The sequence below is a fragment of the Carassius carassius genome, chromosome 42 (genome assembly GCF_963082965.1).
Source record: "Carassius carassius chromosome 42, fCarCar2.1, whole genome shotgun sequence".
Classification (NCBI taxonomy): domain Eukaryota; kingdom Metazoa; phylum Chordata; class Actinopteri; order Cypriniformes; family Cyprinidae; genus Carassius; species Carassius carassius.
Genome location: NC_081796.1, coordinates 18,798,302 through 18,868,867, shown reverse-complemented (window position 1 = coordinate 18,868,867; position 70,566 = coordinate 18,798,302). Strand labels below are relative to the sequence as shown.

General features: G+C 36.9%; 6 protein-coding genes across 21 annotated transcripts in view; 5 read left to right on the top strand and 1 right to left on the bottom strand.

Annotated features, from left to right (window-relative positions):
* LOC132124043 (YTH domain-containing family protein 3-like) overlaps positions 1–1,905 on the bottom strand; it is an 8,701-nt gene extending 6,796 nt beyond the window's left edge. For 2 of the 5 annotated variants that reach the window (XM_059534795.1, XM_059534791.1), the window contains exons 1-3: positions 1,213–1,902; positions 815–839; positions 153–232 (exon numbers count right to left, since the gene is read on the bottom strand). In XM_059534795.1, the coding sequence (XP_059390778.1) occupies positions 153–232; positions 815–839; positions 1,213–1,236 (129 nt within the window). In that variant the 5' untranslated portion in view covers positions 1,237–1,902. Of the gene's footprint in view, positions 1–152; positions 233–814; positions 840–1,212 lie in introns of all 5 variants that reach the window. The other 3 variants (XM_059534793.1, XM_059534796.1, XM_059534794.1) reach the window with 3 other exon arrangements.
* Positions 1,906–11,275: 9,370 nt separating this feature from the next.
* pdha1b (pyruvate dehydrogenase E1 subunit alpha 1b) lies at positions 11,276–15,578 on the top strand. The gene is made up of 11 exons (XM_059535046.1): positions 11,276–11,407; positions 12,578–12,646; positions 12,718–12,891; positions 12,963–13,089; positions 13,303–13,394; positions 13,469–13,561; positions 13,648–13,803; positions 13,947–14,018; positions 14,834–14,901; positions 15,088–15,196; positions 15,293–15,578. The coding sequence occupies exons 1-11, from the start codon at positions 11,360–11,362 to the stop codon at positions 15,455–15,457; spliced, it is 1,173 nt and encodes a 390-aa protein (XP_059391029.1). The 5' UTR covers positions 11,276–11,359; the 3' UTR covers positions 15,458–15,578.
* A 1,156-nt stretch (positions 15,579–16,734) lies between these two features.
* LOC132124040 (ribosomal protein S6 kinase alpha-3-like) lies at positions 16,735–48,888 on the top strand. Of its 5 annotated transcripts, none has more exons than XM_059534785.1 (23): positions 16,735–17,096; positions 20,312–20,371; positions 36,145–36,277; positions 36,505–36,621; positions 37,921–38,002; positions 38,947–39,027; positions 39,140–39,219; positions 39,422–39,528; positions 40,457–40,494; positions 41,015–41,157; positions 41,569–41,639; positions 42,984–43,072; positions 43,268–43,332; positions 43,426–43,528; positions 43,723–43,847; positions 43,971–44,096; positions 44,871–44,960; positions 45,484–45,642; positions 46,663–46,824; positions 46,902–46,978; positions 47,053–47,170; positions 47,284–47,424; positions 47,560–48,888. In XM_059534785.1, exons 2-23 carry the CDS (start codon positions 20,325–20,327, stop codon positions 47,680–47,682), a joined length of 2,277 nt encoding a protein of 758 aa, XP_059390768.1. In that variant the 5' UTR covers positions 16,735–17,096; positions 20,312–20,324; the 3' UTR covers positions 47,683–48,888. The 5 variants fall into 5 exon arrangements, with proteins under 5 accessions (XP_059390768.1, XP_059390770.1, XP_059390771.1 ...); XM_059534788.1 differs by lacking the exon at positions 36,145–36,277 and having other exon boundaries at positions 16,786–16,857; positions 17,012–17,096; XM_059534787.1 differs by lacking the exon at positions 36,145–36,277 and having other exon boundaries at positions 16,736–17,096.
* A 2,401-nt stretch (positions 48,889–51,289) lies between these two features.
* LOC132124039 (eukaryotic translation initiation factor 1A, X-chromosomal-like) lies at positions 51,290–54,510 on the top strand. Its single transcript, XM_059534784.1, has 7 exons — positions 51,290–51,461; positions 51,951–52,034; positions 52,182–52,285; positions 52,598–52,648; positions 53,128–53,209; positions 53,346–53,437; positions 53,589–54,510. The coding sequence occupies exons 1-7, from the start codon at positions 51,446–51,448 to the stop codon at positions 53,592–53,594; spliced, it is 435 nt and encodes a 144-aa protein (XP_059390767.1). The 5' UTR covers positions 51,290–51,445; the 3' UTR covers positions 53,595–54,510.
* A 902-nt stretch (positions 54,511–55,412) lies between these two features.
* Positions 55,413–69,245, top strand: LOC132124038 (MAP7 domain-containing protein 2-like). Of its 6 annotated transcripts, none has more exons than XM_059534780.1 (17): positions 55,413–55,551; positions 56,734–56,802; positions 57,604–57,767; positions 60,379–60,481; positions 61,733–61,825; positions 63,667–63,762; positions 63,884–64,011; positions 64,695–64,816; positions 64,931–65,151; positions 65,447–65,579; positions 65,667–65,847; positions 66,367–66,471; positions 66,801–66,848; positions 66,941–67,016; positions 67,326–67,452; positions 67,575–67,828; positions 68,530–69,245. In XM_059534780.1, exons 1-16 carry the CDS (start codon positions 55,524–55,526, stop codon positions 67,819–67,821), a joined length of 1,941 nt encoding a protein of 646 aa, XP_059390763.1. In that variant the 5' UTR covers positions 55,413–55,523; the 3' UTR covers positions 67,822–67,828; positions 68,530–69,245. The 6 variants fall into 6 exon arrangements, with proteins under 6 accessions (XP_059390763.1, XP_059390760.1, XP_059390762.1 ...); XM_059534777.1 differs by having other exon boundaries at positions 67,323–67,452; XM_059534779.1 differs by having other exon boundaries at positions 67,323–67,452; positions 67,575–67,846.
* Positions 69,246–70,279: 1,034 nt separating this feature from the next.
* LOC132124037 (BCLAF1 and THRAP3 family member 3-like) overlaps positions 70,280–70,566 on the top strand; it is a 7,844-nt gene continuing 7,557 nt past the window's right edge. For all 3 annotated transcript variants that reach the window (XM_059534774.1, XM_059534776.1, XM_059534775.1), the window contains exon 1: positions 70,280–70,533. The gene's annotated coding sequence lies outside the window, so the exon portion shown is untranslated. The remainder of the gene's footprint in view (positions 70,534–70,566) is intronic.

The window sequence follows — 70,566 nt, the reverse complement described above, 5'->3', positions numbered from 1 at the left end:
TGTGAGATAAAAACATAATCGGTGAAAAACACTACAATTCCAAAACATTTATAATGTTGCAAAGGATTTCTATTTTCAAATAATGCTGTTCTTTAAAGCTTTCTATTGATCAAAGGATCATAAAATATACAAGTATAAGTATAAAAACTTACCTGATTTGTCTGACTGCTCAGGTAATTGTCAAAGTCATCATCATTTACAGCATCCTTCTGATGCATTGAACCGTTTTGCACTAAGCAAAATTATACCAAAAACAGACAGAGACAGTGTGTCAGTTATTTTTACTTGGTTCAATCAAAATGATGTTGATAAGAAATAATGAGACACAGCAAAAGTAAATTACACTTGGAAATGATTATTTCTTAGCAAGAACAACAGGTAAAATCTTTGCTACATATTAAGAATTTTTTTGGTCAATGTCAGGACTACGAAGTCACATAGAGAGCTAAATTAACATCAAGACCAGTCTACTACATAAAATATGATTCACAGAATGAGTGACTATTTATAAACGCACTTAAGGCAGTGAGAAACACATCAGTAAACTGAACCCCCTTAAAGAGACAGCACACAAACAAATTTAATTTCTCATCCATGTTGTCCATTTGATTTTCTTAGGCTAAATGACAACCTCAGTCACCATTTATTTCTATGGCATGGAAAAGATGTAATGAAAGTGAATGTTGACTGAAGGTGCAAGTCCCTAACATTTTATTCCACAGAAGAAAGAAATGTCAACGTGATGGTTAGCTTTCATTTTTGAGTTAACTGTACCTTTAAATGTGGACAGAAAATGAGTGTTTTCATAACATACCTTTGTTTCCTTGTCCTTTAGGTCTCTGGTTTTGGGTTCAAAGTGTGCAGTGACAAAAATACAAAAGACAAAAAATAAATTAAACAAAAAACACGATGAACGTCAGTTTATCATCAACAAAACATGGACACAATAATTCGGCCTAACAGTTACAGCTATCAAATAACCAGGACTCTCAGTTTGCGGGGAAGCACTTGAATATAATTGACGTTAGCTGTGTTTTACAACCCGATTAAGTGCCTTACTGTCCGTTAGTTCGTTTTAAAAACGTCTATTCCTTCCAAGCGCGCCAATAATGATGTCTAGGTAGGCAGCTCACTAGGTTTTAAAACACAACCTCTACATGCACCATCATGTTTCTATAGTTATAAAGATGGAAGCGCGTCCGTCTCGCGAACCTGATCGACAGTTGTCGCAGACATCCTCCGAGAGCCCGAGCTGATCGCTGTTTATGACTGTCCACGGTCTCTCCTGCCACCGCTGCGGGTTCACGTTATTTTTTCCTCTCTCCGGGTTGCCCTATAATCACAGCGTATTTCTCAGGCGTTGATCTCCTCGCCCAGTTTCAAACGGCCGGCAGCGGTCCTCTCGAGCGGTACTGACAGCGAGCGTCAAACGGCTGGGGGAGGCTGGCTGCTGTGTGATGTGTTCAAGGTAGTCCGAAACATAAACACGCTGTGTAAGGTCTGGAGAGAATATTACCCCTGCTTTGCTCCACAATGGCGGATGGGCTCTGACTCTCACTTCCGCTTGAGTTTGACCTTCCGCCGCTGACGTAAAAGAGGAGACATGCGCCTGCTTTTTCATACAGTTCAAAATAAATCTTGCGATTACTACCTTGTTCAACCGATTTAATCTTGATGTTGATCTATGCTGTACATTTTGTGGTTTACAAAGTGGTTTCTATCGGCTTGCTTGGTTAGATTTCTGTATATTAATTAAGGATCACATCGTACCCAGCTTTTAACCGTTTAATTCGGGTAACGTTAACGTTATTTCCCTTATGACATGTCTTATCATAAAGGAAAATATTTAAATCTGATACTTCTGTTAGCTAAATTGTAATTCTGATAGCATACATAGTATGTAAGCCTTTGTATTTTTTTTTTTTTTTGTTTAAAGGCAAAGTTCAACGATACCATAAAGCAGTATTAAGTTTGAAAAATTATGTAAGTTTTTTTACTTCCATCTTTCGGTTTTTGAATATTAAAATATACTGAGAAACAAAAATAAATAGATACATTTTATCATAAATAATAATAATAATAAATATTCATAAATATAAATCATATGCTAAATAAATAAATACATTTTAAAAATACATATTATTTAATTTAATGTGTTTGGAAGTGATATAATTGTATACATAAAAGGGATAGAAGATCGAAAAATCTAATATTTTCAAATATTAATATTATTTAGAAGTAGTAACTGTAGCTGTCGTCAAAGGCAACTCATATATTTTACTTAAATATGGTTCACAGTTAAAATATAAATATAAATATATAAGGTTAAAAATCATATGATTAAAGTAAATGATGTCTCATGGCCAATAAATAATAATTTCATGTTTATTTCTTTTTGTTTAAAAACTTTGTGTAAAAAGGAGGGAACTTATTTTTTGTTCCGTGTGGAAATATAGTTTGTTGCTATGGGGACGCTGCATGGGTGCACTCGCTAAGATCATAGAGAGAGAGATGTGCTGCGGCTTGCGAAGCCTGCTGTCTGAAGAAGATTTTAAAGTTATCCATAAGTTTTGTTGGTGAAGTGTGAAGATGAATACCCCCCTTAAGTTTACCCTCTCGGGTTCATGCGGCCAATGAGGTATATTTTCTGTCTTTGTCATTTATTTGTATTACACGACTGTGTTTGTAACAAGTCAATTAAGATATTATTTTACATGGCATAAATTTGTTTTATTTATTTGTTTTCTGTAATTTCGTTTATTGTCTGCAAGTATGTCACGAATTTAAGGTTAATTTATGCTTTCTGTGTTTTATTTATACCAGTTCTGACGGCAATATGGTAATATATGGCAATAAAGGAACATGTCAAGACATGTTTGAAGATTATGTCACCAAATAAATGCCCGTTAAAACCCAGGAACGACTTGAGCCTTTATTAAAACTCGAGGGGAGTAACAGTCAGAACTCATCCTGCTTCGTGCTGGAGGAGAAGAGAGCGGTGCCTGTTGCAACGGAGCCATTAACGAGCAGCTCGTTACATCGTTAACTACGATCACGAGCATCAAAGACAACACGAACTGCGTGCACGGAAAACCCGACAAGTGGCAACCGGAGTCCAGAAGTGTCGTGGGGTCAAGCTACAAAGAAGTAACACATTTAAACAAGTTAAATGTTAAGAAGTAGTTTAATCCTGCTAACTTTAAAGGGACTCTAAAATGCTAAAAGAGGTTGAAGTGTATGTTTCTGCAATTCAAGTTTAAGTTTAAGTGTATGTTTATTTCTTTGTAAGGTGATTATTACAAACTAATTGCAAATCTAATCACAAGTTATTTGCTAAGTTAAAGGTGCACTAAGGCATTTTAAAGGGCAAGTCATATTGGTTTTCTTTGACATTGAAGGCCATTTCTTTATTTCATACAAGGTGAAAACAGTTCATAATTTGCATTAAGGTGTTTACATATTTTAAGTTAATTCTAACAGAGTTAATATTTACAGTTAAAAGTATTATATCCCATAATTCATTACAATAATTTAGGTAACCTTACAAACACAAGTAATTTGACCTTAAGTCAATACACATCAGCTCAAGTAGTGAAATGTCTGAGCCTGAAGTCCAAGGAAGCGAAGCTGTGAAGTTGCAGGAGCAAGCAAGCCCCGATGAAGAAACTGTAGACTCAAGTCCACAGCAAGAGGCAAATACAAGTCAAGCAGCTGAAGAAGATGCTTTGAGAAAAAGCCAAAGAACCAGAAAGCTTACTGAAAAGGGCCAAGCTCTACATGAAGAAAGAATGAATAAGCTTCAGTGTCGCTTTAAGACCAATTATGACAAATGGAAAGTGGTTGCCAAACAAGCTAAGAGAGCACTTGATGCACCTAGCACTGCAAGCTTACAGGATCACATCGTAAGGGTTCAAAATGCTTCAGGAGAAGTAAAGCAAACCTATCACGAGTTGCGCAGTTACGACACTCCTGACAGTGATACCCGTCGCAGAGTAGACACATGTCATGCTGTTTCTGTAAGGATAATAGAACAAGCAACAGAGATCCTTAAAGAAGAGGAAAGTGGTAAATACCCAGCTAAAAGGTCAACTCACTGGAGTGAGGCTGGCTCAGTGTTCCAATCAGCAGCATCTCACAGGTCCAAACGTGCGGGTAGTGCAATCACACATTCAAGTCATTCGAGTAAGTCATCTGCGAAGAAACAAGAAGCAGCAGCAGAACTGGCTGCAATTGAAGCCACCTTGAAAGTGATGCAAGAAATGCAGCGTGAGCAAAGGGAACTTGAAAATCTTGAAGCTGAAAACAGAAAAAGACTTGCACAACAAGAAGCAGAAAATGCTGAAAAACAAAAGATATTAGAAGAAAAGCGAAGGCAGATAGAGCGCTTTGAAACTGTCAAGAAAATGGAAGCCGCCAAAGCACGTCTGAAAGTTTACGAACAAGAATCAACTTCAGATGAAGAAATATCAGACCTTCTACACAGTAAGTCTAAGCCTAAGAAAGCTGCATCTTACCTGGTTAGTTTGCCTGAATTTCACCTTGCACAACCCACTGCTAACCTGCAACAACGCACTGTGCCACAAGAGGCCACAAGCCGGCAACATGCAACCAATGCTACACAAGAAGATAGCACTACTGCATTAGCCAGAGCGTTAGCAGAGTCAATCAACATAAGCCGTTTACCAGTACCAGAACCTTCAGTCTTCATTGGAGACCCACTCAAATACAAAGATTGGAAAATGTCCTTTCAAACCCTGATAGACCGGAAGAACATCCCAGTAAATGAAAAGCTCTACTATCTCCGCAAATATATTGGTGGATCAGCAAGAAAAGCAATTGAGAGCTATTTTCTGTTGGGGACGGACACAGCGTATCTTGCAGCATGGGACATTCTGGAGGAAAGGTATGGAAGCTCATTTGTAATCGCCAAAGCCTTCAGGGATAAGCTCACATCGTGGCCAAGGATAGGACCAAAGGACTGTGCTGAACTACGAGAGTTCTCAGACTTTCTCAGAGGCTGTGAAGCAGCAATGTTCCAGATTAAAAATCTTGAAGTTCTCAACGACTGCAGCGAAAACCAGAAAATGCTCAGCAAGCTTCCTGATTGGTTGACAGCAAGATGGAATAGAAAAGTCATTGAGATTCAAGAGGAAAGCGGGTCATTTCCAACATTCAGCAACTTTGTCGACTTCGTCACAAGAGAGGCCAAGATAGCGTGCAATCCAGTAACGTCGCTTCATGCACTAAAGGCAAGTGACTCTGAAAAAACAAAGACCCCAAAGACCAGAAGTGTTGGTGCAAAGGTGCTAGCAAGCAGCTCAGAAGAGAAACCAGACATTAAGATGTGTATCTTCTGTGAAAGGCCAAACCATGGAATTCATGTTTGCAGAAAGTTCATGGACAAGTCAATTACTGAACGAGTCAAGTTTGTACAAACAAAGGGCTTGTGCTTTGGATGTCTCAGCCCTGGACACCATTCAAAGAAATGTGAAAGGAGAAGTATTTGTAACACATGCAAAGGAAAACATCCAACATGCTTACATCAGGAACGTGACAAGGAAGTCAAAAGGACAAAGGATTCTGACAAGGAACAAAAGGACATAAGGGAAACCAAACAACCAAGTACAGAAACACCAAACAAGGCTATATCCAACCGTGTTGTACAAAACACTAACAGTGATCTCACATCCACAATCATTCCAGTTTGGTTATCCACAACAAGCGATTCAGAACACGAGGTTCTTGTCTATGCCCTTCTGGACAGTCAGAGCGACACCACATTCGTTCTTCAAGAAAAAGCGGACGCTTTAGTCACAGAAAAGAAACAAGTGCAGTTGAAACTTTCTACCCTGTCATCCAGGGACACAGTCATTCCAAGTCAAAAGCTATTTGGGCTACAAGTCAGAGGCTTCTACACATCTAAGAGAATTCCTCTCCCAACGACATACACAAGAGACTTTATCCCTGCCAATTTAAGTCATATTCCCACACCTAAGATAGCAAGAGCATGGCCTCACCTAGAGCATCTTGCTGAAGAGATCGCTCCCATGATAGAGTGTGATGTCGGCCTGCTTATAGGGTACAACTGTTCGCAAGCTCTGATACCCAGAGAAGTGGTGTCGGGGAAGGACAATGAACCATTCGCTCAAAGAACAGACCTTGGTTGGACTATAGTCGGCGGTACTGATCCCTGTGTGGACTATGGTGACGCTATAGGAAGCAGCCACAGAGTTATAGTCAAAGAAGTGACACCTTCTGTTCAGTCACCAACCTCCTTACCAAATGAAGTCATGTACGTCTGTCGTACACAAGTCAAAGAGCTAGTCACACCACTAGATGTGATCAAAGTACTGGAGTCCGATTTCAATGAACGCCGCGTGGAGGACTCTCACTTCTCCCAAGAGGATCTACGTTTCATTTCCATAATGGAGGAAGGAGTGAAAATGAAAGCAAATGGTCACTGCGAATTGCCCTTGCCCTTTAAGAAGGACAGACCAAATCTACCAGACAATAAAATCTGTGCCGAACACAGACTCAAATGTCTAAAGAAAAGATTTGAGAAAGACACGCAATACCACAAAGACTACACAACATTCATGAATGAAACAATAACACGTGGAGATGCAGAAAAGGTTCCATTTGACGAACTGGACAAAAGCCCCTCCTGGTACATCCCTCACCATGGGGTCTACCACCCCCAGAAACCTGGAAAAATAAGAGTCGTGTTCGACTGCTCGGCAAAGTACGAAGGTGTGTCATTAAATGACTTTCTGCTTACTGGGCCAGAGTTGACCAACAGCTTGGTAGGTGTTCTGTGTCGGTTTCGTAAGGGTCAAGTAGCGGTGATGTGCGACATAGAACGCATGTTTCATCAATTCCATGTCAAGCCAGAAGATCAAGACTACTTCCGATTTCTGTGGTGGGATAAGGGAAGCTTCTACTCCAACCCCTCCGTCTACCGTATGCGTGTTCATTTGTTTGGAGCCGCTTCGTCACCCGGCTGCGCAAACTACGGCCTCAAGTACATTGCAGCTCAAGGGCAAGGTCATTTCAGTGATGCCACAATCCGTTTCATTGAGAGAAACTTCTATGTGGATGATGGCCTAATAAGTGTCCACTCAGAAGAAGAGGCTATCCAGTTGGTAAATGAAGTAAGACAACTCTGCAATACAGGCAAGTTGCGACTTCATAAGTTCATATCAAATAGCCAACAAGTATTGGCATCCCTCCCAAAGGAAGACTGTGCAGAGACAGTAATGAAACAAGACCTAGCTCTTGGCGAACAACAGATTGAGAGAGCTCTAGGCGTCAAATGGTGTGTCGCCTCAGACCATTTCCAGTTTCGAGTAGTCGTGAATGAGCGCCCTCTCTCCAGAAGAGGAGTTTTGTCCACAGTTGCCTCTATCTTCGATCCACTTGGCTTTGTGGCGCCTTTCGTCCTACTCGGGAAACAAATACTTCAACAAATGTGCCGTGAGAAGATTGACTGGGATGAGCCACTGTCAAGTGAACTAAGGCCACGGTGGGAGTCCTGGCTTTTGGATCTACAGAACTTAGCCAATGTCAAGATTGAGCGATGCTACCTACCAGTTGATTTCAAAACAGTTCACAAGTATGAAGTCCACCATTTTTCAGACGCAAGTGTCACGGGTTATGGAGTCTGTACTTATCTAAGAGCAACCAGCACAACAGGACAGATACACTGCGTCCTAGTCATGGCCAAGGCCAGAGTATCCCCCACAAAGGTAACCACTGTGCCAAGACTCGAGCTGTCCGCAGCAGTTGTAGCAGTACGCACAAGTGACATGCTCAGAGGAGAATTGGAGCTTGAAGACGCCCAAGAGTTCTTCTGGACAGATTCAAACGTCGTCTTAGGATACATCAACAATGACGCAAAACGGTTTCATATCTACGTAGCTAACCGCATACAGCGCATCAAGGAAAGTACAAACCCAACCCAGTGGAAATACGTGATGTCAGAAGACAATCCCGCTGACCATGCGTCACGAGGGCTTAAGGCAAAGGAGCTCATTGCTTCCAACTGGTTTAGTGGTCCAGATTTTCTCTGGCAGGAAGAGCTTCCAAGCGGTGAGGTTAAGGTGAGCGAACTTGATGCCAAAGATCCAGAAGTGCGCAAGGTCACTGTGCACCAGACCTCAACCACAACAGATTCTTTCACTAATCGCTTCCTTAAGTTTTCAAGCTGGACAAGACTAGTGAAAGCAATTGCCAGACTCCAAAGATTTCTCAAGGAGTTTAAGGGTACAATACAGAGAACCAATGAAGCCACAAGTCTCGAGGAAAGACAGGATGCAGAGCTTACCATCATGCTCATTATACAAAGGGAAGTCTTCTCCAAAGAGATCAATGTTCTTGAGTCACAAAGGGAGATGACCAAAGACAAAACCAGTAGGCTGTACCGACTCAATCCCTTCTTGGACCACAGGGGCATTCTTAGAGTGGGAGGTCGATTAGAGCATGCTGCCATGCATCCACACATCAAACATCCAGTCATTTTACCAAAAAACAGTCACATAACAAGGTTACTGATCGATCACTATCACAGACAAGTGCAACATCAGGGTCGTGGCATGACCATAAATGAGTTGAGATCAAATGGTATCTGGATCCTTGGATGTAGTCAAGCTGTGTCATCAGTCATCTACCACTGCGTCAAGTGCAGAAGGTTTAGACGTCACACAGAAGAGCAGAAAATGGCAGACCTGCCACGTGAGAGAATGGAGACAACTCCTCCCTTCACGTATTGTGGGATGGATTGTTTTGGTCCATTTTACATCAAAGAAGGTCGAAAAGAGCTGAAACGTTATGGACTATTGTTCACATGCTTGTGTTCTCGTGCAGTGCACATAGAGTTACTTGATGATCTATCAACCGATGCATTCATCAACTCACTTCGTGCCTTCATTGCCCTACGTGGAAACGTTCGTCAACTCCAATCAGATCAGGGCACCAATTTTGTTGGAGCAAGGTGTGAATTCCTGAAAGCAGTAAAGGAAATGGATCAAGAATGCCTTAAACAACTAGGCTGCGAGTTTGTCATGAACCCTCCCTCTGCTAGCCATATGGGCGGAGTTTGGGAAAGGCAAATCCGGACAATCAGAAGTGTGTTAACATCCATACTGGATCAGTCATCCCGAACACTCGACAGTTCATCCTTACGGACCTATCTTTATGAAGTGATGGCAATCATAAACAGCCGACCTATGACAGCACATTTACTCAGCGACCCAACTGGTCCCCAGCCTCTTACGCCCAACCTGCTTCTGACAATGAAGTCCTCAATCATCTTGCCTCCACCTGGAAACTTTGTAAAGGAAGACCTTTACCTCCGCAAGAGGTGGCGTAGAGTCCAATACCTTGCCAATGAATTTTGGCACAGATGGAAAAAGGAGTACCTACTGAGTTTACAACAAAGACAGAAATGGCACAAGACAAAGAGAAATGCGAAAGTCAATGATATAGTAATTGTACAAGACGATAACGCACCCAGAAATGAATGGAAGCTGGCTAAAGTCGCCACGGTGTATCCAGCTGAAGATGGATGTGTGCGGAAGGTCCAGTTGCTGATCAGCAACTCAGCATTAGATGACCAAGGAAAGAGACTCAGCAAACCAGTCTATCTGGAGAGACCTATCCACAAGACAGTCACATTACTTGAAGCTGACTAACATAACTTTAACTTACGGTAATCGCTCACACATAGTTAATTGGTTAAATCACAAGTGATTTGGTGGGAGTGTAGCTGTCGTCAAAGGCAACTCATATATTTTACTTAAATATGGTTCACAGTTAAAATATAAATATAAATATATAAGGTTAAAAATCATATGATTAAAGTAAATGATGTCTCATGGCCAATAAATAATAATTTCATGTTTATTTCTTTTTGTTTAAAAACTTTGTGTAAAAAGGAGGGAACTTATTTTTTGTTCCGTGTGGAAATATAGTTTGTTGCTATGGGGACGCTGCATGGGTGCACTCGCTAAGATCATAGAGAGAGAGATGTGCTGCGGCTTGCGAAGCCTGCTGTCTGAAGAAGATTTTAAAGTTATCCATAAGTTTTGTTGGTGAAGTGTGAAGATGAATACCCCCCTTAAGTTTACCCTCTCGGGTTCATGCGGCCAATGAGGTATATTTTCTGTCTTTGTCATTTATTTGTATTACACGACTGTGTTTGTAACAAGTCAATTAAGATATTATTTTACATGGCATAAATTTGTTTTATTTATTTGTTTTCTGTAATTTCGTTTATTGTCTGCAAGTATGTCACGAATTTAAGGTTAATTTATGCTTTCTGTGTTTTATTTATACCAGTTCTGACGGCAATATGGTAATATATGGCAATAAAGGAACATGTCAAGACATGTTTGAAGATTATGTCACCAAATAAATGCCCGTTAAAACCCAGGAACGACTTGAGCCTTTATTAAAACTCGAGGGGAGTAACAGTAACAAATACATAAAAAAATCTTAATTTCATATGTGACATTATATATTAACAAGTATATCACAATAGCATAATATAATATACAAGCCTATAGATTTGTAATTTAACGGTCATACTTTAGAAAAATATAAATATTTAGTTATTTCATAAATATTAATAATTAAATCATATGACAAACATTTTACAAAATAATAAAAAAATAATGTCTACATATTTGTATTACTGGGGGCATAACCAAACAGGTGGGTGAAAAATCATACAGTCTATGGTGAAAATGCGAAATAAAATATCCAAGAAAAGACAGCATTCTGCTATAACTGCTCTTTACCGCTTGGTGGCACTGTTATATATATATTTTTTTACGAAAATCAGATGCCCGTGAATAACGTTCTTTACAAGTCATCAAAATAAAAGTCCTGTTACTGCTTATAAGTCCTAGAACCATCGAAAATAATGTATATTGATTAGCAAACCTCAAGAAGATTGAGTTATAAATAATTTCCCATAAGGAATAAAAAATATAAAAATGTAAATGGGTCAGTCATTTTGTCAGACTGTTCCCTGAATTGCTTCTCTACTCATTCATTCATTCATTAATTCTTTTTTAATTAATTTATTTATTTTACAAAAATAATACAAATATTTACCTGTATCCGTCATATTATTACAAACGTGCATAATATAACTTAAAATTGTTATATTACTTTACCATTTATTATTTCAATATTAATTTGTAAACACAGTTAAACAGAACTTTAATTCTTGAAACAGAGTGTGGTTAAATCCTCAGCCATACTGAGCTAGTGTGAGTGTTTCTGGCTTCAGCTCACTGTGTGGGGTTGATCCTCCTGAAACACTTCTGCACATCCAGGCTGGGCTTTTCTTTGGAGCATGCTGAGAGTGATTGCAAACACACTTAAGGGTGGTGCCAAAATAAATGTAGGTATCATAATGTATATCTGTTTGCTGTTAATAAGACAGCATTGAAAGATTCAAGCTCTGTTTAGCTTAGAGGCATTAAAAGATTTGACGAGGCTAAACTAGATCTCTGTAGTATCATCGACCTTGTAGATGCAGAGTTATGTTTACTGTAAATTAAATAGCCCCTGAACTGACCAGATTTGATTAAATTGCAGTCTGCCCTGATTTGGTCAATCTATTATGTGTTAAATGATAATAACAGGTTGTTTTTAGCTTTCCCCGGTCTGTCGCACTTTCCAAGTGCAATTGAAATATGGCATAATAATAAGTTTGGTCTGACACAGATGTCATCATGGACCATATTGTGGTCTTTTTCTGATATGCAGTCTTTCTGCTATTTATATGTTTATCATTCTTTTTCATTTAAAATATGTATTTCAGTAAAATGCTAAGTTTTTAATATGGCGTTGTATAAAGTCTTTTTGCTTGTTTCATAGGGTGCCCAAACAGTGTCAGAAGTAAGATATTAGGGTTTAAGAATTAGTTAGTTAGCTAGTTAGTTAATAATATTTTTTATGTTTATTTATTTACTCTATTTATTTATTTATTTTTTGCAAAAATCACAATTACAAATTTGAAAGAATGTAACTGATCTATCTTAGTTATTGTAATTACAAACCAAACAAATGCACTACTGTTCAAACATTTTGGGTCTGTAAGATTAAAAAAAAATGTTTAAATGTCTCTGCTGCAAGGCTGCTTTTGTTTATTTATAAAAAAAAAAAGTAAAAAACATAATATTGAGAAATATTATTACAATTTAAAATAACTTTATCTCTATTTTAACATATTTATAATGTAATTAACTCCTCTGAAGGCAAAGCAGAATTTTCAGCAGCCATTACTCCAGTCTGAAGAGATTTTAATATGCTGAATCGCTGATTTGGTGTTTAAGAAACATTTCTTATTATCATATATATGTGCTTAGTATTTTATTATATATATATATATATATATATATAAAATTAACGGTAGTGTGTTTATTTTAGGTACATTAGTGTCATTATTCACTGTGGGTCGATATAATGGTCTTCAACATTTAGTCAATTCTTGTCAAGTTAAATGCATTTTATCTCTGTTTTAAAATGATTTTGCTCAGTTTTATTAATGCATTCCACTCCTCTCCAGGGCTCCAGAGTTGTGGTATCAGCACGTTCTTTTGCTGATTTGACATCTCAGGCCAGCTTTGACATCAAGGTAAAGTTGCCATATTAGCTTAAAAGCATGCACAAACAACTTAGTTCATTCAAGAACTTGTTCAATTTCAGAGATGTGACCTTCATCGCTTGGATGAAGGCCCTTCAGTGCAGACGGTGCTCACCAGAGAGGATGGACTCAGGTACTACCGCACTATGCAGACCTTGAGACGCATGGAGCTGAAGGCAGATCAGCTCTACAAGCAGAAGATCATACGAGGATTCTGTCATCTTTATGACGGGCAGGTAAGACTAAACTGAATGCCTTGTTTGCACACAGTCACTGTGATATGATTTAACTTCTCACCACCTCTCAGGAGGCCTGTGCTGTAGGCATCGAGGCTGGTATCAATCCCACGGATCACCTGATCACAGCATATAGGGCTCATGGTTACACCTACACCAGAGGTGTGTCTGTGAAAGAGATCATGGCAGAGCTCACAGGTGAGGACTTTCTTCATAAAGCTGCATTAAAATAGAAATCCTGCAGTTTATCAGAGCTGAGTAAAATCTTGATTTTCCAAAAGAATACGATGTAACTAAAAAATACCAAATGAATCTGAATCAAATCAAATCAAGAACTTGTTCTAGGAATCGGATAAAGAATTGTGTGTCAATACCCAGCCCTACTATGAACACGTGTACAATCGATTTCAGGTCGAAGAGGTGGTGTCGCCAAAGGCAAGGGCGGCTCTATGCACATGTATGCCAAGAATTTCTATGGCGGGAATGGTATTGTTGGTGCCCAGGTGAGATGCATGCATCATAGCTTACAAGAATACAACAACAGGCATTTATAAATCTAAATTTCACTGTTTTGAAGGTTCCTCTTGGGGCAGGTGTGGCCCTGGCATGCCAGTATCAGGGTAAGAATGAGGTTTGTGTCACTCTGTATGGGGATGGAGCTGCTAATCAGGTGACAGCACGTTTTCCTGTGTTCACAATTTTGCACACGATCTGCTTTTGCAAAATAATGTCTTATCTGATTAATCCCTTTATCAGGGCCAGATCTTTGAGTCGTTTAACATGGCAGCTTTGTGGAAACTCCCCTGTATTTTCATCTGTGAGAATAATAAATATGGCATGGGGACATCTGTGGAACGGGCCTCAGCAAGCACAGATTATTACAAGAGAGGAGACTACATTCCTGGTCTGAGGGTAACTGTTTTTTTAGTTTTTGTTTTAGTTTTTCTAGCTGCCTCATCCTCATTTTCTGTTCATATTTCAATTTGTAATTTGTACAGACACATACATAAAAGGCACATGTGGGCAAATAAGTCAAGCCTGTCTGTTTTCTCCAGGTGGATGGCATGGATGTTCTCAGCGTGAGAGAGGCCACCAGGTTTGCAGCAGATTATTGCAGATCTGGAAAGGTAAAAGAAAAGTGACATATTTTACTTGCTTAACAAGTCAAGGAGAGGTCAAAAATTTAAAGGAATAGTTCACCCAAAAATGAACATTTCCTGAAAATGTACTCACCCTCAGGATATCCAAGATGTAGATGAATTAATTTTTTAATTTTATTTTTTTCATTGGAACTGATTTGGAGAAATTTAGCATTACATCATTTGCTCACCAATGTATCATCTGACGTGAATGGGTGCCGTCAGAATGAGAATCCAAACAGCTGATAAAAACAAAAGAATAATCCACAAGTAATCACAACAAATGCATCAAAATGTGTTAACTTTAAACCCTTCCTCCAGTGGAAAAAGTCAAAATCCACCAACATGTTTATTTAAAAATGTTTTGGACTGTTTTTGCTTTGTGCTGGATCTGTGCATATTTCTGTCCTGATTCAGATGAGATGACTTTTTCCACTGGAGAAAGCAATATTACTGATAGAGGATTTGTATTTTAGCCAGAAGCAGTTTTTCGCTTCACAAGACGTTAACTGATGGACTGGGGTCGTGTCGATTACTTGTTGATTATTGCTATGCTTTTATCAGCTGACGGCACCCATTCATTGAAGAGGATCTATTAATGAGCAAGTAATGTAATGATGAATTTCTCCAAATATGTTTTGATGAAGAAACAAACTTATTTACATCTTGTAGGTTGAGTACATTTACAGCAAATTTACATTTTGGAAGAGTTTATCTTTTAATCATGGGCTAGTGTTGCAAACAAACATGATGGGAGATCCAGTCTGTGACTGGTGGGCAAATGTTTGGCCTGTGCTCTTCAGGGTCCCATACTAATGGAGCTCCAGACATATCGTTACCACGGCCACAGCATGAGCGATCCTGGGGTCAGGTGAGGTTGACTGTCAACCTTACCCCCTGTGGCAGGCGCTTATCCTTCCTTGGTTAATTTAAGACCCTATCCTCATCTGTAGCCTCCATAATCACAGTCTTTCCTCTTTAGTTTTAGGTAGTTTGTGCATCATTTCAGTGAGCACACAATTCGCTGTTCTCTCAATCAGTGCTTTTCTCTCCTTAGCTATCGCACACGTGAGGAGATTCAGGAAGTTCGCAGTAAGAATGACCCCATCACTATGCTGAAGGACTGTATGATTAGTAGTAACATGGCTAGCCTCGATGAGATCAAGGTAGCCTACTTTATGTATGCCATGTACTTGATGAATACCAGAGGGTTAACTTAACACCTACTATATCACCATGTTATATTGTTGGAACAATGACAGGACATTGATGCCAAGGTTCGTAAGGAGATAGAAGAAGCAGCACAGTTTGCTACCTCTGATCCAGAGCCCCCTCTGGAGGATTTGTGCAAACACATCTTCTACAATGATGCACCTTTAGAGGTCAGAGGTACCCACCCCTGGATGAGGCTGAAGTCCATCAGCTAAAGAACCTGCTGAAGATTCAGCACTTCATTCATCATAATACAGGAGCTCTGTTCCTTAACTTATACTTACAAAAAGATGGATGAAATTGTTTTATCCATAAAGTCATAATTACATTCCATAACTGCTGTTATTGTCTCTCTTATTAGCAATCAGTTTTGCTGACTATTAATAAATTAGGAAACACATAGCTAGCACAACATACAGCAATAAATATTTAGAGCAATACTAGAATAGATTAAATAAATGAATAATAAATTAATGTACATCACCTTTACTTGTAAATGTGTAGAAATATTTCTTTTAAATAAAAATATACAGGGTCTTCAAAACGAAATGTAGGCTTATTAAAAATTATTTGTAACGATGATATAATTTTCATGCCCTATAGTATTGCGATGCTGTAATTTCTTGAATTATGAGTTCATTTATCATTTTAATATAATATCCCAAAGACTTAATTGCTGTTAGTACCAATACTTTCACTAGAATCTAAGCTTATGAGAACATTAGTCAGCACATTTGCCCTAAGAAATTTTGGATTTCAAATAATGCTGAAATGTGTAATAACTAAGGATGGAATTAATAGGAATTAATAAATATGTAATAATTTGGCTTACATTTGTGTCAGTTGTTTTGAGTGCTCGCCCCTGAATAAATGCAAAATACTGATTCACGCAAGAGAAATTACCATAGAGTCACCAGCAGGTGTCGCCCTCTCCACGTGCGCTGACAAGGTACATTTTTACATACATTCCAATATCATTTGATGCCACCCCCCAAAAAAATATGATTATGAATCAGTCTACTTGACACGTACTACGCAGTATTGTTAAAATTAATGCGCATAGCAGATTTCATTTTAAGCAAAAGAGATGTAGCCTACTGTTCACTGAAATGGACTTTAGAAATACTATTATATATATTATATATATTAAATTGATCATAAACTGCTTTTCATTTATGGTTGCATTTAGAGAAGAAATTCAGCATTTTGTGTACATAAAGTCTGAATGAGTAAAGATAATTATGTGTACGCATCATACTGCTGACCGTACAGATTTGCTAGCTTCTATACAGTAAACTATGATATTAATGTATTTGTAATTATTATATAAAAACGTGTCAGCTCAGATCACAAGCTGTGCATCGTATAAACTGCGTGCTCACCTGTCCGTCCATCTCGAGCTCAGTAGCTTCAGTCCGCCCTCTTTGAATGATTGACAAGCATATCAGCCAATCCGACGCGTCATACTGAAAGAAGCGGAAGTGAATAGAGAGTGCGTGAACGTGTTTTTTTTCTGTCAAAAGGGGACGGTGGCGAAAGAGAGAGAGGGCGATTGGAGCGAGATCAGGGGCACTGTCCTATTATTTCTATGGAAACGCTACACTGACTGACAGAGGTGAGTGGAGGAAAAGGTGGCTGCGCTTTCGGATGCGTTACGCACGCAACGGATTCCCAGCTCTCTTCCCCTCAGTGTCAAGAGCGCGGAAACAAGCAGGCACAATCTCTTCAAAGTAGCTCAGAATTGTTCTTTTGAATCTGATTCATAAAAGAAGGAACCTCCAAAAAGTCAAGATGCCCCTGGCACAACTAGTTGACCCTTGGCGAAAGATGGCAATCGGGAGTGCGGCGAGCGAGGTGAGTCTCCACCGTAAATTAAGGTTTATATCACTGATATATTCATTACAACAGCATTACTTGTGTGTTTAGAGGCCACTTCTGTGTGTCGTTGTTGTACAACCTGTTCCAGATCTTTATCTGTAGACTATATCCGATGTTGGGGATTAACGGTTCTAGAGAATGACCCGTGTTATATCTATGCGTAAATACTTTTAAAACGACCCGATTGCCAAAGGGCTCTTACAAAAAAACTCGTAGTTAATTTACAAGTGGCATATGAGTTTCGCTTGATCACTATGATTTGTTAATGGAGGCTGAAGTTTTAATGAATGAGACTGATGTTCTGACTCATACCTGTGCTGTGTTGATGTACTGATGTAATGATGAATTGTAATGAATATGTGGGAATCTTTACGTTATCACAAGGAATTTATGTAAATAAGCTTATTTAACCTGTTTGATATATTAATAATTATAACAATAATAGTGTGTGTGTGTGTGTTTGTGTGTGTGTGTATAGCTTACAGCATATAGCTTATGAAATCGGGGTGATACAAAATATTTTTTTCTTTTTTTAAAAGATTAATTATACATGATTAAGATGTGAAAATTAATTTCTTTCATTTACTCACCCACAATTATTCCAAAAAGTTTATAGAGTACAAGGGGAAATTTTTATGCCTATGCCTTTTTTTTTTTCTTTTTCTTTTGGTAACTGTCCCTTTAAGGGGCAACATTTTCCCCCTGTAATTATTTTTATGGGTATTTAAGATTTTTAAGGCATTTTTCTGCCAATTCATGTAAAATGCTTCTATTGAATCAATTAATTGAAACAGTAACTTATGAATGTATGACCCACTAGATAATATTCTATTCAAATGTTTGATAACGTTTAAAATCTGAGGAATTTTAGGCTACATTTTTGTTCCTGTGGCTGAAAGTACATGTTTTCCCGGGAATTCTAAAGAGCAGTTCTATAATTCAAATGTGAAAATGGAAATGCTTTAATCATTTACTCACCCACAAATTATTCCAAACAACTTTTTTTCCTGTATGTGGAGCGCAAAAGGAGTCTTGCCTAATATCTGCTTTTCTTATTCCATAGAATTTTTATTTTAAGGGATCCGTCCTTTCAAGGGGCAACATTTTCCCACTACAGTTCATTTTTATGGACATAACATGTAAAATGCTTCTACTGAATCAGTTAATTGAGAAACAGACACCAGAGTGTGTAAACCCATTTCTAGCTATAACTTAGAATAGAATACAATTCAATATATCAAATGTTAGATAATAATGCATTTAAAAACTGAGGAATTTAGACAAATTTTTTTGTTTCTGTTGCTCAAAGTCGATTGGAATTATTTAACCACTAATTTATATAGTCATCACGAACCCACATCACTTTACCACAACTAAGTTTGCTCTGTAAGATTGGGTTTGATCAGTTTCATCACTAAAAATTTCCTGAAATTTGAATACCCCTTAATCTGTGACTTTCCCCACACTGATTCTCAAAGAATAACGATTCTGTGAATTCAACGACATACATGCAAATTACTGCAGGCGTATACAGTAGGCTATGTTAGAAAAACTCATATTCAGTCCAACCTGCTCTGTCATCTACTCTGGAATAGCACAATGTTCAGAAATGACTGCTACAACCCCATTGATCCACATGTAATAAAGCCATAAAGCTGTCAAGATGGTATTGTGAAAGAGACGGAGAGAAAAGAGAGGCAGGTAACACAGTGTTCCCTTCCAGGCAGCAGATGATCACGGGCCATCCATCAGTTTCACTCCCGCGCAGTGACAGATCGGCCCATCTGAGTCGCCACTCTGGCTAATTAACCCTAAACAGTCAATGACAGCATGTAGGCCCAGTCTAACGAGACGTTCCACCACTGTCATTTGGTGCAGAGGAGCAGACGTTCATACTGGCACGAGTGTGTGTCTGTTGTAGTAATCAAGGCTTTGTATCACACTTAGAAACTGATCCACACTGCGATTGTTCTGTTCAGTGTAGTCTCAGCTTCAGACGGACCGCCTACAGACCGCCCACAGTCAGTTGGATGACCGTCTGATGATTCATGTTTTATACAAAACTGAAAAGCACTTGTGAATTTCACAAGCTCCAATCAGATTGTCTGACAGCAACACAACATCGGGGTGTGTTGGGAAACTGGGTATTATGAATATTTGCTAAAGATTGTCAGGTTAGGGATGCATGATGTATCCGTACCATACTTGTTATCGACTGATTTTATAGATTTTTTTATTTATCGGCCACAGTTATTTTGAAAATTTATTATTTAAGTGTCATTTCCACCATTTTTACATATTGATCATCTTTACTGTGAAGCCTGTTTTCCACCATATCAAATATATATATATATATATATATAATCATGCTTTAGAATTCATAATTATGATTTACATTTTTTCTAATTATTATATATAAATGTTACAATTATGACATTGTAAAATGTGTCTTTTTAAGTCATAATTATGATTTATCAAAAGGTGACTTTTGATAAGGTGGTGGAAATGGGCTGCCATATTCATTACTCAAAGTTAATCTTTAAAAAAAACCTACTTTTATAACACTGTTATGTAATCTTTAGCAAATCTCAACATTAATATCTATTTTTTTAAACTGAACATTATAATGTTGTGATGCCTAAATTCACTTTTAATTCAGCATTTTAAACGATTGATTATAGTGTTTTGTGAGACATTTTTATTTTATTCAGACAAAATAATGTTCAGACAAAATTGGCTATTTATTGGGTATTGACTGTAACATAAAAATAAGGTCAAAAAAAAAAATCAATTAGAGACATTAAACCTTTGAAACACTTTTGTCTGAAGCAAGTTTTCTGATTTGTTTTAAGTTCTAAAATGAAGTAGCCAGTGCTTATTACTTTTGGACAAACAGAAATTCTGATTCCAAAGTTCTTAGAGATTGTTTACTCGTATATTGTCAAGCACATAATAAAAATACAGAATGAACTGTGGTTGTTCTGTGCTGGTCAGATGGTCTGTTCCTGTCAAAGTTGGCAGTTCTTGGCCAGAATAAGCCAAGCTGTGAACCAGGTGTTACGCAGTTAGTCAAAGGTCTGACTATGCGCTATACTGTGTTCAATGCCCCTTAACACATTATATTGTGTTTTCTATTCGCAATGGTTCATGAGACACTGATTTTCCATATTCACTTTTCTCTCACATGACAGACGGAGCCCCATCATGTCTTGGAGGACTCCACGGGAGAAGATGAAAATCTACCATGTCAAGTGAGTGTCATGCCTCCCTCCGCTCCTACACTCTCCTTACGTCTCTCTCTCTCTCTCTCTCTCTCTCTCTCTCTCTCTCTCTCTCGCTCTCTTGTCAAGCTCTTTCTATTTTTTTTTTATCCTTGTCCATCTCATTTTTTCTTGCCATGTCCCTTCATGGGCTCTGATCTCCTCTTCAGTGTTTTGTAACACTTGACATTTGTCAAGGAGCTTCTTTTCAAGGATGCAGCATAGAGAAGTGGCTCTTCTGAGACGGTGGTCTGAAATGCCCCTCCACGTGCATCTGTAAGGCAAGCTGGTGATAAAAGTTAGCTATTGATCATGTGTTCCACATAGACAGCAATTGAAACGATTGGTGCTCTGATTAGCGTGTGCATGGCGGAGAAGCTGGAAATCCGGCTTGTTACATGGGCACCCTTATAGTCACACTGAGCCACACTGTACCATACTCACTGTATGGGGGGCCAGCATTCTTATGCCCTTGCTAAAAGGATACCAGCCTAGACAACAAAATGCTCATTGTTTTTGTTTGTGGGAGCATTTCTGTTTGAGCCGTAATGGTTGCTCAGGAAGGATTCTTCCTACACTCAGATGCCATTAATGAGTTTTCGTAATGCGCATGTAACAAGTCCATTATGACATCATGCAGTCTGACCTCATATAGGAAACGGCAAAGACTTTTTAGGTCTCATCTAAAATACTAAAACACTCCCCCGTCTTCCTCCCTAGCTGGTGCTGAAAAGCATTGATTTTTTAAATGCAGGGCATATGGATCTATTGCTCTTGTTTACAAGGAAAGCTGGGCCATCAAAAACATTCTCTAGAATATATGTTGTTTTTCTCTTTAAATGTCCCCGCCAATAATGAACACACTCAATTGTATAAAGTGTCTGAAAGCTGCAAATGTTACACGATTGATGTGGGTTAGATGCGTACTGTTTCTTTCCTCGCTCCTTCTGTATCTACACTTGTGTTTGACCTTGTATTGGAGAATCTCATGAAAACACTTCAGTCATATTTTACATAAGAAAAATAAGTAAATGGGACACTTCAAAACAATCAAGCATATTTTTTTCTCTTAATTCACGTTGCCATAATTTGTCTAATAGAGTTTATATATATATATATATATATATATATATATATATATAATTTTTTTTTTTTTTTATTCTTGTCACTATCAATGGTACCTGTCATAAAAGTATCATTACTGTCATACTGTAATTGCACAAATTAAGGCCTTAAAAGGGTCTTAAATCAGAGCAGAAGTCATGGCATTAAATGTCACATGGACTGCACATTTTGTTCATATCTTTCACAATATTCTTGTCTTGTTTTCCAATACGAATAACTAAACAACCTTAAATCATAAATATAATCCTAAAATGCAAAATAAATAAATAACTTATTATTTGAGTTTTACGTGAGAACAAAAATTGCCAATGAAGTATGATAATGTTTTCTATATTTTATATATATATATATATATATATATTTTGCATTATATATCTTTCTATCCATTATAGTAATAAAAAAACAGATTTTTTTTATTATTATTATTATGTTAATGAGAATTTAGTGGGGGGAAATATTCCTAGTTGTCATATGATGAGTACATATGACATGTCCATCAATGGTTCAGCTTTATAAATGCATGTGGGTGTATCTAGGGGTTTTTTGTCTGTTTAGTAGACTGGTTGTTTTTATGTGCCTATGTGTGTTCACCTGGACTTGTTCCGATCCCTGTGTTTAATGGGGCGTATGAGGGTAAACAGTATTTCAGTAGCGTAATGAGAGTTAATGAGTAGGAGAGTGTGTGAATGCATTAGTCATGTGCTCAGTTAAATAGTCTTAAAGCAGCTCTCTTTCTCAGAATAGCTAATAAAACGGGAAGGAAGGAATTAAAGTGTGTGTTCATTACATTTAGTTTGCAATCAGCCACTTAACTTTACATGGAAGCCATTTGAGAGTTTATAAATGGGATTATATTTAAAATCATTCTCAAAACAGATACAAAACAGCGAATCACTACAGTTTAGCCGCTTGCTGGCTCCCTCTGGTGAAAATGTACAGCTTATATTAAGGTGATTTGTTTAAATTTAGATGAGAAGCATTTAGAAGACACACTAACAGAGTGGTTAACAAAAACAGTAAGACTTTTTGATCCAACACGTACAATCAACACAACTCAGAAGAGGAAGAGAAGACAACTCACACTAGTGAGATTTTTCCATAATTCAAAATAGAGCTGAAACGATTCCTCGAGTAACTCGATTACAAAAAATGATCGAGGCAAATTCCTCTGCCTCGAAGCCTCTTTTAATTTATTTTAAATCTCACGTCAGGTTCTTTCGCAATTTTTTTTTAATGTGACACAACGCGTTTACGTCACCCACAAAGTGGAAGGAGACACAAACGCTGCGTCTGAAGTGCATACTATAAGGAGTCGGCAGTGTTTTGATTTGAGGGCGCGGGCAAACGTAAAGAGAACGTCGTGGCTTGTGTCCATTGCAAGATAGAGCTGGCATACCACAACTAGGGCCCTATGATTTCCGCGATGTAGAAAAGGCGGAGGGAATCGCGGAATCCAGTCATAAAAACAGAATTTAAAGTTTAACGCGGAATGGCACGGAATTTGCCGAATTTTGAATGAATTAATTAAAATAGGTCATTGCATTTACATCAAATCACGATATTAATATCTTAAAATATTAAGCCGGAACAGTCTGTTTAAATATGAATCTTGCATGTTCTGCGTGTCTCTGTTAATGAATGGCGCAGAAGCGCTTCTTCATTCATAAACACGCGGAAACGCGCGTGACACTCGCGGTGATTTCACCGTCTTTCCTCTCACTAAATAAAGACGTGAACACATGAACAACATCTCCAGAACTGCTCTGACAGCCACTTCATGAGCATTTGACCGTTTGATTTGAGTAAAACTAGCGTCACATCACATACACAGAACTTTAAAGGTACGTCAACCCGTCAAAATAAAAGTCCGGTTAAAGACTATTGTTCAGCAGAATGTACATAGCCTGGGCTACTACTACTACTACTACAAAAAAACAAAAAAACATTTTTCTTTAAGGTTTAATCACACAATATTTCTTCCATGTTTTATTTTTAATAGTAAATCCCCTTCGTTTACCAAAAAGTTAGGTTTGCTTAATTTTCAATAATTAAAAGATAAATTAAATTAATGTTTTATGTGTTTAATGTTTATTGTGCATCTCAGAAAATGCTTTATTTAAAACCCCAACTGAATGACACTTAAATGCACTTAATTTATCTGTCAACTTTATTGTCATTGTTCACAGTACAAGTACAGACAGAGAAACAATGGGTAATAATTAAATGTGTATTTTGATGTATGCATTGCATTCTATGCAATAAATTAAATTAATGTTTTATGTGTTTAATGTTTATTGTGCATCTCAGAAAATGCTTTATTTAAAACCCCAACTGAATGACACTTAAATGCACTTAATTTATCTGTCAACTTTATTGTCATTGTTCACAGTACAAGTACAGACAGAGAAACAATGGGTAATAATTAAATGTGTATTTTGATGTATGCATTGCATTCTATGCATTTAAAAAATAAAAATAGATTTTTTCTTAAAAAGGAAACTTAGTTGTTCATTTTAAGAGACCCAGGAGTCTTATTTTCTCTTGCATAATTAATATTGCACTTTAATTTAGCAAAAACACATTTTATCCGATTAATCGATGGAATTTTTGGTAGAATACTCGATTACTAAAATATTCGATAGCTACAGCCCTAATTCAAAATGAGTTGAAGAGCCCCTTTCCTTTCCATCTATCCCCTCATCAGGTAGCTAGACTTTCTGTCATACTCCCAGGCACTGTGATCAGACTCTGACACTGATGTACTGTATGTGTCCAGCAACATCCATGTCTATGTGCGGGGTGTGTGTCGCTTGTTTGTGCTAATGTTTGGCTATGTCTCCAGATCTCTCTGGCAGATGGTATTTAATCTTCTCTGGCCATCTGGACTGACTTTCTCTCGCTTTCGGACACCCACTCTTGCTTCTTTTTACCTCTCTCTCTCCATCTCTTCGTCTTCTTCTGCAGTCATTCGTGTGAGAGAGTGCCGAGACATCATGCTGTCTTTTATCTACTCTGACTCACTCTTCCAGCATGGCCCTGCACACCTGATTCACAGAACTTGCCTGACTGTGATTAAGTAACAAACACAGCTTAAACATTACTCTGAGAGCATTTTAATTTGCTGTGGAATCAGTCAATAGCCAGCACCACTATTGCTCATAATCAAGGTTAGGGATTGGAATAATGTATTAAATTGAAATGAATGATATATTAGATCATACAGATTGTTCCTAAGACGTATGCTATTGTCAGCCCTATTCGAAATTCCAGTTAACATGGATTTCCATTTAAATGACTGGATTTTGTCAGCAAAATTTGACCATATTTTTAATTTTTAAAGTGATTTAACAAAATAAATTCCTTAACACCAGGATCAGGGGTTTATGATGGAACCACAGAGGGGTTTAAGAGTTGATGGAAAGCCAATAATTTATGAAATCCTTCAAATATGAAAAAATGTAAATAAAAACATTCAAAATAAAATGTTCACAAAAGACACTGTTTCACTGAAATATTCATTTGAAAATCTTAGAAGACACAGGTTTAGCTGACAAAAAGGTCTGGGAATCCCTGCCATAAAGTGCATTTGTGGGAACATTTGCGAAATTTTGTGGGCAATTGTCAGTAGTGTAGCAATGTATGACACAACTCTGCTTTTCTGACTATTGTTCTGACTTTCATGATAAATTAGGTCTCTTTAGGCAGTCTTTCGAGTCCAGTGCATATTCATGTTAATGTGAATGTGTTTACTGTGTTCGGTTTATGTAAACCTTTGGCTTTTTCAGGATTACATTTCTCTGCAGTGTTCCTTCCTGTTTCCCAACCGAGATCAGTCCATCTATTTTCAGTTACAGGCCATATGATCCTGCACCAATTGGTATAAAATACCCACAATACCCTCTTGATTGATTAAAACATGGGTCTGTTTACTGACAGATCTATTAAGACCTGTTTACACATGATGCTGATGGCGTGACCAGGCGGTGATTCAGTCACAGTCCCTCCCCACCCCATCCTCAGTCCCAGCGGCGTCGTGATGGGTCAGAGCTGGTCACGTACAGTCCTCTAGTGCTTGAGGATCAGTAGAGCTTGCTGAGAGTGATGGCCCTCTCTGCCTGTTTGCTGGGTCTTTGGATCCATGTGTCCATGATGTGTGTAACACACACACTCACAGAGGTTATACTGGGTAATGGCATTAATTCTTACTAAAGGCTTCCTGTGGATCTTTCATTGTGAAGCTCTTTCCTCTAACGTCCCACATAACCTGGACACAATAGTGGTGTGACGGCACTCTGTATGTATGAGAGAGCAAGAGTGGGTGTGTGTCAGAGACGTGGCGTGTGACTTTGGAGTGGTCCGAGACCCTCTGAATCTGTGTTGGTTAAACTCTGGTCTATGTTCCCAGCTGAATAAGTGTGGGAGAATTGATTCATCTTCATTCCTGTCCACAAGAGCTGCAAGGACAGGCTCTCATTAGCACGGCAGACTCACAGCCTCAAAAGTGGGGTGGGGGATCGGTCAGAACCCAGAAAGTCTTTCTGTATCTTGGTGTGATGATGAGGGGCACAGTGCAACAAAGCTTCAGTCTGCAGGGATCAACAGTGAGGATTTTATTCTGCTGGCACAGTCGGGCCAATAGGTCAGATTTTTAATTGCCCTACCTTGCCACTTCACCTCGGGGTAGGGGTGGGGGTTAGCATCATATATTGATCTGTGAAGGAAATATACACATAAATATACTCATAAGTTTTATATACACATACATGTATGTATGTATGTATGTATGTATGTATGTATGTATTTTATAAAAAAAAAAATTAAGAATGATTTATTTTGGAAGAAATGTTTACTTTTATTAATCAAGAATGTATTTAAAATGTAGCACAGTTTCTAAATATTCCATATGGTGCAAACATTATTTATTTATAGAATATTTTTAACTCTGCTATTTAGACCACATCACACGGATGTTGTCAGATAAATGTAAAACGGCTGGAACGCACATAGTCTTTCCATAGCGCAATGATAGCTCCGTCAAGTGGTCTGAAACTCTCTCACATTGACTTTGATCCATTGTTCATTCTTATTTTTAAGCTCTGGTCTGTTCTGCCAAGATGAACACATGACAAAGGAATGTGAGAAAAAAAAAAACAAGGAAAGTAAAGTTGCAGCCAGAGAGGAAATTGAAGGCAGAGGAAGAAAAAACATTTTACGAGAGAGATTGTGGAGGGTGGGGGGGGGGGGGGTTGTTGAAAAGTTATTGAGATCTAGAGAGGGGTTTCATTAAGCTTGTCTCTGTTGGCTTTAATGCAAATGTCTTCTCTGCAGTTAAAACGCCTCTCATCTCATACATCGGTGGCCCAGTGCCACAACGACAATAATTGTGAATGACTCCAGTGAGTGTTTTGATAAGACAGACACGTCTGAGAAGCAGCAGGAGAGACTCACTGAGAAAATGCTGCTATTTTCTGCAGTGTGCACTGCAGTCTATGCTGTGTCAGGATGAGTAAGTGCTGTCCATTGCGCTGCATGAAGGACATGGCATGTGGAAGTCCACTGGACATATTAAATTCAAATGAGGCTATGCAATTTTTTACATATGATTCAAAAGTTATTTTTTTTTTCTTTTGAATACTTTTTTATTTAAATGAATACTTTTTCAGCTAGGACACATTAAATTAATCAAAAGTGACGGTAAAGACATCTATAATGTAACATAAGAATTTTATTTCAAGTGAAATGTTATCAAAGAATCCTGAAAAATGTATCACAGTCTTAGCAAAAATATGAAGCAGCAAAACCGTTTTCAACATTGATAATTATAATAATAAATTTCTTGAGCACTCTGCATTTTAGAATGATTTCTGAAGGATCATGTGACACTGAAAACTGGAGTAATGCTGCTGAAATTCAACTTTGCCATTACAGGAATAAATAACATTTTAAAATATATCCAAATAGAAAACCGTTGTAATAAATTGGAGTAATATTTCACAATATCACTGTTAAAATATATATTATCATTATAAAATATAGCATGTATATAATTTGTTTTAAAGAAATCATAAACATCATTATTATTATTATGATTAATTTTAGTGTTGTTGCTATTATTTGTTTTCATTATTGACTTTTTAAATTGCTTTTTATTAACTTCTTGAAAACATTCTTATAGAAAATTTGCAGGATGTAGTTTATTTTCCATTATTTAATGTCCAATATTCATGTGGAAAAATTAATTTTAGACCCTGGTCTCACATCATTCTGTCTTTCTATCAATAAACTCTTCAGATTCTGTTTTCAGCTTCGTTCAACGTTAGGTGCTCTGTGCTGTTTATTGTTCTCTTCTCTCTGAGACAAGAAGGAGACAGGGACGATGTTTTTCCACATCTGAAGGCATGTTGGGAGGCAGTCTTGGCGCAGTTCCACGCGTGAGAGGAGGATTTTACATGCCTGCGAGGTCAGGATCTGAAGGTGATGTAATGTCCTCGTCAGGGTGCCGCACTTCCTGAGAGCTTTCCAAGAACAGGGGGCCGATGGGAGGATTCCTGCTCTGTCATTCAGCACAGGAAGTTGGATGAAGCAGATGAAAAAATAACACACAACTTTGAACTTGATCCGGTGCCACGTGAACTGGTTCAGCCCTGGATGATCTGACGCAGACTGAATCTCAGCTGGAAAAGATCGGCTATTTAAGATAATTTCCAGCATCTCTTGGGTTAAAAGGGCCCCACACCTTAAAATATTAGCAATGATCCTGGTCCCAAGCATTATTTAACTGTGGAGGATGTATGAAAGACCAAGCAACAGGAAACTGAGACTTTCTTTGCATGAGTGTACACACTCATATATATAGCCCTACTTGTATGTTCATGGCTGATATAGTAGTGATGCTCTCTTTGGACAGATGTGCCTCTTCCTGTGTGGGTGTTGCCTAGGAAACCAGGGCGGGACATGGTCTAATCTCAGTGCTGACCTGCAGCTGTAGGCCCTTCCTGGGCAGGCGTTTCCTTTTATTTGTCTTTTATGTGCATGTATAACTGCACCACAGTCGGACCGCCTAAGTGTCCACCCCTGCCATCTTCGACAAGGATTCTGGATTAACCGTCCACAGCATGAAGTGACTGACATGTGGACAGGACCATGCTGAAAATGTTTCCCTTGTGGATCAGGCAGAAAAACACACGGGTGAGAGCCCTTCGGTATTGTCAATATGAATTATTAGACCGATTAAAGCTAGTAATTGTAGTATTTCTGTGAGTATTGCAGCATGTCCAGCTCACAAATGGTTTCTGAAGGTTGAGCAGATCTGATTTAAACCGTTAGCTGTGTTACCTTACTTTTAAGGGGGAGACGTTTCATACATTTTTCTTATAGGTCAAGGGAAGAGGGCATGAGAAGGAAATGGATGATGTACTAAGGATGTAGTGTGTACAGTAGATGGAAGTGTAGTTTATGTCATTGTTGTGTTTTTTTGCTCATTGCCGTTTTGAGCAGGAAGAACTACGTCAAAGTCTAGAGCATGAAATAGTTTTAAATCTCCCTCAGCTCACCAGTTTTGGCCACACTTACTCGTAATTCTGTTTCAGATTGTGCTGTGCATGTGTTCTTTTGTTGCGTCCTTCTCTAATGAGCGAATGCTTTGTGCCCTAGAGACTGAAAGTTTGGCACAGTATGAACTTTTGCAATTAGTGGACCTGGCTCCAGAAAAGGGCCCCTGAGAAACAAAACTAATAGGGACATTGACAATGACTAGACATAGACGAGGACGTGTGTTTGTGGTTGAGAATTTCTTTTGTGTGCTTGTATGTTACACAGTGGCTCAGATGAAATCTATCAAGAACACTTTTGGCTCTTATTTCACCCTAAAATCTAAAGAAAATGTATTAATTAATTTAAATGTAATGTATTAATATATTGTCACAGTTTATGTACATTTTAATTCATAATACATTACATTTATTTAATGATAATTTAAAAATGTTTATAAATATGCACTTAATTTAAAGTCAATGTTAAAACATTTATACACGGCAAGTATACACTGCCGTTCAAACATTTGGGATCAGTAAGATGTTTTTCATGTTATAAGTATTATGTTTAAATAAGTATTATTGTGTAATATTATGAAATTGTATTACATTTTAAAATATTTATTTTCTGTTTCAATACATTTTATATGACGATTTGCTGCTCAAGATACATTTCTTATTATTATCAGTGTTGAAAATGGTTTAATATTTTTGTGGAAACTGTCAAACTGTCAATATTCTTTTATTGTCACTTTTTTCAGTTTAAGAATAAAATCTTACTGACCCCAAACTTTAGTCTATGTAGAAGTTGCAAATAAAAGTATTGTTTGCTGTATGTTCATAAGCTAACTTTTTTAAATGAAGTATTACCCTTTTGCCTAAAAAAATGCAATGTTAAGAGAGTTATGATTTGGATTGTGCCATTATTTTTATGATAGGCTTCGTTTGCTTTATGCAAAATATCTATTTGGTTTTAAGGTGAAATGTGATACAGATGAGTTTTTGGCAGCTTTGATTCAAAACCTGGTTGACTGTCTGTTTGCTGTTGTGTGTTGGTCTGGTCTTTCTGACATCTGTCAAAATCAAATGAATCTGACTGAAATTTTGATTTCTCTGCATTGGAAAGGAGGACAGAGCATTCATTTATTTCTTTCGATTTTTGTCTTTTCTTTTCATCTCTTTTATGTTTTCTTTGCTTTCCGGACATTTCAAGTTCACAGGCAGCACAGACATTTTCAGGAACTTGATATTGTGGAGTTGGACACAAAGGGAGACACAGTTTGGATACAGTCGGCATTATTGTGACTTGCAAACCACCCAGAGGAGCCTGGAAACAAGATAATCAGATTTTAGTTTTCGACTCAGTTCAAACCTCTGACCTTTAAGAACCACAGAAACCCAGAATACATGCTCTGGCTTTTGTGGGTTCTTTGCCTAGTTGTCTTCAGACATCTTTTTGGATTAGTCATTCAGCTCCTGATTGTTTCTGTCAGTTGAAATATTACAGAAAGTTCAGTGCTGTGGGCCAAAGCTTTGAGTTGGACCACATTGAGAAGACTAGCTCACTTATAATTGATTAGTTCTATTGATCTTCCTATCCACCCTCGGAAATGCATGAATAAAAAATGATGCCTCCATCTCTCTTCCATTTGCTTCATTTAGAAATCTTTTTGTCTCTTAAGAAATGCACACACTTCTTTTTTTCTTAAGAATATGGATTGATATTGGATAGTTATTGAAATAATCTGTTTTAATCTGTTTTGATGTCACTTGATATTAATTATTAAAAAAATAAATGTATAAAATATTATAATATTATATATTAATATACATTATTGTAATTATAATTTATTTATTTGCAAATGTTTTTAGCCCCTTAAGTATTATTATATAAATAAATAAAAACTCCACTGTGATGTGACACACTCTCACTCACTCACTCACACACACACACACACACACACACACGTGCAAATCTCCACAGTCAATAGCAAATACTTAAACTAATAATAAAAAAACATACTTACAGTAGCTGATTCAGAAGTGCCAGATTTTAGTAGCAAAGTCAGAATTACCTCCTCTCCTAGATTCAGTAAACGGTCGTCCATAAAATGCGTTGCTGCTCTGTTGTAAGAAATCTAAAGTTTCCTAAATGCATCTACTTTCGGAAGGCCAAATAAAGTGCTTTTGCTTTCGCCTAGATACACACAGCATCTGCCTGACATGGCTGCTTCAACACTAACTGCGGTTACTGAAACCACGCCTTCTTTCTTTGAACATTTAGGCGGCATTACGCAAATATTTTTCCACATAGTGACGTAGAGATGTGGGGGCATGTTTGAATGAGCCGTTTTAGAGGGGCGAAGCAGAGTCTTAACTTTGATGAAGAATATTTCACTGGATTTGAGACTTTAGTCTTAACTAAGTGCAACTTTACAGATCTTCTTTAAGCACCAAGAGCTTTTAACGCTCCCAAGAAAAATTCAAATAGCATCATATGACCCCTTTAATATTCTATATTAAGAAATATTTAATCTTTTATTTTTAATTAATTTATTTGAGATTATTTTTATGTTAGCTTTTTGCCAATTCTATTAAGAATAGTGAAAGAAAAAGAACAAGAAATGAATTAATGCAAATGAAATCAAGAAATGTTGCGACTTGCGAGCTTTATTTAAACTTCTGTCCCTCACATATTTTAGATTATCTCTATACTGTCATGCACTGCTTATTTGTGTGCTTATATTGATCTTCTCTGAGTTTCCACAATGCACCTGTCTCTGAAATCTTTGAGTTTTAAGTGTTTAAGAGTAACAGTTGGATTTTTCTGTTCTGGAATGGAGTGTCAGACTCTCACTTGTCATTTACTATGAGTGACCTTGAAATTCATCAGTACAATGAGAGAAACTGGATCCTTAGAGATTTCACAGCTGCTCTCTGTGGTCAGAAACCTGCTCAGTTGAGTTGCATAACACATTGCTCTCACACACATACTCAAAACCCAAACCCAGAGCACTGTCTATATCAGACAGAGTTCGCCTCATTTGGCTTCTGTTTATTAGGTCCTGACTTATCATAATAGGAAAATCTCCTCGTACCATGATAATATGCACTTTTCAGAGCTGTTGGTTGAGCTTGTGTCATCTGAGTGGAAAATGGTAAGTGTGGCATCCTGTTTATGGAGCATAGAGTTGGTCTTTCCGACTTCAAGGGCCTGAGAGCCCGGCCAGCCAAGTTGTTAATTGTGTTGCGCAAGCGGCTTTAGTGAAACTGACTCCCAGAATTCCATACATACAGCTGACAGGATCTACAAGCATGGAGAGGTGGAAAATAGATCGTATGTTCCTCTTTGACGATGTCTATAAGCCTGTATTGTCCCTGAGTAATGTCCTCTTGGGTAATCAGTGGTGTTAACCATTGATTACTTTTATCAATATTTTAAATGTTTTGTTTCTGCTCACCTAAATTTTACTTGCCCTGCCAGCATTTTTTTTTTACGGTGCCACTTGACCCCAAAATGTATGTTTTCTTCTTGTTTTTTTTTTCATTTCACGTTTCTTCAACATTTTTTCAAGCAAAATTCACGAACACAAAACAATGGCACATGATGCAAAACTATTAAATTAAGTAATTTTTGACAAAACCCTCATCCATGTTAGTCAGCTACATGACACACACACACACCATGGCCATGGGTCATAGTGGTCTCTAGTTATCAACATTGATTACTTCTGTAAAGCAGTTGTAGGGTTTTGTAAGTGTCCGTGGAGTTAATTGAAGGTCCACTGTGTTCTGCACACCTATAGACTGTTTGAAGGCAATAGTTCTTGCTATGCACCACTGGACTGTGCACAACAGGTGTTGTTAATCTCAGCTGTAGCCCGACATCCTGAAACAATGCTGAGTGTGTGTGTATGTGTCTCTGTGTGACTGGTCAGCTGTGAGGAGTGTGTGGGATCTCCAGGACTCTGTACTGGAGGGATTGGCGGGTTCTCAGGAGGGGAATCTCCCAGTTTGGCTTTAACACTCCCTCCTTCAGGACTGGGCTTCCCCCCTTAGTGAATCAGTGATTGTCATCCGGGCACTCACTCCTTACAAATTCTTGCATATCCTGGCACTCACTCACTTGGACCGTGTTCCTCCAGACCAGAGGCAGAAGTAGGGCAGTAGCGATATGGCAGCTTTTAAGTCCTGGATGCTTGTTTTCGGTGAGCCAGTGATCTGTATGCTGCAATGTAGACTGAAGGCTCTACGGAGGCTGTTTCAGAGACGGCCGGAAAGATTCCCCTGCAGAACGGTGAGTACTGTACTCTGGACAGTGATCAGGTTTACGCATGGCTCCAAAGCTGACGTGTACCTCTGGAAGGCATTTATTAGACACTCACTTACAGGTTATGGAAAACATACTATATTATTATATATTAAATTATATATTATTACTTGTAAGTTTATTAAAATGTATTAATGTGAGTTTGTAGGTGTTTTTTTCACTTAACTTAATTTTGTAGGCATCTACAAAAAGAAAAGAATACAAAGTTAAATGTGATAATTAAGTTTCAATATGTATATATAGTTTTGAAATCTAATTTATGTTTTTAAAATACATACTTATTTTATATATGTATGCAGGTACAAAACCTTTTAAATATGATGGTGTTTAGTAGATGTGATTTTTCTTTTTTTCTTTTTTTAGATCAATGAGATACATCTTTGTTTGTACATGTGATAAAGGTGCTCTTTAAGTCAGTGATTACATGGTACATGCACATCCTGTATTGTCCCCATCTGTACTCTGAATCACAATCTCTACAATACCACCACACAACACTTCAACCACAGTCCACAAATACACACACACACACACACACACACTGGAGAACAGCTCTCCATCAGACAGGAATCAGACACAATCATTCACAAACAAGCATGCTGGAATCAGGCCTAAAGTCTTTATCATACTCATTCGATCTTTGTAGTACACATGGCTGTGATTTGTAGTTGAAGTTTATAAGATTCAAATAAATAGCTCATCATGTATTTTTGTCGACTTCCATTTGGACCCTTAAGCGTTAGCGATTCATTCTCATTCTGAAGTATCAGTTTCCATTCTTGGCTACATTGAGATGAGCTGTGAATTATGCTCAGCGAGAGCCGAGGAGAGAGGCGGCGAAGTGCTGCTGCTTGGATGCTTGTATGTGTTTAGTGTGATGCAGGTGAACAGCGGATTCATCATGCCTCCCTCCCTTTGTGTTTTTTTCCCTCCATCGATTGGTGCAATGATTTCTCTTTCATATCTCTGGAAAACCGAGCTTGCATTGAAGCTTTGTAGACTTCTGAATGCTTCTGAATGAAAGTTCTTGCAGACCCTTTCCTATGTTTTTTTTTAGCAAGAACTTAAAAAGCCTAGGAATCTGAAGTGGAGTTCATTTGGTTTTATGCTAGAAACTGGACTAGACTAAGACGGATACACCTTCATACCCTAGACTTGCCCGCGGGGCTTCAGGAAGCGACAAAAATGTTAGAAACACTGTCTGGGCTGGACGTACTGTAGATCCAGCACCTCATGGCAGGATGCTGGCTGCTCCGAGGGAGCCTAGGCTGACACGATGCCAGATTGGTCTGGAATAGGATGGAGGATTCACTGTCCTCACTTCCATATCGCTCTCCATGGGACTCTGAGGTATTTATGGTTCTACTGACTTTAGAGAAAACACCGGAGATGGGAGGAAGAGGGAATTCCCAGATATTTGTGAAGGGGGACATTACACAAGTCTTGTGAGCTTTACACAGAGGATTGTGGAAATTCTCTGGGTGTGTTCAGAATAGAATACAAACATGCTGCACAGTGTTTATCGCCTTTTTTCCAAAATGGTATTGAGAACAGAATGCAGTGAGCAACAATAAATGTTACTTTTGTCCTGATTTTTTGGCGGTTTAGTCAAATGACTCATTATGTTATCAGGATTTGATCTTGATTATGATTCAGTTGTCACTCTCCAAATTGAAGGAATAATTCCCCTTACAACTTTGCTTAATGCACCATTCTATATGTGCGTGGGGATGCATTCACTGTTTTAAATATAACATTTTTTTTTAATATATCATAGAGTTGTTTGAGGCGGGGGTAAATTAAAGTGACCTGTGATGATTGCACAATCATGTTGCATTGGGATCTATGGAGCTACCTGAAGTGTACATATGAAGTAGACTCATGCCCTTGGTCAAAACGAAAGTTATGACCAGCCTTAAAGAAAAAAATTAAGCGGCTTTGAACACTATAAGATGAACACTATAAAATGAACACTATAAGATGAACACTATAAAAACGTTTGTAGTCATGGGAAGAAGGAGGAGGGAACCGGCGAACATTCAAATAAAACTTTAATGATAAAATAAACACAAAACCAAACCACAAAATAAAACCCAGGCCTGGTCCTCTCTCGTCCTTCACTGTTGTAACCCCTCCTTTATCCTTCCGGATCTCCTCCGTGGGACTCAATACCGGTGAGTGGAGCAGTTGTCGCTCGTTTCCAATTTCTCCACTGGCCTCGACCTGTTCCCACGGCTTTCTGCCCCGCCCCACTCATCACAACCACCCAGTATACCTTAGCAACCACCCAAAACATCTTAGCAACCTCATGCTGTAGCAACACCCTGGCAACCACCCACAGTACCCTGGTTTCATTTCAGTTGAACGTTGTCTGACCAGCTACTGCTTCTTAATGCATCATGGTTTTGTTATTGTTTGGGTCTCAGTATATTGAGCGATGGAGGACCGTCTGTGCCCATAAACTTTCATCACTTGCATGAGAGACACTTTGCTGATACGCCAACGTAGGATGACATCATCTCACCATGTGGACATGGAAAGCTGATGAATTAGAGGGGGAGACAAAGAGAAATGGATGGAAAGAGAGAAAGAGAGAGTGGGAGGAAGATAGTGAGGAAAGAAGAGCTTGAACGTTGTGTCTTTAGTCACCCTTCTCCACGCCCACCGCTACTGTGATGGAACAGGAGGATTGGGGGTGGTGTCATGGCAACCGTGTGGGAAGCTGTCCGTTACATGAGCTTTCTACTGAGTGTTAGCTTGCTCTCTCTGTGCATCAGAAGCCCAGCAGCAGACACACGCTGCAGGGGGATTGCTGGGCCTCAACCCCCTCCTCCCTCAGTCATGGAGCAGGGTGACGAGCCCCAGGTCGGGCCCGAGAACACGTGGGACACAACTTCGTACTGCTGTGATGTGCGTGGCGTGGGTGAGAGTGATGCGTTTGAGACCACTTCGCAGAAATTCCCGCTTATTGATTTATTATTGAGTTCGGATGAACTCAGTAAAAGTTTTTTCTCTCTGACTGGTGATCACTTTTTCCTGGTTTACTTGTAAGAATTTTTGTTTGTACCGTCTGTCAAAGAATTTACGTTTCTCGCTGCTGTAATTCTCTCTTTGGCTTGCTGTCGTCTTCTCTCCAGGAAGAAGTGTCTGTTAAAGAGATCAGCATCACACATCTTGTTAAAGAGGGCTCAGAGAAGGCCGACCCGCAGCAGTTTGAGCTCAGGAAGGTGCTTGGACAGGGCTCCTTCGGAAAGGTACGTCACATTAATTAGTGCTGTGAAGCATGACTTTATATAGGCTATACAATATATGGTGGTAGAAATATATAAATAAGTGGAGCTTCTGTTATACTGTTTATACCAAGGGTCTTTAATCTTTTTTAGTACAAGGACCCCACTGGTGCATAGAGAGACAGAGCAGGGACCAGTGTTGTTGTTGCAAACAAAAACTATAAAAAACTTAGATGCAAAACTTTAACTTAAAACATTTAGCAACTAACTGAAATAAATGTTTGTTGAAATACAGAAATATTAAAACACTAATACTTAATGAAAATTTAAAAAACGCATAACAAAATTAATACAAATTTTAATCGAAACTGAGAATATGAAAAGAAAAGCTAATTCAAAATATGAATAATATTATAGAATATAAATAATACTGACAGGGACCTCCTTGTTACTTGTGGTACATATGGTATTTTATTTTAAGCCAGATCTATAAATGTAATAAATATTATATTTATATTTTAGTTTAATCCATAATAACTTTTTCAACATAATTTTCACTTTAGAGTAAGTTTTCATTTGTTAACATTAGTTAACTACATTAGTTAGCATGGAGTAACAATAAACAATACTCTTATAGCATTTATTGATCTTAGTTCATTTGAATTTCAACTTTTAGTAGCAGATCTTTTTTTAAGATCAAAAGTTGTATCTAAAAATTGTAACATTAATTCACTGTGAATTAACTTGAACATGAACATTTTTTATTTATGAACATTAACAAAGGTTAATAAATGCTGTAAAAATGTATTGCTCATTGTCATTGTTACTTCATGTTAGTTAATGCATTAACTAATGTTAATTCAGTTTTCATGTGGTGCAGTCTGTTTAATTTTTTAAGTAATTGAGCTATTAGACTGATGCATATTATGTGATATTAACTGCCAAATAACTGTTTGTGTACATATTGTTATTGTGATTTAAAATTACTCACACAGTGATATAAGATTTTGGTCATACCACCCACCTATACAAATATATTTTTAGTATTTGGTGTGTGTGTGTGTGTGTGTGTGTGTGTGTTTGCATTGTGCTTTGAGAGGCACTGAGCCTGAGCCATGCGTAGGTGAAAAAAGACATTCATTACATTCATACTTTAACAATAATCTCAGTGAATTACACATGGAGTTAGTCACAGTCACTATAGTTACAGTGTCACTGCACAGCACAGAACTAACTGTGTTTTCAAGAAGAACTGATGAGTGAAACAGATCCCATTTTTTAATGTAGTTTTGATGAAGCCTTGATTTTGTTTATGTGTTGCAGGTGTTTTTGGTGAAGAAGACGACAGGCCCGGATGCAGGACAGCTGTATGCAATGAAAGTGCTGAAAAAAGCCACTCTGAAAGGTATTAATATATATATTTTCACTAATTTGCATGCGTGTAAATCATTTTTAAACTTAATGAAAAATGTATGTGAATATTTAATAGATATATATGAATGTATAATTTATTCACTCTTTTTTAAATAATAAATATAACAAATGAGATGTACAAAAATTGCTGAAATTCAATTACCACTTATTTTACATAATATTTAATAAAACTTCACTGTGATTGTTTATCATCTATTGACAAGTCTGCTAGTATGATATGAAATCGACTTAAAGGGCAAATTCAGTTGAAAACACTAACTTCTATAACTATTATTGAACACTGCCAATGTTTTTTGAATAGTCAAATATTGATATAGGTCATATATCATCTATGAATTGTATGAATTGTCCTTGAGACAAATACAGTTAAGCAGGAAGAAGGCTTGACATTAGGCTTTAGTCGTGTAGCTGAAAGTGCAAATGAATTGTTTTTCCCCCTGACAGGAAGTCTTGCAGGTGTGCAAGCCTAAAGATTACAGACAGTTCAAAAGTCTCATTAACACGTGGGCCTCCAGATGACTCCAAAAACTTCCTAAGCATTTACTTCCACAGTAACCGGTTTAGGTTCTGTTTGTTCCAGTGTTTTGGTTGGTTAATTCCCAGTCGTAGCTGTTTAAGAATGTAATTGATATTCATGGAATGGTACAACTATGAAAAACAGCCCTTCCAGATGATAAACACATCTACATCCACAGAAGGAAAATAACTCTCCTCCCCCTGCAGCTCTTAGCTGCTCTTGTCTCTCTTGCACTGCATTTTTATCCCTACTTTATTTAATTAGTCATCCGGTGCCATCTGCGTAATTTTGCTTTGCCAGATTTCTGGGCAGAGGGGAACGTTGTTAGAGGGCAGAGAAGCATTGTTAGTGTACTTAATTGAAGTAAACAGAAGTGTTATTCATGCGTGTGTTTTCAGTACGGGATCGGGTCAGGACTAAGATGGAGCGGGACATCCTGGTGGAGGTTAATCATCCGTTTATTGTTAAACTACACTATGGTAAGTGCTGGTCATCGGCCAATCAGAATAAAGAACAGCTATTGTTCCAATGTTCTGTTAACCAATGAAGCCATTCTTTCTATCTCACACTCTTCTTGTGTACTTCTTGCAGCATTCCAGACTGAAGGAAAGCTCTATCTGATTCTGGACTTTTTAAGAGGAGGTGATCTCTTTACTCGACTGTCAAAAGAGGTAAATAGCGAATGGTTACCCCAAGCATTTCATTTACATGAAAACATTTAGCAGATGCTTTTATCCAAAACAACTGACAAAGAAGAGTCTCATTTAGCCACCAGCTCCTTGCAATTTTGCAGCTTATTCTCACCAGGACTATCCACTTAGAGAGGATGAGACTGTCTGATTGATATGTAAAGCATGTGCTCTCTTTCCTCAGGTGATGTTCACAGAGGAGGATGTGAAGTTTTATCTTGCCGAACTGGCTTTAGCTCTTGACCATCTGCATGGACTAGGCATCATCTACAGAGATCTGAAACCAGAGAAGTACTGAATGTCCTCAAATAAACCCAGTTTAGACTAGAACTTAAAAGGATGGTTCAGGCAAATCGATGAAAATTGTCATTATGCTTCTTATTGATTTGTCATACTTTATTTTATATTTTATTTCTAACCTGTGTTATTTAAAACAAAGAGACCATCAAATTCCCAAAAGGGCAATAATAGAGAAATTAATTGAAAATTAAATTATTATTTATTAATTCCTTAGACTTTTACTGTGCTTAATTTAGAGGGGAAGGCGGGCTTCTGAGTTATTTATTTATTTTATTTTTAAAGAAATTAATACTCTTTTTCAGCAATGATGTATTAAATTAAACAAAAGTGACAGTATAGACATTAATAATGTTACAAAAGATTTCTATTTAAAATAAATTCTATTCTTCTGACCTTTCTATTCAGCAAAAAGTAGGAGTAATGATGCTGAAAATTCAGCTTTGCATCACAGGAATAAATAACAATTTAAAATATATATAAAAAAAACAGTTATTTTAAATTGTAATAGTATTTCACAGTGTTACTGTTATACTACTACTCATTTTGTTCAAATAAATGAAGACTTGGTGAACATGACAGACTTTAAATCATTATAACAGTTTAAAAAAAATCTTTTGAACAATGTAATTTTTTCTTTTCATACTTCCCTTTGTGCTTTTATTTTTTGCTGTTTATCACTAAGCACACTCACTTGTTCTCTTTTTATTTTTTATCCTTCCTCACTGTTGTCTGTAAGGTCGTCCATAAATCACATTTATGTCTGCAGGGAATAGGGCTATAAAAATAATGGTAGTCTTGTAGCTGTGACACAGAGATATGTCCTATGGCTCTGGGTGGGAATGGCAGCAGACCCTTTTGTGTGAGGGTGTTCATGCTCTGTTAAATGGCTTTTTAATGCTGTGAATCTGTGTAATTTCAGCATTCTCTTGGATGAGGACGGCCACATAAAGCTGACAGGTAGGTAATTTCAGATTGCTGGATTGGCTGCATCAGCATGGGGCCACCTTGAGCATTTAGGGCTTTCTGTTGATACCATTTGACTGCAGCCTGAAGGGAGGGCAGACAGATGCTTTAACCTTCCTTCTGTAGAGAGTTATGACCATCTAAACCACACTCATGCTATATGGAAAGGTGAACTGCACAGAGCTAATGTGTGGGAAATAAGGTTTTGTGCTATTATTTATTATTATTTTTAGATTTTTAAGTTTTCATTAAAATCTTGGTTTTAGGAATTTTTGTTTTACTTTTGTCATTTTTTTAATATTTCTATTTAGCTTTTTTATTTTTGTTTTTGTTTTTTATTTTAGTACTTTTAGTTCTTTAACTTAAACGTAATCATTAGTTGCCAAAGCAGTATTTCTAATCTGTTTAATTTAAATCAAGACAAATTTAAACTTTATTAAGTTTTGAGTAGCTGTGGTTGTAGTTAAGAGTAACAACACTGATGTTGCAATGCTGAAAGTGTGTTTGTCTTCAGATTTTGGACTCAGTAAGGAGTCGATCGATCACGAAAATAAAGCATACTCTTTCTGCGGGACGGTAGAGTATATGGCTCCGGAGGTGGTGAACAGAAGAGGACACACTTACAGCGCTGACTGGTGGTCTTACGGTGTACTCATGGTGAGGGAGCACCCACTTCCTGTCTCTATTCTTGTTTATTCTGGCATTCTGTATATTTTGTGTTCTCTGTAATTTGTTTTCTCATTAATTTTTTTTATTTAATCTACTTTGTGAATTTTATTTTGTTATAATTTTTTTTTATTAATAAGTTGATATTATAAATAAATGTAAACATTTAGGAGATATACAAATTAATTATTGAATAATAATTCATATAGAATTATAATAAAAAAAAAATCTTGAACACTATCTAAACTGGGACAGAACAATCTGGAATATTATTCCAGCACTTTCAACCATCAGTCAGTGCAACATCAGGCAGTTAAACATAAACAAAACATTTTTGAGTGCACTTTTATTCATATAAAATCAAACTTCAGAGAAACAACTTGTTTTGTTCTCTATCCTCAGTTTGAAATGCTGACTGGAACACTGCCATTCCAAGGCAAGGACCGCAAGGACACCATGACTATGATTCTAAAGTGAGTGCGATGGCCTCCTCCTTCCTCTACTCCGGCGGAGACTCACCTCACACTATAATCTCAACACAGTCATCCACTCTTAGTGGGAAGAGCCAGCGGAATTGGCCTATGCAACATCTGGATTATAAGTGCTGTACCGATGAGGATAAGCCCTTGGTTCAGTTGACAGTGCTATTTACCTTGAAGACTAAGCACTTAACCATCAGTAAACACGGAACCACACAAAACACACATCACGTCATAATGCGGCCTGCTGAGGAGTGAATAGCGCTCAGGCGTGCCACACTAGCACTGCCGTGGCGGGTAATATAATCAAAGATCTGCGTACAATTTGATGGCTATGGGAACTGTAGTAATGTGGTTTTAGATGAATGATTGCAGACTTTTAGAGAGAGGGCAAGATGAGGGTTACTGTCAATTACAGTGTTCATTTGAGGCTTCTGTAGAGGACTGATAAGAACCGACAACTGCCACTGATATGAATACACAAAGTATTAGCTATGGAAGTGACATCGGTGCAAATGACAGTGACCGAGTTTGTCTTTGTCCTCTGTTTTATGTTATCTGACCTCTAGGCTTGTGTAGACAGATTTTGTACCATAATTTGAATTTATCACCACAAAGTCACATTACAGCTCATTCTGGTCCAACAAACTGCCCATTCAGTGACATTCAGGCCAACATGTACATTAAAGGGTTAGTTAGTTTCATTATCCAAAAATGAAAATTATGTCATTTATGACTCACCCTCATGTCGTTCCAAACCAGTAAGACCTCTCCGTTCATCTTCAGAAAACAGTTTAAGATATTTTAGATTTAGTCCGAGAGCTTTCTGTCCCTCCATTGAAAATCTATGTACGGTCTATTGTCCATGTCCAGAAAGGTAATAAAAACGTCTTCAAAGTAGTCCATGTGACATCAGAGGGTCAGTTAGAATTTGTTGGAGCATCGAAAATACATTTTGGTCCAAAAATAACAAAAAATATGACTTTATTCAGCATTGTCTTCTCTTCCGGGTCTGTTGTGAGCACGTTCACAGCACTGCAGTGACGCTGCTGACATGTTATCTTTGTTATTGGGCGCACCAGAAAACACATCAGCAGCGTTGTGAACGTCAGATCTGAACAGGGATCTGAAGCCCAGAACGTCAGGGACAGAATGCTCTCTGACTAAATCTAAAATATCTTAAATAGTGTTCTGAAGATGAACGGAGGTCTGGAACAACATGAGGGTGAGTCGTTAATGACATAATTTTTGGGTGAACTAACCCTTTAATACTAAAGGGAAGATTTTTCATTTGCTGATTATCAGAACTCTGGCTTGACTCTTGACCTGTTTTTGTAGGGCAAAGCTTGGAATGCCTCACTTTCTGAGTTCAGAAGCTCAGAGTCTCCTCAGGAGCCTTTTCAAACGAAACCCTTCCAATAGATTAGGTAAGCCCACTCACATACTCTACCTTTCAAAGGTTTTTTTTTTTCAAGGTGGTTTTTTTTTTTTGTACAGTTATTCTGCAAGGATGCACTGAATTAATCAAAGGTGACATCAAAGACATGTATAAATTTTGGTGAGCATAAGAGACTTCTTAAAAAAATATTTTGTGCTTTAATTTGATTTGAACTCATCTGCAGGTGCTGGTCCAGATGGAGTTGAAGAGATAAAGAGACACCCGTTTTATTCTACCATTGACTGGAATGTGAGTCGTTCGGGAACATGCATTTACAATGAAAAATTATACTTTACCAATGTATGGTGGTTTTAATGTTTTATCATGTCTTGTTTGTCTAAGAAATTATTTAGAAGAGAGATTCACCCGCCCTTCAAACCAGCCTCTGGCAGACCAGACGACACATTCTACTTTGACCCAGAATTTACAGCAAAAACTCCCAAAGGTACGTCAGCTTATAAACGATTGTGTCTGACCCTAGATCAAGTAGACTGTGTTTGCCATCCGTCTTTAATCCCCTCTCAGACAAATACACAAAAAACCTATTTCATTAAATGCTGCTAGACCTTTTGAAATCTGTTGGATTATCTAATGGCGAATTTAATGACTAGATTTCAACCTCTGTGTGTTTTCTGGTAGACTCTCCAGGTGTACCCCCTAGTGCCAATGCCAACCAACTCTTCAGAGGTTTCAGTTTTGTGGCCATCAGCTCAGAAGAAGAGTCTCAACCCCTGCAGAGCAAAAGTGTGAGCTCTTTAGTTCAGGTATACAAACACTCAAGATTAATGCCTCTTTCCACATAGTATATGCTGTAATGACTGTTTTTAAGCTGTAGCTATGAGTCAGATTTTATGTCAGCATTACATCTGGTTGTTTTCGTTCTGCAGCAGCTCCACAGAAACGTGTCTCAGTTCAATGACACATATGAAGTGAAGGAGGATATTGGAGTTGGCTCATATTCCATCTGCAGACGCTGCATACAGAAAAGCACAAGCATGGAGTATGCAGTGAAGGTGCGAAGCGAGTCATATTAAACCAACACACTGACTGCTTTCATTGAGGCACTAAATCAACCTTAAAAAGTGTGTATATATATATATATATATATATATATATATATATATATATATATATATATATATGTTATTGGATATTTCCTATATTTGCTATTAATGTGTACATTTAAATTAAAAATAAGAAACACAAAAAACTAAAACCAGTTTTTGTGCATTTAGGCTTGAAAGATGTAATGTTTATATGTTAAGTTAATATGAATGTTAATAAATTAGTAATGTTTTAAATTATTTTTAAAAAATTACATATCAAATTAAACTTTAAATGTTCATTTAAATGTAATTTTTTACATTTCTAAAGTGATATTTTATATTATTATTTTTTTTCTTTTTTTATAATTAAAAACAGTAATTCACTGATGTAAGAACACAGTTAAATTGTAATATTTAACATATCTTAATGAATATCCTTTTTTATAGTGGACATTATAATACCTAAATTCACGATTCGTTCTAGGTTTTATTGTTTGTTTTTTTTATTTATTATTAATTATTTAAAATTCTAGACTATGTTGTCTAAATAAATTAAATAATTATTAAGATATTGGATAGAATTTTAATATCAGCATATCCCTAATTAAACTGCCTTGAACTTCGTATCAACTGCATAGCAGCAGCATTCAACCTTAACTATTTATGGCCTTTTCCAAGACTATTTTATACTGCCTTACAGTGAGTTTCTTGGACATTGTGATATGTATTTTTCTTGTTTAGATAATCAATAAAGCTAAACGGGATCCGACAGATGAGGTGGAAATTCTGTTACGCTATGGACAGCATCCAAACATAATCACCTTGAAAGACGTGAGTGTTAAGAAACAAGGATGCAGTCTTTTTATTTTCATCCATAAGGATGAAGGGCAGTAGTCTGTGGTGGCAGACTCTGAACTTTGTCTTAGTGGCTGAACACAATTATATTAAGGCAATGTCTTGTTCTTTTCAAAAAGCATTTATGTTTTTACCTGAAACCAGTTTTGCTCTGACATTTCCGGAACGAGGGAATAGTGTAATGAGTTTCTGCTCTTATTGTCTTTCCTGCAAATTACTCCGAGCAGGTTATCCATCATTCATATTCATTTAGCAGTTTATTAGTGTTATTGTTTTCATGCATTAGAAATGCATCTGCTTAAATTGTTCCTTGAACATAGCATTGTCTTCAAACACAAAATTCATTTTCTGCAGATGTAAACAAATATAAACATGTATTGCGGAATTGATTTCTATAGCATTTAATGAAAAGTGTTTCAGTTTGTTATAAAATAGAAGAGATGTTTACTTTAAACTGATTAGCAATGATCAGCTAATATAACTGTGTCACTGTATGCAGGTGTACGACGATGGCCGGTCAGTGTATCTGGTGACAGAACTGCTGAAGGGAGGGGAACTGCTGGATAAGATCCTCAGACAGAAGTTCTTCTCCGAGCGAGAGGCCAGCGCTGTGCTGTACACCATCACAAAGACTGTGGAGTACCTGCATGCTCAAGGGGTATGTAACCTCCCTAGAGCTCAAACTATAGTAAAGAACAAAGTCAAATGTGTGCCCCACAGTACATCAGTATGTTTATGGAGATAATAGCTGAGGGAATGAAACTCCTGAATGAAACCCAGTTGAAGTGCATTAAGATTGCGATCTTGGGAAACAAATGAGGCTTTGTGAGACTTCCTGGTCTTACTGCATACTGGTTTATAATGGCTCTAGGGCAGATAAACTCAACATTAGAAGCCAAGAGGGAGATTCAAACTGCAATAGATGCGAAAGCCTGTAGTAAACACCCTGCCATTCAAGAGTTCTGGAGACGTTTTGAAAAAAGTCTCATATGCTCACCGAGGCTTCATCTATCTGATCAAAAATACAGTAAATATTGTGAAATATTATTATAATGTTTTCGGTTTTAAAATGTAATATATTCCTGAGATGCAAAGCTGAATTTTCAGCATCATTACTCCAGTCTTCAGTGTCACATAATCCTTCGGAAAACATTCAAATATGCTGATTTGCTGCTCAAGAAAACATTTCTTATCAATAATAATGTTGAAAACCATTGTGCTGCTCAATATTGTTTTGGAAAATTGGGATACTTTCCTTTTCAAGATTATTTGATGAATATAAAGTTAAAGTGAACCGCATTTATTCTAAATAATTATCTCCTATAACATTATAAATGTCTGTACTGTCACTTTTTATCAATGTAATGTGTTCTTGGAATGTAATGGTAGTGCATACAGTATACTCTATATAACAATGATTTTGAATGATATTTAAATGATTTGTGTGTGTGTGTGTGTATATATATATATATATGTATGTGTGTGTGTGTGTGTGTATGTGTATATATATATATATATATATATATATATATATATATATATATGATAACAGTAATAACATAATTTAAATGTTAAATTAAAAAATGTATTTAATTTTAAATAAAAAGATAATTGATGGTTTGGATACAGTCTGTGAGCCACCTTGGTACTAAATTAATCTTCCTTTACTCCATATCAGGTGGTTCACAGGGATCTGAAGCCCAGTAACATCCTTTACGTTGATGAATCCGGGGATCCCGAGTCAATCCGGATCTGTGACTTTGGCTTTTCCAAGCAGCTGAGAGCAGAAAACGGACTGCTGATGACGCCCTGTTATACTGCCAACTTTGTGGCCCCAGAGGTAAATTTTGCAAGTCATGTATTTTTGTAAAATAATCGTCAGTTTATTAATCAGAAAAAAATCTTTTTGGTCCCCAGGTGCTGAAGAAACAGGGTTATGATGCTGCCTGTGATATCTGGAGTTTAGGCATCCTTCTGTACACAATGTTAACTGGGTAAGTATGTAAACCTAGCGCTATATATTTTCAACATGTTTGTTGTATTCAACTGACATGGGGATTTTCCTCAGATTTACTCCATTTGCTAATGGCCCAGAGGACACGCCAGAGGAGATTCTAGCTCGAATAGGCAGTGGAAAGTTTTCTCTCACAGGTGGATACTGGAACTCTGTTTCGCTTGAGGCAAAGGTACCCAGTTGAGAAGAGCATATGTAAATTATACTTTTCAAAAAAACATCTCCTTAAAGGCCCACCAGACAACAGCAAAAAAAAGAATCATTCAAACACCTTATCTTTTACAGGACTTGGTGTCTAAGATGTTACATGTAGACCCCCATCAGAGACTAACAGCTGCACAGGTGTTGAAACACCCCTGGATCGTTCACAAAGACCAGCTCCCCAAATACCAGCTGAACAGACATGACGCCCCCCATCTGGTTAAGGTTTGGTCCTGTCCATAAAACCTAAACCATACATATTTTATTAATGTGTACGTTCCTTATTTGCATCCTGAAACCTCTACATTTCACAGGACAGTTAAATTCAGCAAGGTTTGTGTTAAATTTTTCTTCCTGTAGGGGGCGATGGCTGCTACATACTCTGCCTTGAATAGGAACGTTCCTCCCATGCTGGAGCCCGTGGGCTGTTCTATTCTCGCTCAGCGCAGAGGAGTGAAAAAACTGACCTCTACTGCTTTATGAGCAAACATCTTCCACCTCCAACCCCATGACCTCTAGCCTGGTTTGAGCACAGCCTGATCTCGGCTTGCTTGCTGCCCACCACGCATCATGGCCTTAGAGCCAAGCGTAGACTCTGAGGACCCCTGGTGGACAATCAAAATCTTCCTTCACTGGTTACCACAAGGGCCAATAAAAACATTTTGGCCTGTACAATTATGCCTAAACCTCTAAATGCAAAACAATGAAGAATCTGTGGACTGAGGAGCAAATTATCTGAGTGTATGGACATTAACATACATATAAACTCATTATAAAAAGCTAAGATGTTAATGTATTCAGGGAGGATTTGTGGATTTTAGAGGATGACAACAAATTCCTGCACCAAAATGTGCGCAGTTGCGAAAAGCTCCAGTTGTATGGGGATGTTGTATATGGGATACATTCCTGTCAGGTAGACACTTACTATTCAAACTGCATCCAGTTCTGGCCTGTTGTTTTACATCATTGATGGCACATTGCATATTTAAGTCCCACCAAACCATAATAACTATGGCGTATCCCAACATACCTTGTTCTCCAGTCATCTTTGAACAGCGATCTAGGGGAAACGCCTTTAGCAGATCCATAAGACAAGTCCAAAAGTTTATATGACAGCTGCTGGTGTTAGCTTAGCATTCTTTTTACGAAACAACATGAACAAGTTCCAAAGCACAAAAATGAAGTGGAGGCCTACATGTAAACGGCACAGAATGTCAAATAGAGAACTCAGGTGAAATGCAATACACAATACAAAAAATAAATAAAAAATAAGCTGGGATTGAAATGTTACGGCTGTATCGCCTCACCTAAAACCTGCTGACCTGTTTGTTTGTATGTAGGAAAGTAAAGAAATGCTCAGAGATATATGTAGTGACTTTTTAAGTGACTACTTGCAGCCTTGACATATTTTTATAAATGTGCATGGGCAAGATGCTATATTAGCTAATAGCTCTGTGGAAGTTGGCATGATGTGTTCACCCTTTAATTTTTTTTTAATTCTTCTAATTTCATACAGGGGTTTTTTTCTGAGCAAGTTTAAATATGTTGTACATTTTTCTTTTCATCTCAGTTGTATTTTCTTCCTGTCTTTGACTTGGAAGAGTGCTGGAAACGTTGCTGTCCATATAGCAAGCTGCTATCCTGTTCTTTCTTTTGTACATGTAGAAAATAAAGTTTTTTACAAAAACACTTTTATGATGAATGTAAAATTATTATTTTTTTCCCACCGTTTTCATTTTTATAGAATTCACATTAGTGTTTATAACACAATACTTGCGAACCTGGGTGAGCCAAAGGGCAAACAAAGACTTCATATTTGGTGAACTTGCATGGCTGGCAGTGTTGCGGGAAACAGTCAAATCATACATGATATTTTAATACTGTTTTTTAAGAAATGCATATTACAAAGGATTTGTTTTTGTGAATATGCACATAAAATGTTTTACAATGTCTAAATATTAATAGCAGCTGAACATTATTGGAGTTTTAGAAGAGAAAGCTCGGGAAGTCTCTTCTGCTCATGGCTGAGCATGTGTGTCTTGTAGCCTCGCAGTGAGAGGTAAATTTTGCATATGTCACAGAAGAACAGGGTCTGTCCATGTGTTTGACATAGCCACTTATTCTTAGGAAACTCTTAGCGCAGTTCTTACACAAGTTTCTCTCCTGCATGAGATGATTTGAGATGCTGAATGAGGGAACCTCTGAACTGATAGCTCTTTTCACAGATGGGGCAGATTCACGTGAGTTTGGACGAGTGATGTTTCATGTAAGCAACGAGAGCAACTTTGTAGTTGAAACGTCTGGGACATAAGTGGCATGGTCGAATCCGCATCCTCGTAAACTTTCTGGTCAGCTTTAAAAAAAGTGTGATGGGGAAGCCCTTTGTACACTGTTGGCACACGAACCTCCCTTCGGGATTCTCCTTAGTGTGTGTAGCTCGATGCCACAAAAGTATACCCATTTAATGAAACCTCTCCCCACAAGTAGAACAAATATAAAAATGTTATTTGACTTCAGATTCAGTTTTCTTTAGAGCGATTAGTCCGTCGATGTTTCATTAAGGTGTGTCTAATACGGAATCTCTGGCCACAAGTTAGACAGTTGATGAACTTTATGGCATAATTTCCTTTAACCTCGAAAATGACAGTGGAGATGCCATCCTCAGTAATGGCCAGCTCACTTTCTTTAACATATTAAACACTCTCATCCAGTGAGGAGTTCTGCTCTTGTCCAGATGTCATGCTGGTACTCGACTCATATTCGAGAGGCTCCTCTTTGACACAAGCAAGTGAAACGGCCTCAGAAATGGTGATTCTACATGTCAACTTCCATGTACTCATCTACTGCTTCCTGTCAGATAAAACATAATATAGTATAGCGTTACATATAATTGTTTATAGATGGACAGACAGACATATACACATTTAATTTATATCACATATAAAATAATTAAATGTAATATAAATTATGTACTTTATATGTAATTTATGTAACATAAATAAATGTCATATTTTGCTTATATTTCATTTACATATGCAAAATATATATTATATGTGTATGTGTGTGTAAAACATATTTTGATATATTAAATACATTTTATTTATACATAAAATACATGTAATTGTGCATTATATATATATATATATATATATATATATAATGAGCAAAGTAAATGCATATTATAAAATGTTCTTATGAAATATTGATGTTTAATTATATAATGTAATTATATTTAATTTATATATTATATATAAAACAATTAAATTTAATTATAGTATGTATGATTCAAATATGTACTTTATATTAAATAAATATTACAAAATAAATAAAATAAGCTGACTGAAATAATATAGACCTAAATATAAACATATAACATAGGGTTGTTTCATTATATATTATTACATTTCATTTATATATAAAATGAATTTCCTACCTGTATCTCCCTTTCAGTCTCAAATTATCGATTAACAGTATGTAGTGTAGGAACAGCATCCACATATAAAAGAACCTGTTAAATTTGCTTACAATCCCTTGATCATAGAGCATTCCACTTTAAGACGTTTTAAATGTAAAGTACAGGGGAAAGGTGTTCAAAACAAAGCGCAATCCTTTTTGTGAATTTTTTTTAGCAGATTATGCCTTATCTACTGCCTTGCTTTACTTTGAGTTTACTGTCTTATTTTTATTTTATTTTATTTTTTATGCATGATACAAAAAAAGCGTAATCCTGTCTCACACGTTAATTATGACAACGTCGCCACCTACCGGATAGGAGGACAAGACCTCGTCATTAGTTTTTATTACCTCGTTTACCTTGTTTTTTAACATTTAATTTATTTTTATCAAGTTCGTCTTGCTTTAAAACTGTATTTTTATTCTTGTTTACATATATATCTTTACAGAATATATCTCTAATTTTACCTTTTCTCTTTTAGTAATATTTTAGTTCTTCTGACCTTTTCAAAAATGATTTAATATATATATATAAGTTTTATTTTAATATCATCATATTGTATCAGATAATAAATTAGATTTAGCCCACTCCTCCTGAGCTGATTGCGATTGTGAATAAAGTTTTGCTCTGTTGAACGAGGCGATCTGCGCATGCGTCTTTGTCAGCGTTTCTCGCTAGCGTCGTTGATCTACTCACAACTGCACGTTTGAGAAGCAAAATATTTGACACATTGTTATAATTCCCCTACGTTTCTGAACATTATACGATAGCCGTCGACGTCGTTTAAAGAATATGCCGAAAAACAAAGGTAAGGTGGATTCTAAAGACAGTCGTGTGAGGTGTTAGCCTTGAATTTAGCATACAAGGTAACGTTAGCTGTTGCGCTTGATATTGAATGTAGCAGTTTATTGTCAGTGTTTGATTTTTAATTTTGGCAGTTGATTTCAATTTTGGTCCTGTATTTGATTAATTTAAGTTCATAATACGAAATAAAAGCTGCTTTCAGTGTCAGGGAATGAAAAGGTTAGATGACCAGTTAAATTTATTTAGATCTTTATCGGCTCTAAAATGATTACGTTACGTTTAATTAAGACAATATTTGTAAAAGGCATCATACATGCTAAAGTTGCCCGACAAATACACATGAAATTAACAATAATTTAATATGTATTTCATGTCCCAGGTATTTTGCTGAATGTGTGTACTTTTAGTCATTAGGCAACAATTTGTTATTGTCATATGGCATTTTTCCAAATATATGATTGTATCTGATCGCTTTTTATTTCTCGGGATCAAGGTAAAGGAGGAAAGAATCGGCGACGTGGTAAGAATGAGAATGAATCTGAGAAAAGGGAGCTGGTGTTTAAAGAGGATGGACAAGGTGAGTTGTAATACTCTTTTTATATATATATATATATATATATATATATATATATTAAGAGCGTTCATGATGTAGGGCACTGCCTTCACTTCAAAACATGATCTGGCTTTAGTTGTATCATCTTTTGAAAAAGCTTCTTTCTTCTAGAATATGCTCAGGTCATCAAGATGTTGGGAAATGGGAGGTTGGAGGCCATGTGTTTTGATGGAGTCAAGCGGCTTTGTCACATCCGAGGAAAGCTCCGGAAAAAGGTGCACTTTACAGAATGAATCTGTGAAGCTTCAGACTGAATGCGGATTGCATTTCCATCACTTTGTGAATGAGCTTGGCTGTGTGGACTGACAGAAATGTTTAGGCCAATCCATTTATTATTGTTTGAAACCAACTGATGCAACTAATTTTAGGCATGGATTTTATGAAATGCTGGAAAACTTCAGCATAGGACAAAATATTAAATTAATTTTGTATCATTCCTGGGCAATGTTTACACTGTTCTTTTAACAACAAATCCAAAGATGTTTGTCTTATTTGTGGCCTTTTTTAATTTTTTTTATTTAATGTAGGTGTGGATTAACTCATCAGACATCATTCTCATTGGATTAAGGGACTACCAGGTTTGTTAAATGTTTCTTAATTTAATATCATTCTACTAATGTAATAAATAATTCAGCTATAATATGATTTATAGAATAATGGACTGCTGAGTTTGTTTGTTCAATATTTTATGTAATTGTATTATAATTCAATGATAAAATATAATAAAAAACATAATTATGTATATTCCCTGGATTAAGGGATTATCAGGTTCAAATTTCTTATTTTAATGTAACTGTATATAATAATACAGTAATGTTGCTTTACTTAATACAAATAATCATATTTTGTGATTTAATATAACTAATATAAATGTGTAAAGTTTTAAATATGTCTTTTGCTAGCCTGGAAAGAAATTACAGTATTTAGCCATTTAAAAGCTTTACTATTGTAGTTTAAAAATAAGCTTCATGCTGCAGTTGAAACTTCAGATTTCTTTTATCCTAGAGCTTCTTATGGAGTTCATATCTGATATTTTAAATTCTGAATGTTTTATCAGGATAACAAGGCAGATGTCATTTTGAAGTATAATGCTGATGAGGCTCGGAGTCTGAAAGCCTATGGAGAGCTTCCAGAACACGGTGAGTTTATTTAATCTGAGAAACCTTCTAGATGGTTGTTGATGAACTGAGGGTTCTTGGCTTGCAATATGCTGAACTTTTTGCTGCACTGTAATAAATGTCATGTCATTAAATTCTTATTGTTGGTGCCTTGCAGCCAAAATCAATGAGACCGATACCTTCGGGCCTGGTGATGACGACGAGATTCAGTTCGATGATATTGGTGATGATGATGAGGATATTGATGATGTAAGTACTAAAGTACTCTTATGTTATTCTGAAGTTTAAGATTAATTCAATAACTCAATGTTTTGATTTGTTAATTGAAATGGAGACATGATGTAAGTAGTCAGAGCATCAATCAGTGATTTGGCCTGACAATAACATATTCTTTCCCCAGATCTAAGAGGAATACACTGGGAATTGAATGTTTCTCAACCTGAAGCGACAATATCCTCACATCCCCCCCCTGAAGTCACCCCTCCATCATTAAGGCTCAAGTTTTTGGTTTCACTGACTAAACACATGACTGCATTGTCACCTTCAATCAATTTTGTTATCTTTTAATGTATTTATATTGCTTTCACATCAAGTGGAATTTAGTTACAGTACAGAATCTATGGATTCGCAATAAAAAGATAACCAATTTTATTTTTGGTGTTGCAGTCTTTATCCTAATAGACATGTTCAGAAGTACTATAAAAGTGAGTGAAACTCATATGTTAAAAGCTAATACCTATAAAACGTCTGGTCTTTTGGAATGTTTCTGAAGTCACTAATGATTTACTGGTCACACAATGATGCATTGGATGATGCTTTCTGATTAGCTCTGTGTTGAATCCATCCTACTTTTGTTTTGTGTTCTTGTCTGCTATAAATGATAATTGAATACTTATTTTACAGGGCTGCTGCATTTATGAAAAAATAATAATTTTGAAGCTCTGTGTATTACTTCACAGTTGTTACTTAGAGTTACACCGTAATCGCTTGATACTGAACTACAGTAAACATCAGAAACTGAATTATTTGTAAGATGAAAATGGAAACATTTTTTACTTTCAAAAATGATAGCTCACAAAGCAAATAACCAGAATAAGGAAGTATTTTTGTATGCAAATGGGACGATTAATGCAAGATTTATGAGAGATTATTGATTGTATTCTTGCAGACTGGACCTTTTGAATGAGCACGTTGGTTGTTGGTTATAACTTGTTATTTTTAGGTGTATTGTTTTGATGAGCTTTTGATGGTTGCTTTTTGTCCTCTGCTGCTTTTGATCAGAAAACCTGTGATTTTGAAATAAAATTCAACAACATTCAGAATCCTAGAAATGTGTATTTTAAGCCTTTGAGATGTCAGTCATAGTCCTTAATATATATTTTTTTTATCAGTATACATCAGGTTTCTACATCATGTGAGAAAATATTTTTTTACTTCCAGTATTTATGTAATGTCCAAAATGATCATGTGATGTATTGTTTTTTTTGCAGATGTTTTTGAGTTATGTGGGTTAAAAAAATGCAGTTCTATTTATAGTAAGTGTATGTCTAGCCATAGGCTTGAGTGATATTAGTCAGAGGGTGTTTCGCCCCTTCACGTGTGATGCAGTGTGAAAAACAGAGGTAGTCCATAGCACATGTGTCTGCTTAGATGCTGTTAACACAGACTTGGAGTATAATAATGTGGTGTGAAAATGGCCTATATATTCCATAATGAAATATTAGGTTTGTTTAAAATTGTCCATTACTAGAAAATTCAATCACACTTCTCTAAACTGATGTCAATTATAGAAGTCTTTAAAGATGAACTGAGTTAACATATTTTGCACTCACATAATCCAGGCAGATATTTGCATATTTGAGCAGTCTTTACCTCTCGATTAGAATACAATGGCCATATTGTTAATTTGATAAGTGGCATCCCGTGTTTCCCTTTGTGATCACTGAAGTAGGCTGTGGATATATATTTCTAGGCACGTTTAATTAAACGTCTGCATGGGAAATCTCTGCCCTGTGCTCAGCTCCTGGGCTTTCCAAATATAGCGCAATGTAAACTATGATGTAATGCGTTGCTCTTGGGTGCATTGCTTACGCGCGCGTGCACGCGGCAATTGATCGTGCGTGTATAATTCATTAGAACCTCGCGCTCTTGTGGCTCTGCCTTAAGTCTTCGCAAGTAATATGTGGTCGAAGACCAAGGTGGTGTACGGATGAATCTGTGAAACCGTTTTATTTAAAATTTTCTTCAACTTAAATAGTGATTGATATTTGAATACATTGGGGGGGAATGTCATCTTGATATTGATCGTTGGAAAGCTCCCATAGATAAACTGGAAATGGCCACCATCGTGGAAAACCTGACAGGTACGTCATGTTATGTTTTATTTTCATTCTTTAAAAAGAAGCCTCACCCAGATATGACAGTATTGAGTAAAGGATAATCGTTAAAGTGAGCTTCTTGAGCTGTTGTCATGGAAACAGGCTGCTGATGACTGACCTGTCCAGGTGAAGAGTGCGTGACCCTTATCAAACGAAACGGTCGTTTTTGCAGTTTACAATATGCAAAAAAAAATACATTTGTTTAAATGTTATGTTGTTGTTGTTGATTAAAAAAATGATTTTTATCATACAGGCAAGACAGACAGGCTAGTTGTCACGCTGTTTATGCCAGTATATTCTTCTCAATTTCTGTTAAATTTCGATTAAAATCGGTAAACCTTACATTTCCTCACTGTTATTAGAAAGAAAGAAAGAAAGAAAGCAGTTCATTAAAAACGCGTTGATCTTTTATGATAACATGCCCCAGTAGCAGAACAAGTTGTCCCATTACATGAGGAAAATTGGTATCTGCCATTATGCAGCCTAATACAGGCTTTTCTCGGTTAAATTTAAATCAAAACAATTCAAGAAACAGTAAAAATATCAAACCACTGTCTTAGCAGACAAATTTATAAACTGTGTAGCATTTTAAACAGCCCAGTTCTAATTTAAGACAATTTACAAAATCACTGCCATAGAACACATTTAATTGTACTCAAAATCTTATAGTTATGGATGTGCATTTGATGTGACACCTATCTCTTGTTTCCATTACAAGCTATTTATAGTTATTTCTCAAACAGACAGATACAAATAAATGTGTTTGATACTGGGTTTTATTGATTAGATTCTTATGTTTATTGAAATATTCTAATAATGATTTAACAATGCAAACTGTCTAATATAAATGCATTTTCCTTTAAAAACTAAAGCAAAATGGGATCTAACAAACTGTCCTACAGTCTGTGCTGTGAATCATGGAAAATACACTTCACGAAAAATCATGTTTGTGTTCCCCTAGAGCATTTTGACTTAGCATATATTTGCATACTGCTACACAATTAAAGCCAGTGGTTTCCACCAGCTTGTAACTGGGCTATAAACATAGACACTGAAGGACTTGAAAATTTGGTTACATCGTTGGTTTGAGAGAAGAATGCACAGACTCCTAAAGGTGTGTTCACTGTTATGTGCTTTTCAACATTTCGTTTCCTTTCACATGCAAAGATGGAGGCTCAAAGAAGGACAGAATACGACTGGCCAGAGATAAAAGAGAGGAGAAAGATAGGAGCAAAGGTGAGCTGCAAGTATTTTATTCAGTTATAACTGTCAACAAGGAAATATGTTCCTTTCTAAATTGTCTAAAACATCTTGCAGACATACAGATAAAAAACAAGAGTAAAATATAGGTGAATGTAACGGTGATGGGTCACTATGATCGCCAGGTGGGCGTACAGCAGTGACAGGCAGACACCTATAACAGTGTCCTGTATGGAAAGATGTTACCCCAGCTGACGGTTTTACATCTTCACCTGTACAAGTAAACTCTGATCATCGGCAGCTAATGAGGCACACTGGAGTTTCGTCAACTCCCCTCTTTGTCTGATTGGCTAGAGGAGGAGCTGTCAGTCTAGAACTAGTGAACCATTGATGACGCTTAAGCCCACGCTGATTTACATGAAACTCTAACCACAACATTTGGAAAAGCAAAATCAGAACATGGAAATGAGTGAAGTGAAAACAACAAAAGCATACAAAAAATAAAAATATGTGCAGAAAATGTCTGAGAGCACCAAAAAACTGAGAAATATAACAAAGGAAAACATGATTTTGTGTGCAAGTCAGACAAAGGTGTTGAATATTATTTATAAATGTGTTTAAAAAAGTTTTGATTCATTTTTAAGAAAAAGCATTGTTAATTTTTATATATATACGCTTTTTATTTTTCCATCCGTGACCATTGTTTGCTATTGTGAAAAAAATAAATAAAAAAACATTTATATACATATTATATATATTTTTTTTTTTTTTTTTTTTTCCGTGACTGCAATACTTTTGGCAGAAAATTGATCCCATACACCCCCACCTTGTGTCTAGCTGTGCGGGAGCGAGCTCTCTTGGAGAAGGAACGGCGTGCACAGCAGCAGTATGAACGCTCTCTGGTGGAGCGAGGGAAGCGTCTGGAGGAGCAGCGGCGAAAGGAGATGCTCCGTCGTTCTGCTGTGGAGGAGAAAAGGAGGCAGCACATGGAAGAAGAAAAGGTCAGGGGTTACAGCCAAACTTTATTCTCTTAGGGTAAACACTCATAGGGCAGAAAAGTTTTTTTTTTTCTCATATAGCTTCTTAACTTCTTAAATTTTTTTTCAATTCTTTTTTTTTTGGGTTTAGTTTGTAATATTATTCTAAAATTATATAATTTGTATTATGAATAGTTTCTTTCTGTTAATTTTTTTCAAGTTTGCTTAATCTTTAAGCTGGTGTGTGTAATCTTTAGCTATTAAAATACTTCATCCCACAGTTTTTGGAGTCAAATGCATCAAATAGGGAAAAATGTAAGTAATATGCACTACCGTTGAAAGTTTGGGGTCAGGAAGATTTTTTTCTTTCCTTTTTTAAAAGAAAATAGACTAGCTTTTCATCCAGACAATGGAAGATCCAGAGAGTATTTAAAAAATCTGATTTGAAACGATTATATCTTTGCATTTTTGCTGATGCTAAAGAAATTACACACATCATCTTTAAACCCAAGCAAAATTTTTGAAGTGTAAGAAACCATTCTACTATGTTTCATATAGTAATATGAAAGCCAAAGTCAAGCAACTGACAAAGGTGGAATGCCAATTTGAGCTGAAAATATACAAAAGCACAATACGAGGCTGTCAGTAGCTATTTATATTAGCTCAAGATGTTCAGTTAGTGATGCTGACATACATGTTGTCATTTTTGCTGGTTAGATTTTATAAATGTATTAATAAGTTTTCGTAACCTGTGTATAATTAAGTATTGATTCACATTGAATTTAACCTCCTAGAGTTCCATCCTTTTGTGACATTGAGTTTTGTCTTAGCAGGAGAGCGAAGTCTTTGTTTTATATTGATTGAATACTAGACACCCCCAGTCAGATGCTGCAATGATTGGTGACTCTCTCTGGAGTGATCAAATGACCTCACTGTTCCCAATATTCATTCTTAACTGATATATACAAATCAAACGACTCTAGAAAAACATGGTCTGTCATAGAAAGGGTGTGTTTGAAGAAGCTTAAAGGAAAAATACTGTACGGTGTGATTAAGATGCCTACTTACAGTGATTTTAGACTTTGAGAGTTCTAGTCCCTATTCACTTTCATTATATTAAAAAATGAGCAACCGGAATGTTCTTTGAAAATTCATCTTTTTAAATGCACGGAAGAAATAATATCATGGGGTTTGGGATGACATGATTGTGAGTAAATGATGACGGAGTGTTCATTTTGGGTGAATTATCTCTTGTGAAAAATAACAGAAATAATACACTTAAAAAATTATAATTAAGTGAAAATTGAATGTAATTGTTTCTGGCACTTAGCTGCATAATTGAAAATGTGTTGTCTTTTATTTAAATTGCAATTAGTTGAATTAGCGTACTTAAGTACATCTTTATATGTAATTTAATAATTACTTTTAATGTCCTTGAAATATGGTTAAACTGTACTGCTGAACATTGAAAGGCATTTATGGTAAACAAAATAATACTTTAATGTCATTTCTGTTGAAACTTGTATTGAATAAAACACTACAGTTTAAAATTATAATCAAGTATTTTACACGCGCTTTTTTATTCAACACATCAAAATAAGTCTAAGATTATTGAAACTGATTCAGTGTGTACTTTGAAGTAAATCTTTTAATTTAACATTATTACTAAGTGCACTTTTTAAAAGTACCGTATGCTTCATTTTGTTGGGAAACAGTACTTTTTATTTAATTTCTTAAATATGTTATCTGCAAGAACAGTTTTTTTTTAAATAGATACTTTTAAAATTTGAAGTACAATACAAGTGCAATACAGTTAAGTGCTCTTCTTTTTCACAAGGAATTCCTTTGTAAATACAGTTTTTTTTTTCATAAACTACAGAGTGACATAACTGGAACAGCTACTGTATGTTTCTACTGTATGGTGACTGCCCATACAGTAGATACAGCATTTAAAATACAATGGTCAATGTACAAAAATATTTAATACAGTCAGTATTGACCAATCAGAATGAAGTACTCAAGAGAGCCATGCTATTTCACTGTTTAGATTTGAGGGTTTTTTTCCTGAGAAGCTATTTAATTGTGTATTTTACATGTATAAACATCTGGGCTTTGGAAAGGGTTATGAATTATGCTAAATCAATCAAAATGTTAAAATAAGAGGGATAAACATGGTTATACTGGTTAGAAGAAATGCAGAGACTGTGGTGGGGTACAGAGAAATATAGGCTTTCCTATTTTCACTGATGCAACCTGTGTTATTAAAATACTCACTCTGTGTGCGTGTACACACCATTTATGTCTGCTGAGGGGGGAGGATGTGGGTGGAGTTATGGCTTTTCTCTCCTCCGTCTGGCTGTACGCTCTCTTAGACACACAGTCACCTGGGAGGAGAGAGATACAAAGAGAGAGTCACTGAGAGTGAGGGAGAGAGAGGCAGAAACAGAAGGCAAGGCCCTAGTCATTTTGCTCGCACGCATACGAGGAGGAAGAACAGGAAGAGAGGGAGAGTCAGAGACGGATAGAAGAGGTGGTCGCCATGGAGCAGCCAGTCTCATCCCCATCCACTCATCGGCGTAGCGAAAGCTCGGTCAGAGAGTCTCTTTTCTTTCCTGTTTTTGAACGCAACGAGCAGGAGCGACTGGAGGCCCTGATGCAACGTTCCATGGGGCGGAACCTGCAGGCGGACCAGAGGCCCAAACGCTGGACCTGGGGTGGACCTCCAGGAGGCTGCGAGGGTGAGTGTGTGTGTGCTTGCGAGGGCGTGGGGGGTCCCTTGTGTGAACTTCTCTCAGGGTCGTGGGGAACGGGAATGGATGGAGAGAAAGGAAAACAGGGTGTGGGAACTGCACTGCAGCCCTTTTGTTTTGAAACCGACTGGGATATTGACTGATACAGCAGCTGTGGGATGAAAATGCAGCTGTTTTATGTTGGAGCTGCAGTGACACACAGACATTGAGCTGTTGGTGATCTCAAGGAGTCGCCTCAGTCACATAAAACCACTCTGTCTCAAGGTTAGCACTGTCAGTGATCGATTACAGACTCGTAGGCATTATAAATCATCCATGCAATAGCTGCCTGGGGAAATTTGGGCTGTTATAGCTAGAGAGCAAATACCCTAAACTGTGCTGTCACTGTGAATGCACAGGGTATATTAGACTACGCAGCCGAAGGCTTTTTGCTCAGTCACTGCCTTGTTCTGACTTTTAATAATACCTTTTTTCCCTGAACATTTCAACTACACAAGCCTACACTAAAACTGAAGTATGTTTTACAAGAAAAGGCTATTTCAGCCTTTCTACTTTCAATGTCTCATGTTTAGTTCAATGTGTTAATTGCAGTTTCTTTGATTATGGTGAAATTTACTAGTGATTTCTGAGTTAAAATTGTTTTTACACCTATTTCTTTTTCAGTGAATAACTCCTCAGTATACCTGAGGCTCAGGTAAATGAAATCAAGAAAAGATCAAGACAGATGTGAAAGCACCACCTTGAAGCTGTGGTGCATTCATAACTACATAAATTATTTACACTGTCCCAGAGCAGAGCCTAAAGCTTTATCCTGAGTCAGTCTAATAATATATCTAAACAACGTGCATGTAATGTCTGTTTTGCTTTGTGGATAAGGGCGAACGATTGAGAATGAGTTTATGGTCGCCCTTGGAAAACATTAGGCTCTCTGATAACATGATATCATCGCATCAGCTGCATGCTGTGCTCTGGGTTATTTCATCTTGCAGTGGTTCATATTACCATCCTGGTTTATTAGCTAAATTACTTTTGTATATATGTACATATACATGCAAAGAAAATTGCCCTGCTGGAAATTATGCAGCTTCCCATCAGAGGAAAAAACTGCTGACACTATATATCAGTATTTCACAGGGACACACTGTTATGACTTCTCATAAAATTCACTGTGATATTGTGAAATGCTCATTCGTGCTCATGCTACTGTACTTTCTCTGCTTTGCATCACCTACCGCACAGGTGATCCTAAGATTGCCCCGCCCTCTCCTGCTGCTTCAGCCTCCTTAGCCAATGAACTCACTGCCTACCCTCCTGCCAGCAAATCCAGGAACGGTACTGACTTCCTGCTGCTTTGTGTGTCATCCCCGTTCACTTCCCTTAAGATTCAGTCAAAGTGATTCAGATGTTGTGGTTGCATGAGATTTTGCATAGGTGTAGGTTATATGTGTCCTAAGATCTACACTAATGTTCAAAAGTTTAGGGTCAGTAAGATTTTTTAAAAGTCTTCTGATTAACAAGGCTTCATTTATTTGATCATAAATACAGTAAAATCTGTAATATTGTGAAATATGTCACATGATCCTTCAGAAGTCATTCTAAAATGCTAACCTGGTGATCAAGAGACATTTCTTATTGTTATCAGAGTTGAAAAGAGTTTAATATATTTTTGGAAACCATAATACATTTTTTTCAGAATAAAAGATGAATAAAAAGGATAAAAGAACAGGATTTAGTTAAAATAGAAATCTTTTTGTCCTTTACGATCACTTTAAATGCATCCTTGCTGACTAAAAGTATTAATTTTCTTTAAAATGAAATAAATCTTTCTGACCCCAAACTTCTGAACAGCGGTGTTTATTGGCCTTATCCATGGATGTCTTTGTTGCTCTGTGTTGTTTTCTTATTTATTTCAGTGGTGAGTTTTATTATTTATGATGCTTGCTAAGGCATCACTAATGGTGTTGTTCATCTATTAATTTCACATCATTTCTAAGTGAACTGACTTAAATTTTGTGCCTGACAGATGATAAAACAAAACAAAAACATTGAATGAGGGATGTGAATTTATCTAGGAACCAGACTCATCAGAACACCCTTGAATCAGTTAGAATCATTTAGAACACCAGAGCAACCAAACAGCACTATAGCAAATATATATTAACTTATAAATAATTTGCTTTTATATTGTTTTCTATTATATATTGTATAAATGTATATTGTACTGAAGTCAAATAAAGTTATATAAATATTATCTGAAAAATATTATTGTAATATAAAAAGACAACCAGGAACGACACATTTTCAAACAAATACACTGATATATTGTTATTCACAGAAACAAAATGGTCTCTCGATTTTTCCACAGACCCCCAAACACCAATTTTAAATGCTCTGCATTAAAAACCTCTCAGAACATCTTAGCAACTATATGGCAGCACCCTGGAAACCAAACACAATGTCAAAAATGGTTTGCAACTTTTGCAAAGTCAAGCACCACTCACATTGTCTTCACAAAATGTACAAGTCTAGTTGTAATCATCATTATATTCTTTGGAGTGTATGTTTGTCAGTAATTGTAGCCTGTATTTATGCTGCAGCTCCCTGGCAACACCCTATTATCAGGTTTTGCATGGGCAAGCACCTCCTGTTTGTATTTAGAGTTTTTTTTTACTGTGAGTGCCTTTTTCTTTATTAATGAGGAAATTAAACTGTCTGGATTTAAAACCAATCATAGGTCATAGTTTAGATGCATCAGCTATGGAGTCTGTCGTATTGTTGCTCACCTAGTAAGGGATCCAGATGCACAAGAAAGGAAGTGTAATCCGGATCTGCCTACAGCTGCATTGCACCCCCTAACTCATCTGTCAGCTCATTGTAAATGCACGCCAGCTTAGCAAACTCCCCTGCAACATCACACATGAGCTACATAAACTCAGAAATCGACTTCACATGAAAATGAGCCTGCTGCTCATGAAAGTCTTTGATCAGTGTAAATATTCATACCCAAATGGCCACTAATTATTAATCAGAAAGAAAGCCTCTGGCATTTATCTTTAAAATTACCTTGTATCTGTAAGTCTATGGGTGAATTAAAATCATTATGATAGTGTCTGATTGCCTGTGCTTTGTGTTTTCTTTCTCCCTGGAACCTTTCGTAATTCATTGCACTGCAGTTCAAGATTTTATGATTTCGCCCGAGTCCCCAGACTCTATCCTGATCAGGCATCTCTCCTCCTCCTCCACTACTTTGCCCAATGTGACAGAGAAAGGCAAGTGTTTTTGCATTAACCTTCACTATTTAATTGATTTCAATTTCTGCCCGCCCCTATTTGCTCCTTTGTCTCCCTGTCACCTCTGGCCCCTCAGTGTCTTGTCTTTGTTCCCGAATAGCCTCCTCCAGCCCTCACAGGTCTCCTTACAGGGCTTCACCCTCTAGATCCGAACGAAAGAAGGTTAGCACATCATTCTACGGACAGCTGGATGACCCCAGAGCGGCCACAACCCCAAAAAGCCCTCAGGTCTGATCTGCATAGATGTGATTAACATTTTATCAGAAAGCTCCGATATTTATATTTGGTGCAAAGCACACTGGGACACAACCCACAGAAGAGCTGGTCTCCTAGCAACTGTATTGCTCAGATATGTACATGTCCAGTTTCAGTCATGGATTTATAGCTGTAGATTTTTGAACCAGGGGGTACTAAAATGTAATATCTAATTCAAAATAACAAAAACTATAATAGTATCTTGGTGATACTAAAATAACACTGGAGCGAATTAATAAATGAGGACAGATTTAAAAAAAAATGTAATATACTATCACTTAATGCATTAGTTTTCATGAATGAACAATACTTCTTAGTTTACATAAACATAAAATGCATTTTAAAATGTAATGCTATTTCAAATGTAAATAAGCTAATGTATTATGAGCACACAGGATTCAGCCATGAACAATAAATATAAAAAAATCAACATTAACATAAATTAATAAACACTGCTAGTTGTTGTTAATAGTCAGAACAGGTTACCAAATTTTATGAAATTGATTCTTATTGTAAAGTGTTACTTAGAAAATCTGAATTTTTTATATTAAACTTTTCTGGTTTGGCTGAGAGACAATTGTTCAGGTTTTTGTAGCTTTGTGGCTTCGTTAGAACACATGAATTACATAATTCTGCTGTCTGTTTTGGGGGTTTAGACTGAGAAACCCGAAAAGAACAGCGCCCAAACCTTAGCTGAGTCATCAATGAAAAAGCTTGAGTCTCCAACAACACCCACTCAAAGTTCTTCTACCCACAAGAACCCCAGCACACCGAAGAGGTTTTGTATTGTATCAAATTATTTACTTGTTGTCATTGTTTATTTAAAGATTATTTAAAGATTTTAGAGTGAGTGTATATTTGTTTTGTTGTTGTTTTTTTCATTTGCAATTAGATCAAAGTCCTGTAAGAGCCGCATTCAGTCCCCAGCTACGGGTCAATACCCCACTTCCCCGATGAAGCACAGAGCCACAACGCCATGTTTAGAGAACAAGAGGTGGGAAGGAGAGGAGAAAGGGTCCATGGAGATTAAAGGCTACAGCACTCTAGAGAGAAAGACCTCCAGAACAGAGAAAATCACAAAATCTACAAGCAAGGAATTTGGACATAATGCAGGTGTTGTGTTAATACATAATGCATTTAGTCCCAAAAATGTATAATCTGTCTAGTTTTGTTTTTAATTTGTCAAGGCAACATTTATAATTGTAATTTTTTAAGTGTAAGTTTTCTATTTTTTTCTTTTCTTTTATTTCAGTTATACAGTTTTACTAGTTTTAGATTTATTTCAGTTAATAATAACTGCTCTTTCTTTGATCATTTAATATGACTGACTTTTTTCTGATTTAAAAGCTGTGCCAATGGGATCTCAGTCACGTGTCGTGGTCTAAGTGCCTCCTGCCTTGTGTTTCAGAGTCTCCAGTAACTCCCACTGGGAAAGCAGGTACCACTGATGCTGAGGAGGCCTCCAGGCTGCTGACGGAGAGACGTCGCCTGGCCAGAGTACAGAAGGAGCAGGAAGAAAAGCAACGGCTAGAAAAGGAAAGGTAGAGATATTGTGTGTCTCTAGGGTCTGTTTGTCACATTTATGTGTTTGCTTCCATATTATATATCATCTTCTCCATGAATCTCAGGCTCAGGGCTGAGGAGCTCCAGAGGCAGCAGGAAGAGGAGAGACAGTGGCAGGAACAGGCAGCTCGAGAGGCAGAGGAGAAAAGACAGAGACAGGAGGAGGAGCGCTGTCAAAGAGAGCTGGAGGACAGGCACCAGAGGGAACAACGTTGGAAGGAGCTCCAGGATGAGCTGGTCAGACAGGTCAGAGGGATATATGTAATATCTATTACATTAAAAATAATTATTTACTTAATTAATTGTTCTAACAGTGGGAACTGAAAGTCTAAGGCTGCTGAAAATTTTATAGATTTTTTTTTATTGATTAGAAATTAAATTTATATTATATTATATTATATTATATTATATTATATTATATTATATTATATTATATTATATTATATTATATTATATTATATTATACTAGATTAGATTTGAAAAAATAAATACAAATAAAAAATGTCTATTACATTTTCGGCAATGGTCTTAGATGTTTGAATCCCACTGTTTAAATAATAAAAAAATGAAAATCATCAAGTAATCATTACATAATTACAAAAAGGACAGTGAAATGGCACAGAAATTAAACAGACTCATCAAGACACATTTAGCATACTCATCCATCCAGACACGTGCAGCACCAATCTGTCTTCTGTAGCTGTAAATATCTGTAGGGATGAATGTGTAATAGTTGGAGATGTGATGTGTCATGATGTTTGGCAGAGGGAGGAAGCATTGCAGCGTGTTCATAGAGAGGCTGAACGGAAGAGACAGGAGCGAGAGCTTCTGAAAATTCAAGAGGAGCAGGAGAGACTTCAAAGGAAGAAGGTTCTTCTTTTCTGTCTGTTTACATATAGAATCAAGCAATACATGGACATTTATTTAGATGTATATATCACGATGTATTTAAATGTAGATATCAAGATGTATTTAAATAGAAAAAATTTTGATTTTATCCATTTATCCAGGAATTGATTGGGTATTCAAACGTGCATTTTACATACCATCTGGTTTCTGGGATCATCAAAACATACCATCAGAAAATACTTTATTTGTCACTTTGTCTGATACTAAGAAAAAAATAGACTTGTTTGGAGGACATGTTTTAATTAAAGTTTATGATGTTGATGTATGATGTTTGCATGTGATTTTGGCAGCGTATTGAAGAGATTATGAAAAGGACAAGAAAACCTGATGGAGAAAAGGTAAATAAATTCTCTGCAGGCTAATTCAATTATCAGATGATAAATATTTACTAACTGCAGCAAATAATATTGCATGTCATGTTTTTGAATAGAAAGAAGTGCAGGTGGAAGTCCCATCACCTATATCTGTTTCCCGGTCCATCTCACCATCTTCCTTGGAAACCGAAGGTACTGATATGACCCATATCACTATACAGTTCTACAGTGGGCGTGTAGTAACATTTAACCTTCCCTTTCACTGTGTAAATTCACCCAAACACACACATGCTCTTTATTATTAGTCCCTTGTTTAGTGACTCAGCATGTGGAAAATCTATTTAGTCTATACTGTAGAAAAAAAAAAACGAAAGAGCGCCATCAGGTGGTGTAACTAAGAACTGAAATTATTTTTTCTGGTTCTTCCACAAAAATAGAATGTTGATAATCCGGTAAAATTGCTTTTCTTTTGGATTAAACTACATTATTCTTGTGCAGCAGGTAACACAGTGATAATCAGTCCACCAAAGGCAACATCTGAGTCTCCAGACATATGCCTTGTGCCACTGGAGATAAAGAGCTGCGGGGCAGATGATCTCTCAGATGGGGTCCAGTCCATGGATGTCAGGTTAGCCTCCAACAAAATCATGCCACTTTATATCAGAAAAAGTAGGTCTGATTATAGCATGCTAAAAACATTGATGAAATGTTGTCAGTCCCTTTAATAAACTAAAATACTTGTCATTGCAGCCCAGTGTCCAGAGAAGAGCTCGTTCCAGAATATTCCCCCATCAGTGAGATCTCACAGAACAGCATGACTTCTGTGGCTTTGGACGATATCCACGTTCTGACAGGGCAGGTCTCGCATCCCAAAGTGTCTGCTGCTCCAGCGTTTGGTGACTGCAACAAGAATCTGATCCAGGATTGCAATAGCACTGCTATTGACTCATCACTTTTCCAGAGTCTTAGACCGACTTCAGACAAGCTCAATATCTAATGCAAAGGTGATTGCTAAGTCAAAGGTTTTTACTGAGGGGATTTGGGTTTCTAGTCTGTTACAGACAGAATTTTTTGCCTTATTCAGGCAATTGATATATGAACCCCTCCATTAAACCTTCAGAAAATAGATTAAAAATCACAGTCTGGTGTGTGTAAGTGCTGCTGAAGTGGAGATTTACGACTCGTTTTGAGAAAGCATCCTTTAAAATATGTATTGTAAATATGAAATCTACAGACACAAATAGATCAAGTGCAATAAAATAATTAAAAAATATATTTTGGATGTTTTCCTTTCACTAGTCTGAAACAACACGTCATGAAAAGCCAAATAGCCCGAAATCTCAAAACTGACCAAATGTTTTTGCCTGTAGTGTCTTGCCTTAAAGGGATAGTTCACCCAAAAATGGAAGTTCTGTTATCGTTTACTCACCTTCGTGTCATTCCAAATCTGTATGACTTTTTTATTCTTCTGTGGAACAAAAAACAAAGTGTTCGTGAAGTCAGTAGCAAAGTCTGGTGAACCTGAGCAACTGATTCATTCATGACTCAAAAGAACAAATTGCTCACTAATTGGCTATTTTCAATGTTCAAAGAAACTCATACAGGTTTGAATCAAAATAAGAGTGAGTAAGTATAAAGAGATTATTAATTTTCTGGGTATACTATCCCTTTAACCATCACATATTTGTTGTCTTTTCTGTTTTAGACACTATTTAAGCTTGGGGCTGGACTGAACTGATGGAGTTGGAGTTGAGCTGAAAGATGAGACCAGGCCTTTGTGCCTCAGCAGCTTCCTGAATATCCTCTGAACCGAAGAACAAGGACTGAATGACAAACCATGTGTTAATAATAGCAAAGAAGGGACGAACTGACAGCTAATTTCCCCACACATAAAATAAAATTTTGCCTGATCCTCATAGATATTATGTTTCACACCGTTTCAGCTTAGTATCAACAAACAAAGCAACTGTATTAGCACGGTCCTAGTGGTCTTCTTATTCTTGTTATACACCTGTAGCACTGATAAGTGATGCACCGTGACAATTGTAGCAGCTCCACTGTGTAATTTGTTTTATTTTGAGTGGCATAAATGACCAGCAAACTGAACAATTATGTGCTGAATCTGCTAATTGTGATGTATTGAATGGCTGGCATTTGCAAACTGTATATTGTGTAAATCCATGACTTCTCCCCATTGTCTCAGCAATCCGAGCTTTGTAAAAGTGGGTATGAATAGATGTAAAGTGTGATATTATTCCACCATAACGCTGTTATACTGGCATTAATGTATTATTAGTAAACAGAAGTTAGACGTTATGGTGACCTATACAGAAAAAAAAGTGTACTTCTAATGTAATTTATTGTGTAAAAGTTTAAAAAGAGAATTAAAAGTGCACAATTTCATTGTGTTAAATAGCATAATGCTTTTAATTCTTCATGGACTTTTTCTGTATTTTGTTATTACATAATTGCACACAGCTCTATGCACACAGAAAACCAAGCAACCATAAAGAACAACACAAATCAACATAATTCAGCATCTATAAACGTATATTACTGACTCAAAATATCTGTACTTCCTGAGTATGTCTACCATCTTGTATACTCAGGGTGAGCTTTGCATGTGAGCGCAGTTCTTTTTATGTTTGGTCGTGATATCATGATGCTGTTGTGTAAAAATACAGATGCACTGGATTGCTTCAGGACCAATAATTAACAAATTTCTTGAAAGATGTAAGTATCTATCTATCTATCATCACAAAAACTTGGGATGTTGATTATGTTTTTGATTATACAGAGAATTATGGGTTTACTGAAATTCAGCATTTCAAAAGACATTTGAAGAAAGGTGCATGAATTAGCTGCTTTGAAGTTGCCAAACCATGATTTGACATAAAAAAAATAAACTACCTTGATCTTTCCTTATTACAGTTTATATAGTTTTACTGCTTTAAAGTATTTATTTCTTTACAGTGTTACATTGAGACATACAGCACATCTACTTAACTATATTTTGGGGACAAATTTGTACCCAAAAGTGAGCTAAACCTGACAAACATATAAATATATAAACATATAAATGGGATATATGGATAGATTAAAAGCTTGTTTACCAAAAGTGGGACATGTCACAGTGGTTTGAATGTAGAGCAATGGTTTGATATTTTGTGCATTACCATTTACAGGTACATTCTTTTTTTCATGAATCGTTTTGTTTTGCGATAGATAGATAGATAGATAGATAGATAGATAGATAGATAGATAGATAGATAGATAGATAGATAGATAGATAGATAGATAGATAGATAGATAGATAGATAGATAGATAGATAGATAGATAGATAGATAGATAGATAGATTTCGTAAAGGTGAAAAATATGTTTTTAAAAAGTGGGTGACAATCTACAGAGGTGTCTTTAGGGGTCAGTGTCGCTTGCAGTCGCTCATTGTGAGGTGCTGATGAGCACGAGTCATGCGATGATTCTCTTCCGGGTCAATCTTGTGGACGGATCGCTGGGTCAAGTTGCTCGTGTGATAAGATACATAACTTATATCAACAATCCACCAATATTTGATTCATCGTACCAGTTCTAATAGCTCTTTAATCTGTGATGTAATTCATTGTGCTAAAGTGTGTTCCTTTCTTTCGCGAGAAACTGGTATTTTGGTGGACGCATCGTCTAGCTGTGTGTGGAAGCCGTTTCTCGGGGTAGGTGAGGCTAATACTAACTAACGCTATTAT

What these genes read in the sequence shown, in the direction of transcription:
- pdha1b (XM_059535046.1), top strand. Translation starts at nt 11,360, where the DNA reads ATGCTGAGAGTGATTGCAAACACACTTAAGGGTGGTGCCAAAATAAAT. An exon ending in ATTATTGCAGATCTGGAAAG is followed by an intron (nt 14,019 to 14,833) that starts GTAAAAGAAAAG and finishes TGTGCTCTTCAG; the next exon opens with GGTCCCATACTAATGGAGCT. An exon ending in ATGAGCGATCCTGGGGTCAG is followed by an intron (nt 14,902 to 15,087) that starts GTGAGGTTGACT and finishes TTCTCTCCTTAG; the next exon opens with CTATCGCACACGTGAGGAGA.
- LOC132124040 (XM_059534785.1), top strand. Translation starts at nt 20,325, where the DNA reads ATGTCTTGGAGGACTCCACGGGAGAAGATGAAAATCTACCATGTCAA. An exon ending in CGGCCACATAAAGCTGACAG is followed by an intron (nt 40,495 to 41,014) that starts GTAGGTAATTTC and finishes GTTTGTCTTCAG; the next exon opens with ATTTTGGACTCAGTAAGGAG. An exon ending in ATTCTACCATTGACTGGAAT is followed by an intron (nt 43,333 to 43,425) that starts GTGAGTCGTTCG and finishes TGTTTGTCTAAG; the next exon opens with AAATTATTTAGAAGAGAGAT.
- LOC132124039 (XM_059534784.1), top strand. An exon ending in GAGGAAAGCTCCGGAAAAAG is followed by an intron (nt 52,286 to 52,597) that starts GTGCACTTTACA and finishes TATTTAATGTAG; the next exon opens with GTGTGGATTAACTCATCAGA. An exon ending in TGGAGAGCTTCCAGAACACG is followed by an intron (nt 53,210 to 53,345) that starts GTGAGTTTATTT and finishes GGTGCCTTGCAG; the next exon opens with CCAAAATCAATGAGACCGAT.
- LOC132124038 (XM_059534777.1), top strand. Translation starts at nt 55,524, where the DNA reads ATGGCCACCATCGTGGAAAACCTGACAG. An exon ending in ACCTCCAGGAGGCTGCGAGG is followed by an intron (nt 60,482 to 61,732) that starts GTGAGTGTGTGT and finishes CCTACCGCACAG; the next exon opens with GTGATCCTAAGATTGCCCCG. An exon ending in CAACCCCAAAAAGCCCTCAG is followed by an intron (nt 64,012 to 64,694) that starts GTCTGATCTGCA and finishes TTGGGGGTTTAG; the next exon opens with ACTGAGAAACCCGAAAAGAA.